Genomic DNA, 71,048 nt, shown 5'->3' with positions numbered 1-71,048 from the left:
GCTGTAATCCTTTGTCACATTTCCAGCTGCCAGATGCTGTGGTTTTATTGCTGCTTTTTTGCTATACTAGTTTGTGTGTGTGGTTGGGCTTTTTTTTACTTCCCCTAAATAGCATCTTCTAGAATCAGTTGTTGGTGTGAGAGGCAGTAGCTTTCTTGCCCTCATGATTATTATGAAGAACTTAAAAGACTGACCTCAAGTGGCTGAATAGACATGTCATTTTTCTTAAATCCAAATGTAATGTTAATCTCAAATATTCAGGCATTGAATCATGATTTAACAGCACTGTGGGGACTTCCTACTGGTCTCTTATTCATCATAGTTATTAGCTGCCCTTTGTTTGTGCTGCTAGTCTTTAGTATTTCTGTGTTCACAGTTTTCCATGAAACATGGAATTACTCCTGGCGTATAGATACACCTCAAGCAAATTACTCACTCCTTGTGAAAAACAGTAAGTGTGCTGCTAAGCAGCTTCCCACTTTGGTGAAGTGTGTCCTATTCTTGAGACCTCTGGGCCATGCTTCCTTTTTTCTCTTCTTTGCACTCTTTCTCTTTCCATTCCTCTCAGTGGGAGTAAACTGGATTAACTTGAGGGTATGCAAGCACTGTCATCAAGCTGTAGTTCTCAGCCTGAACAGATACAATGCTGAGAGAAAGCAGGGGTTATTGAATATTACAATTTCTTCCTTCTGTTTCAATCCAAACAAATGAACAGAATTCCTTCTTATGCCTTAAGCACTTTTTAAAGTTAATATATTATTCTTGAGTAGTAAAAAAATATAAGTAGACAGAAGGGCTAAGTGCCTTAATAGCTGTGCAGTGCAGCATCTTCTCACTGTGTACAGATAAAGCAGAGAGGAGACAGGTTTGAGCAGGAGGAGGAGTAAAAAGCTTTGATGTATAACCAAGGGCTTAAATGTGGAGGATTAATACAGAATGGGACACGTGGAGCTTGTGCCAGATGTGCATGTTTTGGGTAGGCAGTAACTGGGTCAGGCACTGACCTGCTGTCTGAAAGGTTTGCACTCAGGGCATTGAGGTGTTCAGTATCTAGATATTACCAATGCAAGAACAGAAGGCAGAGCACAGTCTCTGGATTAGCATTGTCAAATTACAGGGCATGTGGTGACAGAATCCTAGAAATTACCTTGGATTCAAGAAGTACTGATTGCCTAAAGCTTTAATTTGTCTTCTATAAATTAGCTTAATATAGAGGTGCTGACCTGACTAGGTGGCTGATTTTTGTGTGTGAAGGCTAAACTATATAGTTTCATTTACCCTATCCAGGTATTATAGGATAGTTGGACTACCAGTGTTGCAATGCACTGTTCTAAAATCCTGCTTGCAAACTTTATTTTAATGGAGAATTGTTAGAATCTTTAAAACATGCAATGTCAGGACCCCTGCAAACTGGCCTTTGAGACAAATCTGATCTGTTTGTGCCTCTTCTCGAGGTGCTGAATGTCTTGAGCACAGCTTTGTGCTGATAACCCTGTTTAAAATGCCAGACTTGTTCCCTTGGCAGCACTGTGCTTGGCTCCACTGGCCATGTTGTCCTATGGCTCCTGGCAGAGTCTCTAAAATGCAAGGTGCAGACTGCTCCTTATCTCCCAGGCATTAAAATGCCAAGAGGACTGAGGGCAATTATGTCACAGATCTCTCATCCTGTGGGGGATTAAATGCCAAGTTCTATACTGGCAGGAGCAGTACCTGTCTGGGAAACATGGAGAGATTTGACTTTTACCTTCAGCTTCCCCTGAGCCAGCATGCTACAGCAGCTCAAATGGAGTTTCTGTGCCTTGGGTGCTGTCACATCTCTAGTTTAACCTGGTTTGATCTTTCAGTTTATAGCCATAACCCCAACAGGGATAGAAACACCTGAAGGATGGCACTGTGAGGTTATTTACCTAAGCTTACTTAGCAAGTGGCCATTCAGGAGTTAGCATAAATTACCATGTAACACAAGTGAGATGTGGGCCTGGCATTGCCTTCTGAAATTCCCATGTTCTAGTTTAAAATATTTCTTTCTCCTAGATCTTGTCACTATGAAAGCTGTGAGAATCCTTGTAATTGCACCGTTTGAGTCCTGCATGAACCAGGAGGAGGGAAGTATCCAATCTCCTTTGCCTACTTTTATACCTTACTGGTGCTGTAGGTGAGCCTGTCAGTACTCTCCTACATTGACCTGGCCTGTTTCAGGACACAGCTGTTGCTCTTCACTGTTTAACCTGGCACTGTGGCCCAAACCAAACTCATGTGCTTTGCCACTGAGGCTAACTGGAACTGCTTGGTTGGATGAACAGCACTCAGTCACCCTAGGACTGTATTTGGAATGTTGGACAGCAGCAGATGTTTCAAAGGATAATAGTATGAGTTGTGCTGAACAAGTTTTAACAACCTTTCCTTCTGGGGAATTTTGTTCTTGACCCATTTAAATTAATTACTTGCATTACTATTATCTTATTATAATAGTAATGCAAGTAATATTATTATAATATTATCATTAAAAATTGAAGTACAAATACTCGATCCTCTAGGTGCTGTACAAACACTGTCATTCTTTTTTTTTTTCCCTAAAGTGTAAGATTTTATATTCCTAACTTTTAAAAACTATTTAATGTAACCAGCCTTCATCTTCCATATAAATGTTTAAATTTTTTGGTTTTAATCTAACTAAGCTTTCAATCCTAGTATTTTCTGGCAATTAAAACCATTATAATTTTATTCTCCATAGCACATAATTTCTTTTTATGGTTCCTGAATTAATTGCCTTTTGTTTTCATTAAGTACCATCTGTCCTTGTGTTCTCAGCCACGAGAGGAAATAAGGGGCCTGGCTTTATATTCTCTGTTATGCATTTTTCTAGAGATAGTTCCTTTTCTAAGGCTGTGGCTTCTCTGTCTCTCTTCAATCCAAACTGTCTAGGTGTCTGATAACATGCTGACTGTCTCTCTGTCTTCTCTTTCTGATGGATCTTTAAACTTTGGTAAACAACGGAATGCACTTTGCCAGGGGAGGCTGTATCCCCTGCTGATTATTTGAGTACAGTTTTCTATAGCAGGCAATTCTGTAAGTGATTTCAGTGCTGTGTCTGTATGCTGGAGCTAGTTTTAAACTTGCTAGTGTGGTCTTGGTGGCAGCCTTGCTTCAAGGGGATGAAAACCCACTGAGGTTAGCTCCCCATGTGTCTCAGGTAGGTGCAGCAGTCCCACCAAGCTCACAGAAATTGCTGTAGTTCTGTTTAGGGAGCTCTGGGCAGGGAGCACCTGGAGAGCTGTGTAGACCTTTCCCTGTGCTGACACACATGGAGGGCTGAGACAGTCCATCTTCACAGCAATAGTCCTTTGGATAAGGCTAATGCATGTGCACTGGTTCCAGGAGCTGAGAGCTCAGTCAGTGTTGCTGGTGGCTGCACTGTGCCACATGGATGCTCTGAGAGAACTTTCCATAGCAGAATTCTCACATATCATGGTTGTGTGAGAAAGGGACCATCACTGTGAGTGGCTAGGACCATTGGCAGGAGTAGAAACATGGCTATGGTAAGGATCTGAGGAGCAGCTCTTAGTGCTGCTCCTATCCCCCTTTGAGAGAATACTGCAGTCCTCCAAAGGCTGCCCCAGTGCTCCAAAGACTGCCTCAGTACTGGGGTCTTCCTGACCTGCAGTGCCTGCAGTGGTACTATGTCAAACCTGTTCACACTTTGGCTACCTGAAGCTGGATTAAAGATTTATCACTTTCTTGTGGCTGAACACTGTTCTGATGATTTCTATGAATTATGTTCTAAGCTATGATTAATCAGGCAGCTGTTTATTAACCTGGACATGATGTCAATTATCCTTGTAATCTCTGTAAGCCTGTAGCAGAAAATAACAGATCAGTTTCTCTAAGATATGACTGGAGGTATTGGTGAGGAACAAGAAAAGTGGGCATTTGCTATCTCAGGGGTAACAGAGGTACATCTGCCTTTTGTCTGTCTTCCTTTCTTTCTGAAGCCTGTATCCTGAAGTCTTTTCACCCCAGAAGAGCTGCAGTGATTCATCAACCACTTGAAGAGAGATTTTTATGTGTATATTTGGCAATCAGATGAAAACTTCAGAGAGATGAAACTACACTGTGGTATTTAACTATTTTGATAGACTCACTGGGAGTTTCTTACAGTTAGAGAGAACAGAATCACCTCTGCTGGTAACCAAGTTGGGACTACTCCTTGTAGAACAAGGCAACTTGACCTGGACTAATGCACAGCTCCTGGGTTACATTTTGCCTTCTTTGGAAAATTATTTAACTTGCCACATCAGAAACTTGTTTGTGTAGTAGCCCACTCAAGTCCTATTAAAATCCTTTTCTACTAAGGGCTGAGTACCTCTGAAATCAGTCAAGTGCCAAAGCTGTTATGTCCTCTGGATCACCACCAATGGCTCACAAGGTATGCTAATAAATGGATTATACTGTGACTGTGTGGGGCTCTGTCTTATATTTAATAAAGGAATCTGTTCCAAGGGCAGATTTTAGGGTTTGTTTTTCAGCACTGAGTTAATAAAATTTTTCTATTATTATTTTTTTAGAAGCTTCAACATGCTAAAGCATGTCACAAAGTCAGCATCATGTTAGCTGCCCTTACAATGAAAGGCAACAATTCTTCAAATGTCACATTTTTTGCCATTTGGAACAGGTAAAGAGCAGGTCAGCTCATTACATTTAAAAAGTTAACAGGCTTTAATACATCAGCTTTCTAATTTGTTGTTAAAGGTGATCTTCCTATATAGACTTGTTCTGCATGACTTAGTCTCCTTTTAGTCTACAATTCATGTGTCATCACTCTTAAGAGTCAAAGCCAGCCTCTGGAAAAGTGGAAATGGGATAAGGAAAATTCAGTTTGAGTGAGCCATTTGTTCAAGAACACTGTTATACTCTACCCATGCTGCCTCATTGCTGAAACCTGAATTTCTGTTAAAAAGTCTGTTTTGAAACATGGTTCAGCTCCTCGCAAGGTATGCAATGACTTTTCCAAGTCATTAGGGTTAGACTGAAGCTCGGTGTAGCTGATGCCTTCAGACTCCAAAAATTATAGTGTGTAAGTTTTTGAATGTACTGACTCCAGCCTGCTGTTGGAAACAAACATTGACTCACTGAAGAAAGAACTGAAAGAACTGCTTGTAGTTAATTAACACTTTCCTCACGTCATGCCTGCTTTTGGGGTTTTCTACACCTACCTACATTTCCCTTCTTGCTTGAGCAAAACTGGGAAGCGGAGTTCAGGCATTTTAGCTGGTCTTCCATGGGTCAGCAGGCACAGCTTCAAAACATCAGTCCTGCAGGGCTCTTCTGTAGTCACTGCCTGGAAAAGAAACAATGTTGAAGCTGTGATTAAGGTTACAAGTCTGTCAAATATCATTTTGTATTACAGCACTTGACTACTGCCTTCCTGTGGTGAAAAGGCTGGGGAGAGGTGTATGGCAGGAGCTTACTTGTTTCAGATGGGCTACTCGTAAGACACCTTTGGATTTTGAAACTGAAATATGAATGAGGAGAAAACTGAGCTTTACTCCATGTGGTTTTCTAACTAGGATTGCTACCATATTCATTGGGAGAGAGGAAGAAGGGCATTCAGGTATCACCACTGACAAAATTCTTACTTGGGTACAATTTCCTCTTACTAGTGGAGGGAGACAGGATACTGCTCAAATTGCCTTGGTTTTCTGGGCTGAGTCCTGTGCTGCTCTTGAACTGGTCTGTTTACAATGGGTTCCTGGCATTGGTAGGAGGTTTCTATGGAATTCTGTTTATGTGTAAAAGTGAAAAGAGGAAGCAGAGCCAGCAAAATATGGATGGTCCAGCTGGAGTAATTTATATTTAGAGAAACCTTTGGATTTAAGATGTGCTGATGGAGAACAGGTGTAGGACAGACAAATTCCTCAAGTCCACCACTTGATCTTCTCCTCCCTGCTTTTCAAATCCCACACATCCTGCCAGAAATAAAAGGCACTGTTCTCTTTGCAGATTTTCAAAACTAGCCTGTCACCTGAAAGGAAGAACCAACTTCTTTGGATCAGCTTTACAATGAGAAGCTGTGAAGCTGTGTCACTCTGTCAGCTAAGCAAAAGGCCTTGTCTCTCCTATCCCTTTATATTTGCAGTGGCTTTCATGCATGCATCAGGGCAGCTAAGGGCTGAACTAGGAACAGGGGGAACTCAGTGCTGGGCTGATATTCAGTTGCTGCCCAACAGAAGAAACAAACTGGCAGGAATTAAAATTTCAGCAAGTTAATCATGTTGGGAAGCATTTGCTGAGGATGTTTTGGTTCCCAGCCCCTGGCAGCCCTGGGGCTCAGGAGCCAGCAGCAGGTACTGCCAAGGGTACTGCAGCAGCATGCTCTCCTGTCTGTCCACCTGCCAGCCTGCACGGCGCCCTCCTCACTGCACAGACCAGGGATCTACTGTGGCAATGTGAGTGGCCAACTCAGCTGAAACCACTGCAAAAGTTTATACTCTTCTGTCACTTTCATCTTGGAAACAGGACAGAACCACTTCAAACAACAATGAAACCCTTTTCTTTTCAATTTAACTAATCTTCTCTGTGTAAACCAGAGCTGTATGAAAAGAACATGTACTTCTAAAGGTTAGTTCCTTGCTTTTTCCCCCTTCTCGCTCGCATGTACAAGCTTGCTGCAGGTAAAGTAGGATTATAACCTCTGATTGTGGGATTCTAGAACCAGTAACCAAACATACCAGAGGAAAGCTCCTTTGCATCAGGTTTACTATTTTGTTATCTCTTGCAAGACTAAGAAGCAGATTCTGTTATTCTGCACAATTATACTGAAGTCTCAACAGAAAGCCTTTTAACTTCCCACATGCTTAAGCCACAGCTAGGTTGATTAAGACTTGAAAAATCTTTATTTTCCTGCAAGGCTTGTCTTCAAGTTACATGGGTTTAACAATTTGGTTAAACTGATGCAACTTTGTGGTTGAAACTTAGGGATGATGCACTGTTTGAATCAGATGCCTCTGTTTAGATGAGTCAGGGGTAACCACACACAAGATTCCTGAAGAAATAAGCAGAGCGTGCCACTACTCACTAAATTCCTACTACTATCATATTTAACCATCCTAAATAAATACAGTTTGCTAAATTTAACACTAAAGGTGATGACAGAATGACATAAATTTAGTTACCTTCCCCCAAGAAAATATGTGAAATAATTATACTGGGGAATGCATTAAAGTTTTGGATAGGAAGTTTTATAGGATCATGTCACAGCATTTTGCAGGAACACGGCTGAAAATGAAGATCTGACTAAAAAAGCTGGTAGCCTTTGAGGCAGTGCACAAAACAACCACTGTCCTAAGGGTCGATCACCTGCCTAGAGAAGAGAGATGAAAATAGAAGCAGCGGACTTAATCTGAGAATCTCTAAGTGATAAAGAAGGAGCCTGTTGAAAAAACCACTTAGCCAAGGTGTGCTTGCACATGTTGCAGAGCAGTGTAAGTTTGCCTTGGCATGAACAAACGGGCTTCCTACATTCCCTAACAGTTATCCTTCACTGACCAGCTGCCTGTACCCTCAAAAACAAATACAAAAACCTGTCTTCTGCAGCAAAGGTGTGTTCCTGCAGCACTTGTTATTTTTAATTACCAATTTTGATTTCTAAAATTGTAGGTTGTTAGAGAAGGAGTGTCACATTTATCGATTTTCCTTGATTATTTTTTGGTGAACTGAAAATAAGCCAAGAAACTATGTTTTGCCTGCATCAAAAGTCTTCTTGGAGTACTTAGGATGCTTTCAATGGTATAACATTGCTAGTTAGGGTAATACACTCTCTAGGCAAACTGAGTTATCTATTGCTGAGTTTCCATAAAGGATGTATCTAACCTGCTCTCTGGACAAAGGAGAGAGCTATTATACTGCTTTCACAATCTTTTCACAATGGCTAAGGAAATGTCCAAATGTGATACTGACTGAGAAAAAAGAGGACTTGCAGTGTAGCAGTTGTTTCCTTTCCCCTCTGCAAAATGGAGAACATTTCAGTTCCCTTTAGCTTGGTGCTTTTATCTGTGAATGTATAGTGCATATTAGACCCTGCCAGACTGTCAGCTTTGGTAATGGCAGAAGAAGTGTGAAAACAAAAACAAATGCTCCTGCAGGTTAGTGTGAAAGGAAGAGGAAAATATATTTGTATCCTGTGAAATACAAGATGCCAGACAACATATGCTCAGTAATCCTTGTAGGCAATATTATCTGTAAATGCCATCTTCTCTTTCTGAAGAGTAGCAGTTATGTTCCTACATGAGGTCTTAGCCATAACTGCTGTCTCCTGCTGTATAACAGTAATTTTAGCAGCTGTTGCACAGTGTTTCCCTACTGACTCTATTTTCCATGTTTGTATGTACCAGTCACTTATCTTACAAATGGTGAATTTAGTTTTGAATAAGGCTTTATTCAGGCATGTGTTCATATTCTCTAAGATCCCAGAGACAGCACCTTCAACAATATCATTTCAAAGTCTTCTGTGGCAAGGATTAGTCAAAGATTGGAAAATGCTCAATCCAAATGGGGGAAATTTAGCTTGCAATACCTCAGGACACCTTTGCTTCCAGCTTCCTGGTATGTATTGTCTGGAAAAGCTTTGTGCATATTGTACAGCCATTTGCCTAGTTAGAAACAGAGCAAGGAGCAATGAGCTGTGTCCTGTCCCTTCTTTTGTGCTAAAACAGTTATTTGCTCCATCTGTTGTACAGGCCTAATGTTTTGAAATAAATAATGGTGGCTGGTTGTTATGTCTGTGGAGATGTTTAATATCTGTTATTAATTATTATTAGTTATTAATTAAGTGATCAGTATAGCATGAAACAGTGATCATCTAGGAGGAACAGGAACTTTTGGCAGTTTGCCATAGTGCCATAGTTCTAGAGCACAAAAATCTATTACTCTGCACATTCAATATATTACTTCGACACAAAGCCATATGTGTGCTTTAAGAATTTGCCTTTGCTTGTCATTTCTGAGTGCATTATCGCATGCAAAGAGACAATGAAACCTTTGTTGAGTCAGAATGGAGCTGAACAGCTGGGTCCCACTGCACTTGCAGTGAAAATCTCTAGAGTGCTGTATTTTGTTATTGAGTCTGTATTAGATTCAACCCATTGCAAGCATGTGTTTCACTTTCCATGCAATCAGAAATAAAAACCATGCTGGATATAACTTGCAGTGTAGCACATGACTCACCAGTGAAAAGCAGACACTTCTGAGGTGCAATGCAGACTCTCATTGACTTTTAGTCCCCAGCGAGAGCCTAAGACAGGAAACAAATGTAAATGTTGCAATGCTGCTTTAGGGTAGGCGTGTGCACTCATATGTGTCTCTCTTGTATGGAATGCTGCATTCTGAAAATTATCTGCATTGGAGGCAGAGGAATGCTGAACAGCAATTTCCTTCTTCTGAAATAGGAAAAGAAAAAAGTACATCCCAGCAAGTGAGGAAGCATCTTACTGGCAACCTTGTCATTTCTGCAGGATTTCTTATTGAATTTCTTTCTTCCTAGCAGAACACTGCTGAAATTGTCAGATATTATTTTCCACAGTCTCTAGTTTTTTTCTGTTGGGAGATCTACAAGGGGAAATACATGCCTGTCTCATGCAATAAGTTGGCTGGGAAAAAAAAATGGAAGAGTGTTTATGAACTTATGTGCCTTTCCAAGCCATGAGGACAAGGAGAAGTGAAGCACTCACACCTGCACTCCCTCATGTTGGCCAGGGCAGCAACACACCCAGGCATGGTCTGCACAAGCCAGAAGACACATTTTTACAGGGGCTTGAAAAGCACTTTAAGATGAAAGTGCAAATGTTCACTCTGCTTTGCTTGTCTTATTTTCACCACCTCTTCCATGCTTTCAGCCCGTGATGTTTAAGAAAGTGAAAGCAAGATTTCTTTGAAAATCTCTGTAACTTGTGAGCTGGAAGAATGCTGGAAGAATGAGAAATAGGACTGAGGATTGTTACAATTTAATGGAATCACACACAATGTACTGAAGCCCCCTTATAATTAGTACTGTCTAATATTCCTCCTCTCCTCTGCCCTGTAATGCGTATTCTCTACTGGAATCAGGTAAAATCTAACAGTGCTGTGTTGCACATAATGTTGTCAAAAGATGGTGAGCAGCATCAGCCTTATGGCACCACGGTGTTTCCCTGCCCATTTCTGTCATTTCAAGTGCCACAACATCTCAGTCAGGGTGATGAATTTTACCTGTAGTTACCTCTTCACTCCTTGGACACAACACATATAATTTCTTTTTTATTTTTTTCCCATTTCTTTTTCCCCATGAAAATACTCTTCAAAACTTCAACTGTATTTTTTTTTCTTTGAAATTCCTACAGTTTTCTAAATGCTTTTTTCTCATTAGGGAAACACCTTTCCTAAGGTGAAATCCTTCTTTAATGCAACACTGCACCAAGTATTACAATGCCTTTGTGTATCTTTGCTTTCTCACATGGCAGAGATTCTCTGCAATGCCCTTGACGCAGAGTGCTATTGATGTAACCCGCCAGCACTCCCATTATCAGGCAGGTGTGTCTCTCTCCCTGTATACTGCTGGCGTGGCACTAACAGCACAGGTTATTTGGCAGCACAGATTTGATCGAGTTAGGCATCAGCACAGGACAACGTTGGTGTAGGATCAGGCAGCACACGAGGCAGAACCTGGCAGGCAGTGCTGCCGCACATTGCCTCGAGCAGGCTCGCCCGCTGTGCTGCCTCCCTGCCCAGCGCCCCTGGGGGATACCTGCCTTGGTAGCACTGAAGGACCTGACGCTCTTACAGATGATGGACACTGCAGCAATGCACCTTTGTGTTCGAAACCTTGAACTGGGAAGCATTACGTTTGTAAGGGCAAACCATGCAGGAAGTTTCCTTTAAGGTCGCAGGCGCATTGCTTAGGACCCTCTGCAAAGACTCATCAATTAATATAGTTTTTTTGGATCAAGGACTAGAGTGAGTTGAGGGAGATAGTGAGTGTCCCCAGATGCATTTCAGTTTCTCTCAGCTCTACATTTACCATTTGTTAGTATGTCATTCTTTTTCCCCCAGCTTCTGTTTTTCACCCCCGTCATTTGCTTTTCCCCTCTGTACGAACACAGGGAGGGAGGTGTAGGTCCAGCTGTTTGGCTGACATGTACTCCAACAGCAAACGTATCCTTTGGTGCTTAACCAGTCAACTCTCTCAGTGAAGTAATGAACTAGAAGAACTCAAAGTAATAGAATTCTAGGGGAAAAAAAAAAAAACCAAAAAAACCCCCAAAAAACGGCACCTCTGCTGCTTTCAGAGTGGGCAGGATAGGAAGACCTTAGCTAGCCAATGCAATGCCCCTGGCACGCGAGTTATCTCCTCTGTCTGAGTTTTGGAGCTGTTCAGACCCGAGCAGCTCCTCAGAGCCCTCGTTCCCCTGGGCCTGAGAGCGAGGGGCTCTCTCGGCCGAAGGAAAGCGGTCACTGCACCGGAACGGGACTTATTCCAGCCACGGTCTCCTCATTTATTTCCCTTTTTCCCTTTGATCTGCTTTACTGTTGTTTTTCTACTTAAAAAAAAAAAAATGTTACTGAGAAGCCGTATATTTCTTTCACCTCCAATCAGATGATCACAGCTGAGTGATTTCTACCTCACGCATTCATCTTCGGTGCGTTCCGGGGCAACCCCCACATTTCAGCACAACTAGCGCTCTCCCGCTGCCGACGGCGGCGCGGGCAGGCACAACACACAGGCCTTTGTTCTGTCACGGCCACCGCAAGCGGCCCGCTGGCTGTGCGGCGGCAGGCAGGCGCCAGCCGAGCCCGGCCCGTCCCCGGGGAGCGCGGGGCTCCTTCCCCACACGGCCGGGCGGGGAGCGCCCGTCCCGCCCGGCGTGCCCCGCGCGGCGGAAGCCGGAAGCGCGGCGGCGGAAGCGGCTCTCAGCTGGCGGGGGGTGTCGCAGGTGAAGCTGGGAAGCGCGGAGCCATCTTGGTGCCCGCGCCGGGCAGGGACGGGACCCGCCGGGGCCGCGAACCGCCGGGGCCGCGCCGGGCTCGGGGGCGTCCAGCAGGGCCCGCCGGCCATGGGCTCATAGACACACCGCGGGGCCACCGCGACCGGAGCGGCGACGGGCTGCCCCCGCCCTGCCCGTCGGGACCAGCGCCGGGCGCTCCCCGCCGGCCGCCGCCCGCGCCCCCGTGAGGCCGGAGCCGCCGCCTGCCCGCCCGCGCCGCTGCCGGTGCCGGTGCCCGTGACGAGCAGCCGGGAGGTCGCGCCGCCCCTCCGCGGGCGCTCCGGCTCCACCGGGCTGTTTTTAAGCCCCCGCCAGCGGGAGGGAAGTTGTTCCCCCCCAGCCCCCGCCGGTGCCCCTGCCCACCCTCCCCTCGGTTCCTGCGCCGGGAGTGAGACAAGCACAACCTCAGGGAGACCCGGCCCTGCGCACAGACACCGGCGGCCCCCCCGCGGCAGCTCCGGAGGAGGAATCCGGCCCCTTCCCTCGTCCTGCAGCGCCGGGAGCCTTCGGACCGTCCGTGTACCCGGCACGCACCTGTCCCGCCTGGAGGCAGCTCTCATGGACTAACCAGCCCCCTCCGCCTCAAGTACATTCTGTGGACATAAGCATTTTTTAACTTTTTAAAGAACTTTTTTTTTTTTTTTCCTCCCATGGAATTTTTACCAGCTGCCCCTTAGTTATTTCCTGCTTCTCCCATCTCAGACAGCGCTGACTTTGTTTTTTCCTGGTACTGTAGTATGGGGATCAAATCAAAACCGAGGTTTTAAGTATTGCAAGAGCCCTCAAGTCCATTCGCCTGTTAAAAGTGAGCAGTGCTCTTCCTGTCTTTCTTGTTTTCCCCCACGTCGCCTGTCGGATGTGATGGAACTCATGTTCGCAGAGTGGGAGGACGGGGAGAGGTTTTCATTTGAAGACTCCGATCGCTTTGAGGAAGACTCTCTTTGTTCCTTCATCTCTGAGGCAGAGAGCCTTTGCCAGAACTGGAGAGGATGGAGGAAGCAATCGGCTGGACCCAATTCCCCCACTGTCAAAATGAAAGGTAAGGTCACCCGATTTAATTGGGATGCTCTTTGGATTCGTGGAAGTTGTGGGGCAAGGGAGGTTGGTAGGTGAGGAGATCTGCAGAAGGAAAGTTAGAGCAGCAGAGAGAACTCCTATGTATGATTCATTGTTGGGATAATTTTTGTCCAAAGATTGAAACTGTAGGTTTACCGGGGTTCTTAAGACAATGCTGTCTTTTAGATGAGTTTTCACCTGTGTGTACTTGTAGCATTGTGGTGCTGCTCTTCTGAGTAGATTCTGTGGGTTTGTTCTGGGAAATCTGAAAACTGTTTTCTATAAACAAACTGCAGACTTGGCTGGGAATAAGTGCAAAAGTTCCCACAGGCTTTGATTGAAGTCCACTAAGGATTCATAGAGGTTTTTGTTACCTCCATAAAGCTACTTATACAAAGCCGTGTAAGCCATCATTGTATAGAGTAGTCCGTTTTCCTTGTCTGATTCTTGGCATTTCTCCTTTTTCTAGTAAATTAGGTCTTTCTTTTGCGGTAGTGGAGCAAGAGAGCCTTACCACTGTCGCAAAGAAGTCAGCAAACAGCAGTGTGCCTGCTTCAAGAGTTGTTTTATTTCCTTTCTGCTGATAGTAATTTATATTTAATGGTAGACAGCAAAGTAGACGGTAACATTAGCAAATGAATTTTATTTTTAGAATTTGCTTGATTTCTTTTCTTTTTAATGAAACTTGATTTCTCTGTTATCCTGCTGCATCGTGACCCTGGAATTCAGGTGATGTTTGCACTCAGCAGAGCCAGATACAGTTAACAGAAATTACACAAACTCCTACTTTTCCTTTAATCTGTTTCTTTAGGCCAGTGTCAGTACTTTTCCTGATCTTTAACCATCACCGCCTCATTGATATCTCCCTATCTAGAACTGTACAACTTTATTCTCTTCTGAATATTGCCCTGACATGAACAGAGAATGCAATTTATATTGAATTGAGTTGGAATCTGGCCATGTTGTGCTATGGACAAATGTTCAGGTTTCACTGGTTTAGTACCATAAAGTACGCTTTGCATTAACCATAGACTTTACAGAGCAGATTAAGTTTTAAATTCTACTGCTGTAAAGAAAGGGAACTATGTTGGCATTTTTAAAATCTGTGAGTCCTGAGATGTAGAAGTAAGCATTGTGCATGGGGCAAAGCATATACATATATATTTATCTCATGTTTTGCATTGTCTTGTTGCACATGTTAGCTTGCAAGAAAAGAGCTGAATTTTTAAAATGTACTGGTGTGGAAATAAAGACATCTTTAGTTTGGCAGAGATAAATGGAATTGGTTTGCATGGCTCTGCAAGTCAGACTGATGTTTGCAAAGGTGATTTTTTTTTTTCAACTTCCAGATGCTTTTAGCCAACTTTTCTCCACTGGCTCAGTGTGAGTGCATGTTCTTCTGGCTCTTGACCTAGTTCCTTGAGCTCTCTTGACCGAATTAAATCAAGCAGCAGTTGCTCTCTGTGCTGGCACCCACTTGTTGCATTAAAAGGAAAAGACACTTCAGTGGATAGTGGATATTTGCAATCTTCAGGCTCTTTTCTGACATGTAAAACAGAATCACTAACTTTGCTGTGATAATTGTAATTATTCACACGATACTGAGATGTTGCTGTTCTGGGTTCTGCAGACTTGCATAGGCAAAGCTTTTATTGCTTACACTTGGTTCATATATTTCAGGTTTTATTAGACACCTAATTCCTTTGTATGAGAATCTTATTTTAACAGGAGGGACATTTTGAAAGGATACTGTTACCTGCTTTAAGGCTCTTGCTGGCAATTCCCAGGCTCTGGTCGGAGTTATTTTTAGAAGAATGTGAATGTGGATTTGCGGCCTAAATAATTATTTATTCACCCTATGAAGTTACATATGATACTACCAATGTGGAACACTTGCAGGTGCTTTACTGTACACAGTTGTGTTGCCAGAAGGTCTGGTCTGATGCGAGATCTGTCATTGTCTGGAATCTCCTTGTATTTCAGAACTCCTGTACCAATTTTGCTGTTTTTATACCTTTTCTTGACAGTGTTTTTGAGTCAGAAAACACAGAACTTGCTGGGTCCTGAGGTTGTTGCTCATAGTGAATCATTTCAAATATGATAATTGAAAATTGAGCTGTGTGGTTTTATTTCCACAGTTTGCCATTTTACTGTTGCCTCTGCAAACAAAAAGTGAGGTTAAACACTAGGTTATTCTGTTAAATGCTAAGAGGAAACATGAGGAACTATATTCTTTTAGTCTTTTCCTCCAGTTTGGAGCTCAGCCTGTGTTTTGCTGTGGAATTAGTCAGACAAGTTATGTAATAGAAAGGCTATCTAGTTTTTTCATTTGTTTTCAGTTTGTCTTTGTAAGTGTCTAATTCTTCTTTAATTGGTTCAAAGAGAGTCCCCCTAAGACTGATGGAAGATCTGTTGACTGTCTCTTAAACAAACAAACAAACTACCTGCACACAGGTAGTTATGGCTTTCTTACTTTTTGCAAGTTTTTATTTTCTTCTTGGGTATCTTTAATATTACTGCCATGCTTATTGGAGATTTCATAGTAAGGCTTGGGTTAGCTTGTTGCAAATATACACAGTATTCACTACAGAGGATTGCCAAAAAGATTAATTACTCACTTGTTTGTGAATCACCCCATTGGTTTGCTTAGAAAGAAAATGGAAGGGAGAGAGAAATGTTTGAGTTTCTCTGATATAATCCTTGGAACTGATTTCTTTATAAAATCAGGTATCTTGAGTAGTTACATCAGAAAAATAGAATTGTAATTGGTTGATTTTTATCACATTTAATTTCTGCTATTATAGTCTCCCTATACTACACTCTTGAAAGGAATTTTCTCCTTACATGTAGAATTGCCAATGTGGAGAATGAGTGCATTGTGTCCACTTCATGGATGCCCTTAGGTTTTGAAACTACTCTTAATCTCCACTAATTCACCTGCACTGAAATTCTGGAGGAAAGCTGTCTGTTTTGGGAGTACTGGGAGTCCTGTTGTGATTTGAAATGTTTGTTTTTACGAATGCCTTGTTCTCTTTGCTCGCTTTACCCCTTGTGTTGTTAATTTTGAGTGGTGTAATGCTTCTAACTGATATTGGGCCAGTCATTACCTGTATACAACACTGATTAGAGGCTTTCACGGTACAGACAGAGGATTCTGCTCTGAAGATAAGGTGAATGGATGTTTGAAAGTACAGTGTCGTTGCAGTGTGTTCAGAACTATCTGATTCTTAGAGTTGGTTTGTAACTCCAACTCTTTTTCTTACATATCAAATTACATTCCACCAATTTGTTACCCGTCTACTAACAAATGCACCCACCTGCCTTTTTTGCACTTTTCTGGGCAGTCTGTTCTTTCCCGGGAGCCATTATGATCCTCTCATGCCTTTCTTACTTTCTAAAGCAGTTGTATTTTTCATTGGTAATTGAAGTAAGTGTAGTCTTTCTGCATATGTTTAAACATCTAATGTTATCTTCACATAAGAATTTTTGTGATAGAATTTGTAAGAATAAATGTTCAAAGTACACTCATTATCTCTTCAAACCCACGGTGCTTTTGTTTCTTCCTGAAAGCTTCTAAGCTCTTTCCCACCCTTAGTCTTTTGTTTCACAGTTTCTGAAGCATAAATATTTACCAAACATTTAGGAAGCTGGCATTAATACTGTAGGATTGTTAAATAGTGCCTTCACAATATATTTACTCACTTCATATTTATTCATTCATGGTGGATTTGGTTGGAAGTATGCTGATGAGTTGTGTTGAATCTCTATCCAGTAGGCAGCTAGTGAGAAAACTTGACTTTTTTCCTTTCCTTTACAGTAAACTGGAAGTATTATATACTGTTTTGCAGAACCCCCTCAGACTGGACTAAGAAATGATGCAGGTGGTGCTCTCTTGGAAAATATTCTCATTATCCAGCCCCAGACAGTTTTTGTTCTTTCAAACTGTTAGGAGCACCCACAATGTGAAGTTTTGGGCACAGTGCCTCAAAACTACAAGCTGTATAGAGAAAATCATTGGCAGAGAATATACAGAGCCTGAGGTGAAGATATGATCAGTTCAGAGAGCAAAGACTGAGCAGTGTCTATGCTGGTAAAATAACAGTGACTGATTTTCATTAATTTATACAGGAAAAGAATGAATGGTGTAGAGAGCACTGTTTCTTCCTCAGGATTGCCACTAAGAAATTCAAGTTAATCCTTGTTCAAGCAGTAACTTCAGAAAACAGCAGAAGGAATATTTAATCTCTTTCAAATTCATACTGTGTGTTCTTCAGACTCTTGGTATTATCAGAGAAGAATGCTGGTACCATCCCAAAGTGTGTCCACTCTTTGAGCCTAGTGGAGCTTGAAATGGAGACTCTCTGGTTTGCTGCTGTTTTGTTACTGGCCATTATTGTACATTACAACTGATTTTTTTTTTCCTGCTTTGTTTGTACCTCTGCTATGAAGAGGGAGATTTTGTAGTCAGCTCACACTTCTGGGAGGTACGGGTGTAATAAGGGTTCAAGTTTGATCTAGACTCTGAATTGTGCTCTGCCTTTGTTTCCTATCCCTTTCTTTATCTCCCCCTCTCCCTGTCAGGCATTTTTTTTCCCTGAGTTGATGAGTTCACGAAGCGATGGGAAGTTTCAAGAAACCAGGCAGGCTTGTTCAATAGGTGGTGTCCTCCTAGCTTCATGAATTGTGTTGTTTTCTTGTGAGTTCTGTGCTCCTCTTGCTCTGGTTTGATTTTGCTTCTAGTCGTAGTATGGTGTAATGATCTGTGTGTTTGAAGACCTGGCAATTAAGTGTGATTTAATGTGCAAGTCTACAATTTTGGAGTTCCAGTTCAGTCTGAGGAACAGCAACAAATGCATAGCATACCCTGTATGCAGAAAAATAGCACCTTCGCTGCAGTCTGTATTTTTTTAGTGAGGAAGGAAGCAATGAGAAGTCAACTGATCAAACTTAGGCAACTCTGTTTAGAGGTATTAATGTAGCTAGAGTAAAAATCAATGAGCATATGAGTTGTGGGAGTAAAACTCACATCACTCATGTTGACTTGTGGCCGGGCCCTTTTTTTCTGCTCTCTGAATTCAAACTCTGTTTTGCAGTCTTTTAAACAAACAGACAAAACTCCTCTTCTCTCCCTCCCTCAGCAATACCTTTGAGGGAACAGAAATGGACATCAGTGATTTGAACAGTATCTCTTGGGAAGCTTTTGTTTGCTTGTTTTTGTATAAGAAACTTCACAAGGAGTCAAAACCTATTGATGTCTTTACAATTTCATTGCTCCTTTTAGACCAAAAACTTTTTGTATTAGCTATCTAAGTGTAAGAGTGTAAAGCAGTATAAGACTAATATAAAATAGTGTCATGGCTAGAAGTTATTTTTTTCAACTTTATTTTAATGCACTTTATGTGTATTAAGCACTTTCCTCCCTCTTCCTGGTTTGTAATAGCCTTGTAAACCCTCCAAAAGTAAAATTCAAAGCACGTAGGTGTCAACTATCTAAAATATTACATTTAGAATTTTATTTTTAAAACATTAAATAGTAGTGGTGCATAATGTACAAAATACTTGAAATGCTGATTGTAATTTCAAAATACCATATGACACATTTTTAAATTGCCTCCTCTGAGGCTGTGTAGTCTTGAGCAGTTAAGTGTAAGATTACCAATCAGAAGATTCTCATTCTTCTCACAGTTTGTGTGTTCTTTGATGCATCTTTTCTTCTTTGTTTCTTCGTTATTTCTGGCAAGGCTGTGGGTAGTTGTGTAGCATTTTTAACAGAAAAGACTGAAACTGATGTCCTTGACCACATTTCCCCATGTGCTTTAAACATTATGGGCAAGGCTTGAGGAAACGTTACTGTTTTGATTATTTTTAGTTCATCTATATTTGTGTCCATACAGCTGGAAATGTACTGTCTTTGAATAGAGTAAAACAAAGGAACTGTCAGGTTGCAGTATACCTATTAATTAAAATCTTCTGGAATTATGTGTTTTGAGAAAAATGATGCTGTGAAAAGTACCTGGTTTTAATAAAATAGTCATTCTATGATGAATCATTATTAGTGTTTCTAGATTGCTGGAAGAAAAAAAAATTAAGAAAAATGAAGGTGTCAGTATTTAGCAGTATCAATTAGGCAAAAGCTGAACATATGTAAGCTGGAAAAAGCTTGTGTTGATTTTTTGTATTTACCTTAATCTCTGCTGGTCTGAGAAAAAGATTGGAAGTTAAGACATTCTCTTTCCATAGCAGGAGGAAACATGAAAAGATTGCAGGAGTAGTGTCTTATATTCTCATTCAGCTGCTGCAAGTAGGAGCACCTGAGTATTATTTCTTGGCGTCTCAGTGACGTTTTTGCCTTTCTTTTGTCTTCTAGGCTTACCTTGTGACTCTGAGACATATAGGAGGGCTTTCATGCTTCTTTCTCTTGTGGGATAAAAATTGGCCTGTAAAAGAAAGGATAAATTGATAAGATGGAGGGAGGAAGAAAAATATCTGTCCTCAGAAAAAATCCTGTCCTTTTCTGGGAGAGAAGCTGGATGCTGGAGGGGAGAATGTAGTTGACAGAAGCAAGAAGAGGGACCTCAGAGACCAAATACAATACAAAAAAAGAAGTCCACCTTTTTTTACAAAAACATAAATAGGCAGCATGGTAAAAGAAATGTTACCCAGAATTTATTAGCAAGCAGTCTTTACAGGGAAGCATCCAGGGGTACTTTTTTCTCCCAAGTTAAGACATTTACATGGTGACTTATTGCAGCAATGGGCAGGAATCACTGGGCCACTGAGTCTGGCTTCTTCCTCTGTTCAGAGAGATGAAAAATTTAAGCAGGTGGTCATCATTCTTTGCTATCCAGAATTACTGGTAAACATGAATAATTCGTTGATGGAGACCTGAACATGGAAACACCAATCTTTAAAAATGCAATTAGTATTGCTTGTACCTCAAACCCCCTGCAGATAAACTAGTGGAAAAAGTTGTGTGGCTTTTCTGTTCATTAGAATTGAGATCTCTAAAGATGCTTCTTTGAGCATGTCTCCTCAGTCAGAAGGAAAGAAAAAGCGAATCAACCTTAAAACAAAAGTAGTCAAGATACCATCTAGACTTTTTCTTAGAGATATTCATTAAAATGATGCCTGTGTGCGTTAGTGCCATTCTTGATGGCGTCTTGTCAATGTGTGTGACAAAATGAGATTCTTGGTTGAAGTACAGAAAAGTTTCTGAGCCTGTTGGGTATTGTATGGCCTTATGGAATCGGTCCGTGTTTCAGGTTTCTTGTGCTCTGCATATGCTCCCATTTGCCTGACTTTGTGTATCACTAGTTGTGATTCTTGAGACTGATTCTTCTTGTGACTGATTTTGATTTTCTTTTTAATATCCCTGCACTGGAATTCTTATGTGGTAAAATCACATCTGTCTCATCCTTTGGAGAGTACACCAACGCGAAGTCTTGTTAATCCATGCTCAAGGCTAATTGAATAGCCTAATGATGGCTTGAATGCCCAAGTTCCATGCTTTTAGGAAATGATTGCTGACTAAAAGTACTTGGTCAGGGTTTGACATTGAAGCTTCATGGTAGTCCTGTAGGAAGTATGTAATTAATAGGTGTACAAATAAAATTATCATTTTTCTGAGAAGCTAATACATTTGTGAAGCCTATAGGGCATCATTTAGCAATTCTCCTGAGCTCTTTACAGTTCCTATTGCATATTGCTTATAATTTAATTTCTTACCTCATATTTAGGTTAGCGAATGCTGAGGTGGGGGGCAAAAAGAAATATAACTGGTAAATCTGTTTACCAGAGGTCCAAGAGAAAATACTTGTAACTTAGGCCTTTTATGCATGTCTTGCAGAGAAGGTTGTATTTGACCTAAAATGTCTTAAAGTTTCATTGACTGCTTGCTTGCATTTAAAGCAGTAGTGCATGGGGTCAACTAAGCTGCTTATCCTTCTCAAGGACAGGGAGTTGTTTTGCCTGTCTAGTAACGAATAGGAGCTGTGTTCTGTGGACATTTTCATAAGATGGTTGACTTCGCTTCAGTCTTGTGATGTTGGGGAGATTTTGGGAGATATTCATTTGCCTAGCCAAATTCATGCAATGGACTGCAGTTAATCAGTGCCTCACAGTTTTCTAGGGATGCTTCAGGTATTAATTTTGTGCACTGAAAATAATAGACATGCTTGTAACTAACCCTTCCTCTGTAAACATTCCGTAGATGCCTTCTTGCTTCATATGTGCCTTCGTAGCCGGTTTTGTTTTGCCCATTTCATTCTCCCTACAGGTGATGTGAGGGAAATGGAAGGGAGTTTATTTCTTGTTAGAAGAGGGACTTTCTGCAGCTGTAGGCTGTTAACATATGATCACATGAATACTTTACCTTGAGTGGGAGAAAATGTAATTGCTAGGGGCTGAGAGCTCAAGGCAGGCTGGGTGCTGCCAGCATTGGAAGATCGTGTTGGACAGGGGGTTCAGACAGGCTGGGACTGCTCTGCTGTGCCTTGGAACTGCCGTAGGAGAGCCTGGAACTGAAGGACATTGCTGACTGAGCTCTGTAACCTCACATAAAGCCTGAGGTTAGATGTGGGGAAATTTTTAAGAAACCAAAGGAGAGAGAAGGGAGTCAGGTAAGATTTTTTTCAAAAGAATTTAGATATCTAACTTCTTGTATTTATGAAATAGATGTTTAAACCTCTGTTGGTTTCCAGTTGGTGATATACTTCTAGTTGCTGACAGTTGCTTAATTATTTTTCTTTTACTCTAGAGGTGAGAATGCTTTATCCTTTACTCTTTTCAGACGTTAACTTTCCCATCAGCCCCCCAAAAATTAGCCTCATGTCACGCTGATATGTTCAGTAAATGCAGCTCTTCAGTGTTTGCCAGTGCATTTATTTGGAGGCCAAGTGATATGGTTCTGACGTTTATTTAGACACTTGAAAAAAGCTGGTTAGAAATTAATTTTGCATGTTATACTTAAGGATGGTTACTAAGGAATGGTGCTGTAGAGAACAGCACAATAAATAGTGGAGGTTGCATGGTGTTTTGTATGACTTCTTTTTGTGTCTGAAAGCATACCAATACTTTTTGATAAGATTGATTCTCAGCTGTGGTGAAATCAGATTTTGATTTATATTTGTCTTCCATCATCTACAATCAGAAAAATATTTGTAGCTTTTTTTTGGTCAGGGCACTGAAAAGAATCTTGAATTCTGAGCTTTTGAAATACCTTGTGTGGGGCAGGAGTGGGAATATCTGGTAATACTGAGTCTTGCTTTCAGAAGGCAGGAACTGTTTGATGTCTGTGCTCTGAATGCACAATCCTGGTTGTGCACAATTCTTTCTGTACAGGGTGAGAGAGCAAGGAGTAACAGTGCAGGGGAAATGACTTGCCTGAAGCTAATCTGCTTCATCAGCTGTAGACTTATTTTGGATGCAAGCTGCCCAATTTGTCATGAAACCTTGGCCAGCACTGGCATGAATGCTGTGTTTTGTAGCGCTGTCTGTCTTGCTTTACAAAAATCTGCTGTTTATTTTAGGATTTCTAGCAGCTGTCAGTAGCTTGCCCAGGCTGCTCTTTTTATGAAATGAATTTATTTTTTTAGGGAAGGAAATGGAATGGTTTGAAATAAGAATTTTCTTATCTGAATTTTCAGAGGAGATTGTCAAGAGCAGATGTTTTCTGTGGGTGCATTGTATGCCTTTGCGACAAAATCTTGAAACATTAGGCAGAACATACTTGAGTAGGATCTTAGGACTTCAAGTTAGTGTTGGAGGAATGTCCTGGTGTTTCTGTCCGGAAGTCATTGAAACAAATAATGGATTTTTTCCCTCTCCTCATCAAACGAATTCTTTGTTACCAAATGTAACTTGTAGCTTTCTACATTTTCCTTGAACTATAGTTCTGAAGGTGGTAAAAATGTCATCTTCTTTGAAGAGATCTGGTTTCTAATGTAGTAAGAATGTTGTAGTTATGATGCTTTAAGGACAAAATGAAGAGAGCTTTTGTAAGAGAAGAGAGTTCTTCAGCCAGCCAGCTGACCTTCAGAGTGCAAAAGGTTTTCAGACATGCACCTCTTTAAATTCTTAGTGTGTTAGAAATCTTAATGTTGGATTAAACAGACATCATGCATCTTCTGAGTTTTAGTTGTCTGGTCAGTTATTGCTTACCATTGTAAAATCTAACCAGCTTTCTTTCTTCTAGGGCTTTTTTTGTCTCATGAAGTCAAGTGAAGGTGTTACCAGGAGTTGGCACGACACTGGAATGCTTAAAGATTTAAATCTTTAAAAAATAATGAGCTAAAGATAAAATAGTTTTAAATCAGTCTAATATTGAAACAGCAGGAATTGTGCTGAATGTGGCATTCTTCCTCTGTTATGTGCTCAGGTTCATTAGCAAAAACTGTTTTGAGGTGCAGTCTCTCTGATTGATGTTAACACAATGGTAATGTCATTTCTCCACAGGTGAGCAAAGTTAAGTCCGTTGGTTTTCAGGGTTTTTTTAACTCTGTATACATTCAGAGAGTGAATGTAGAAAACCATAGTGAAGTGGGTTTGTCAGAAATGTGCAGAAGGGAACTGCAAGCCTTAACAGGTTTAAAACTACTGACATTTGAAAAAATCCCCCACCCACTCAGCCCTCTAAACCTGCAATCATTTGTATTCTGCAATTCTACAGGGCTTGTGTGCTAATTAAATACAAGTATTGTTTTTCTGATATTTTAATGTGTATTAACGTCTGTCTTATAGGAGGAACTAATTATAGCTTCCTAAATTATCTTAATCTTGGAGGCAGAAGTCATGATTCCAGGCAATATGTATATGCTGTCAGCCAAATAGTATACTTCTCTCATTTTGAAGGGAAATCCAAATTGAGCAACCAAAGATAATTTGAGCCATGAGATATTTTGACTTACACACGAGCTGTTTGTGATGTAGTGTTAAGCAGCTTTCAGAAATTGAATTCAGATTCAGAATTCAGAAATTTGACTCTGCTATGGCTTTTGCTGCAGGTAGCAGAGAAATTGTGGGTGAATTGGGCACCCTTCTGTGATAAAATGACCCTTTTTGCATTGGGTTAAAAAAACTGCCATTCCTAAAATGTTGTGATGTCTGTAATGGAATTTGTGTAGTAATAGTACTGCAGTTTGTCAGTTAAGTGTGAAGTTTCCTACTCTGGACTGTAATGTGCCCATCTGGGATCTGTTTTTTAATGGTTTGTGGCTATGAATCTCATCAGTGTTATCCAGTAAATGCTAATGAAAAAATTATGTTGCTTATTCATCTTTTCAACTGTTTTGTACATAAAAATGTCATTGTGTGGCTTAGGGCTGATGTAGGCCTCCCCCAAATTATTTTTGCTTTCAACATGGTCTTACATCTCTCCATTTGCAGCTCATTGACATAATTTTCAATGTCACTTTACTGGTGCAAAATGTTTATGTGATCAGACAGAGTTGCATAACTCTCGCTGAGGAAATAAGAGATATAAGATCGTCTTGTAAACACAGATCCCATTAGGGTTTTAGTGCTGTTAGTAAGCTTACGGGGGTAGTAGCAATGGAGAAGGAGAAAGATAAAAGCAAGTAAGAGAAGCAGATTTGTCCATAAATTTGAAAAAGCCCAAATTTTTAATTGAGAGTTCTGTACTATTTACAGGCAATAAGAAGGCTAATGTGCATATTTAATGAGTGAATTGCATAGACAGAAAAATAAAATCAAATAATCCTGCTAGTTTCTTGTTTGGTTTATTTTTGTGAACAAATTAGTGTACCTGTGATTCAAAGTGACTCTTGCTTTGTTCTCTGGAATGTTTTGCTAATTTGTTGATCACTTAGTTCTGTCTATGAATATGGTTTTTGATTATTAAAAAAGTGTGCTTATGTGCGTGTATGTATAAATACTTTCATTCTTCCATGACGAGAATATCATCCTGCCATACAAGCCTCTTGGATAAAACCATATTTTTAGGGTTCTTCCTGTGGCTAATTGCCTAAAATACTTGAGGGTTGCATTACAGTGTCCTGTCCTTGCTGCTTTTGCTAGATCATTTGTTTAGTTGTGTTTGATTGCCATGAGTATATGGATATTTTAAAAGTACAGAAACACTGAGAGAAAGCAAAACCAAGGGAGCCCTCAGGTCAGAATATTCCCTCTCGTCTGTGTTCTGAGCAAGGTTGATTAACAGTAAATCAGCAGTAGCATTTGTAGCATCCTATCTCCATCACTTGATCCCTGTTCTTGTCTTGTCTAACCCTCTTGATCTGTCATTGTGTGAAAAACTCACACAGATGAATTACACCAAAGGCTGTTCTCCATTTGTTGTTGCAGCTGGCTTTGTGAATGCTGAGGTGTTTTGCAGGGAATTTGTTTGGAGTGTGAGAAACAAGTAGCTGAAACTTTATTATAGCTTGGTACAGCAAGTATTTCAGTGTAAAAAAGTTGCTTATTTCCTTAGGATTGATGCTGCACAAATAGTTGGGGAATCAGGAGCCTGCATCTTTGCATTAGCTTCCTTAATCTGTAAAAGAAGAACTTCTACTTTTTAGCAGTAGTGTGGTTTGCTTGGTTTTTCTTACAAAGGAACATTGTGGGTTTTTTCCCTTTGTACAAAATGGCATGGAATTATTAATCTGAAGCAGGGGAATTGAAAACAGCTAATTGAAGACAGCTGGGAGTCAGTATTTGAATATTGCCTTGTGTCTTGTGGTTTTCAGATGCTTCATTCTGCATGTAGTCAAGCTAGACTACGACTGGGTGCAGATGCAGCTCCCTGTGTCCATTCAGCTGCCAGGTTGTGAGGCAGGAGGGTCTCTGTTCAGCTTCAGGGTCTTCACCCCTCGGCTTGCCTGTTGGTTTTGTTCTCTTGTGTTGTATTTGGGAGGAGAAAGTGGTGCCCCTTCTTGGTGTCTGCTCAGTCTTTGTGTCTGCTGGGCTGCTTTAAGAACCCAGCATCTCCAGCTGAGCTGAAGCAGTCTGTGGATTGTATGTGTTCGCTTTGAACACCACTGAGACCAGCTGTGTGATTTAAGGAGATCATATACAGCTGAGAGATTGATGATCTTTTGATGGGAAATTAATCCCTAGTTGTAAGTATCTGAATACTGGCCTGAAAGAGGCCATCTTGAGTTGTGTTTTCTTCATTATCTACAGGGCTTCTTTGGATGGTCTACTCTCAGCATATGTGTAGCTAATCTGTCTTTTGCTGTATGGTGTAGCTTCAGAGCTACTCCAGCAGCTCATCTATGAGCCTTTATAATGGATGTTTCTTATTATGTTCAATTTCGTTGCACTTTTCAATTCCAAATCCTCTCTCCCCTAACTTGGACCCATGTTGGTGTGGGTGTTTAAAAGGTAAATAGTTCAATTGTTTTCAGTGCTTGTGTGTTACCTCTCTTTCTTTCGTATGTTTAAATTTATGTTGGTTATTTCAGTTGTGTTTTTATGTTAAGTATTTAGTTTTCTTCTGGAGCTTGGTGGTTGTGGTTCAGTACTTCCTGTGTTCCAAGTCTTACAGGCACAGAGTAGCTGAAAAATCTCTTCCACTTAGGTGGAGAACTTTTCCTTTATCTCTTTGAAAACATTGCTGTTCTGTTTGTGACTGGACCATGAATCTTAATTTAATTGTACTTAGTCTGATTTACTCCCAAGGTTGCAATACCAAGACTATTCAAGGATGCTCTTAATATTCCATCATCTCTATGTATTATGCACTACTGCATTATAGATGGGCTGTGTTTTTTAATAATGTTGCCTGAAATTTGGGAAATTGTATAGTAAGTATTCACTACTCATCTTGCAGGTCTGTGCCTGAAAGCCACAGAGCAGCAAGCAGACACAAATGTGTCTTGTGACCCTTACTGATTATGTAGGCTGCAAGGATGTTAGTTGAACCCTTCTGATATTCCCTTTTAGCTGACTTTGTAGGGCTGGAACTTAAGGAGGCAAAAAGTTAGTGTGATAGAAAACCAACTATGGTGGTGTGTCTGTGACCCATTTATCAGTTCTGCTCTTAATGAACACCTCTTTCAATAGGGAACTAAAATTCATGTGCCTTGTGGATGGAGCTTTGCATGAGAAATACCTTTAAAGGAAGAGAAAGTATCTTATTTTCAGACTTTTGCAAAATGCTACTGGTACATACTGTGTAGCTTATCTGCAGTTCAGAGATGGATTTTGTCTATTTTTAATAGACATGTTGCTTTTTATAAGATGATGATTATATGGTAAAATGGAAGAAGAAAAAGAAGTATGAATGGCCTAAATGCCTTGGAAGTAATTTATTAATAATGAGTACGTCCTTAATTAAAAGGCTTATGTTTCATTTTGCAATGTTCACCTTGGTAAACTGTTTAAAAAATACATTCACAGCATTCATCCTCAACTATTACAGAGTTAAAGACAAAGGTGATGTTTTCTGATATTTCTTGCCAGGTCTGAGCCTGAAGGACTGTGTTTCTGTGGCATCTAGTTCTTAAAGACATCAACTCAGAATAAATTTCTAGGAAAAAAAAAAAAAGCAAGAGAATAAACTAAAACCAACAGCAGAATTTTAGAAAGGAATTTACAGTACAGCAAGCAGTAAAAAACCAAATATTTTTAAAGAGTTGGTTTATGTATGTTATGATTAAATGCAATGCTTCCTTTGCTTGCCTGTTTGAGAATTCTCAGTACATTTTGGTTTTAAGTGGTATCAGAAAGACAGTGTATCACTGACTTAATCCAAGGGGCATTTTACTGACAGGTAGTTAAATTAAACAAGCAGAAATCCTGTACATGCATTCTAAAGCAACGGTTTTATGTTTGTACATGGGAAATCCTGTAAAAAGCAATGTGTTATTTACTATTTTTAAAATGAGATTTGTAAACCAGATTTTGTAACACCCTCCCATATGTCCTTCACCAGTCAAGACTGAACTCTGTATTTCCTCTTAGCTTTACTGTTCTCACTAGCTTTTGATATCACAGGCGATTCACTTAATTTTCTTCATCTTCTTGTTCTGTGTGTAGTTATATTACTTTGTTACTCTTTGTTACATTTTGGAGTGAAGCCAGTGAGATGGGTGAGGCGAAACTTCAGATGGGGACCAGGGATTGCTGTAAAATCAAAGCTTGTAGACTCATCTCTCAAGAGATAATGTAGTCTAAGATACCATTTGTCTAAAGTTAGGGAAAGCAATGTATCCTGTCTTTGTACTGGGTCTTATCTCTTGCTGTGAGTTTTGTTCACTTGCATTTGTATTCATTCACTTGTATGTGTAGTTTACTTTTAGAATGTGTATCAAATGAAAGTAACTCAATGGAAATAACAGATACATTCAGTGTTTAGCCCAGTTGTTTTTTTTAAATTGTATTTTAATAGCTCTTTGGCATTCTCATGGTCTCTGTTCTGCTGATTATTCCAGCTGTTTCTTCTCTGTTTTTCTGTTTACTGTGCTGAAGGAATACTGCTACATCATTTTGAACGTGATCTGTTCTTATGAGTAATTGTTGGCTGCACCTTATTACAGCCTACTCTCTAACTGGAAAGGTTAAGCAACTGCCACACATTCATCTCTGTGTGGTAAGTCCTGCTGGCACAGAAGTTGTTCTGCTGGTGAAAATGCAGGTTTGTGTGCGCAGCTTGTGTTGGCTGTTTTGGGGTCAGGTGTTTTGTTGTTGTTGTTCCAGCAGGAATAATTACATCTGTGCTAAAGTTTCAACTTTTACAAAATGACTACAAACATCAAACCTGTAATTCATGTAAAACAGTAGCAAAAAGGGCAGGATAGTCCTCATCAAAGCTCCCTGTTGTGTGGTGGTAAATAATGAGGTGTGATTTATTCAGAATGGCTCAGATATGCTTGATCTTGCATTTTAGTTAGGTTTTCTTAGTCATTTAGCTTATGAGAAGAGTTTCAGGTTGCTTATGCTTTACTTGTGACTCTGTTCTTTCAATAGTTGAAATGTGCTTTTTCTTCTGTTTGGGGTATGTCTGCTTCCAAGAGCAAATAGTGATTCTTGCTAGTTTTGCTCCACAATTTAAAATTATCTTCTCCCTTGGATAGTTTTATCTCAAGAATTTGACTTCACTGCTGTTTAATTTTTTTAATACTAAATTTGCAGTCTTCCTTCCTATACTTATTTTTGCTTTGAGTAGAAGCTGTGGTGCTTTGTCCTTTACTTTTTTAGTAGACTTCCTTTTTTCTTTTTTGCTAAAAATATTTATTATAGAACCTGAGAGTACCTTTTGTCTATTTTATTGATAATACCTCTTGATATGGGTGGGTATGAATCTACCTACAAGCAGGTATAAAGCCACCAACCCAAGATTTGTGTATCTAGAAATAAACTTCTTTAATAGATCTCTCTTTGTTTGGGACTCAGATGAGAGTATTTGAAGTCTAGTTTTAGCACCAAAGTAGGACTGTCCAGCTAACTTTACAGGAGGAAGAAGGGAAAAGACCCTCTAATACTGCTCTGAGCCATATGGCAGGTAGGGTCGTCTCACCTTGGCTACACAGGACTAAACTTAGGGCAGTTTAACTTCCTAACTTTGGCATTTACATGTGTGCCAGGGTAGCTATTGTAAATTCACTCAGCCTTGGAGTGTGATTAACAAATTGTTTTCTGCTTTTCAGTTAATTTCTACTATTTTTTCCATCTCTCATTTTCTTTATTGAAAATTCTGTACTTTAGAATGGTACATGATCTTACAAGTAAGATGGTTGTTTTTTCCCCTCCAGGTTTTACTGCTTTTGCCTTATTCCCAAGATGTTTCAGCTGTGTGCTCTGAGTTGTGCTACATAATTGGCCACCTGTCTTCTGCTCATCACTGCTAACACAGTACAGCTGATGAATCAGTTAATGGGTTCAGTGCAAAGTCAGCCTTACTTCACTTTGTACAGTTATTAAAGTCAAGCTGGCTGACTTGTGCTGGAGCAGATGAGGTGGTCTCATGTTGTAGTATTTCTAGTCTAACCTTCACACCCAGCACCAGATCTTTATAAAAAGGAATACCATCTAGGCTGAAGGCTTGCAGCTCTCAAAAGAATGTACAGGTGTTTCAGTCACTACTGAAGTTATGTTTTGAGCCTTTTACCTTGTAGAGGTTGTTTAGGTGTTACCTCTTTTCTAGTATTGTGCAGTGAAGTAACTGAATAGGTTACCTCTATAGGAGAAATGCATTTTAAACCATGCAAAATGCCTCTCATTGCTCAGAGTAATTTCAAGTATGAAAGTGCCTCAATTTGGACTTTCTGTGGTATCTACTACTACTGTAGCAGCAGGATTTATATTAATTTGACTATGTTGCACTAATTAGAAACAGTATACTTTTTAGCGACTAATTAAAAGCAGTACATTTTTTAGTGACTTGATGAAAGCTTTACGCTTGTTTTTACACCTGTTGTCAAAAGTGTAAATGAAATTACTTTTCTGCTAAAAGCTTGTTTATCTGCTATCTGTAGAGAAAGGGGCACATCTTTTTCCAGTTTCACTCATTTTATAATCTGCTTCTCTCACATTTGTGAAAGGAATTATAGCACTGTAAAATAGAGACTGGATCTATAACATAGAGTAAAAATCATTGGTGCTGAAGAACCAACCCTGATGGTAAAAGACTGACTCTGGGAGAAGGGAATAGTGACTATGGAATCTAATTTCACTGCAAAAAAAAAATCCTAAATGCGGATGTTTGAAAACTGGTTTTTTTTCCGTATTTATGCAATCCTTTCATTTGTGGGGTCTGCTCAGTGCTGAGGGAGATGTTGGCTGCTTTGTTGTGTGCATGCACTTTCAAAGCCCTCTCCTGTCCTATCTTTCCCAACTGCTGGGACTGGAGGGCATCTCTAGGCAGAGGGTGAGAAGGTGCTTGCTGACATCAGGGCTTGAGTTTTCCTTTGATACTCTGTCTGAAGGCTGGTGTGGAGGGAAAGCTGAAGGCCAGATTGGTTTACATCCTGGCTTCCAGTGGTGTTTTAGTGGCTGGTGAGGGAAGCAAAGAGACTTAACATCAAATATCTGAATTAATTAGGGGTTTGACATCAGGGCTTGGAAGATGGGGAACCAAGGCTGCTGTAGTGATGGGTCAGGAGGTGATCTCAGTAAAGCAGGGATGTATGTACTTGCAGATACAACAAATCTGGCATTTTTTATGAAGTGTAATCTGAGTCAGAGCAAAGAAACATGAGGGTTCTATAGCCTGATGATAAGAAATCTTTATCTGCTGGTAAAAACATAAAAAGTGGAGTTAGTTTGGTAGAAAGGTGATAGTTAAATATATTTATATAAATATATATTCATATATATTTATATTTTTATAGGCTCTTACTGCCTTAAGATTCTCATGAGCTTTGTGTAGTCAGTACTGCACTGACACATGAGTTCCCAGTTGCTTCTCTAAAGAACTTGAAGTATCAAGGCAGATATCATATAAAAGGTGTTGGTGAAGGAAATAAACCAACAAGTACTAATTGAAATGAAAACCTTGTAAATAGATGAATACTGAATATTGTCCAAAAAAGTGAACACTAAGATTCCTGGATAACCATTCCATTGCTACTTCTGCATATATGTTGTACTAATTCTTTGCGTGGACTGCTGGAATTCGCAGGATGTCGCTGCCACATTGTAACAGAAATGTGTGAAAAATACTTGGTTACCTTAAGTCTTTCTAAACAAGGTCAGTTTTGTCGGGAGACTAACTGCTAGGCTGATGTAGCTCTTTTGGCCAAGGGCTGGTGTTTTTGGGATTTGTGCCTGTGCCCTGAGTGGCTGAAAACAAACACGGAGATGAAAGAATCTTCAAAACTCTTCAAAAGATTTCTGTGCTGACTTTTACTATCCATGAAAAATGGTCTTCAACGTGGTGAGATAAAAGAGGAGGTGGAAGAGCTCCCTGCTTTGACCTCTTTAGCCTCTCACAAGTTTTGTTCTCTGAATGGCTAATCGTGTTTTGTTTCTTGTCTTTCTAGATGGGCTGGTGATCCCATTGGTGGAACTCTCTGCAAAACAGGTTGCATTTCACATTCCATTTGAGGTGGTGGAGAAAGTTTATCCTCCAGTGCCTGAACAACTGCAGCTTCGAATTGCCTTCTGGAGTTTCCCAGAAAATGAGGAGGATATCAGGTAATAAATACTGTTTCTTTTTCACTGATGTTTAAGAAAAGGTTTTGTTCACTTGAGGAGAATCATTGTCCTTTAGATGTCCTGTATGTTTGATGCTTCTGTGGCTCTTATGTGCCTTTTGTAATACATGGATAGATTACTGTGGGATATGCTGTGATACGGGGTTTTATTCTGGGGTGAACTGCCTTGTATATATGCCAGGAAAACCATGGAGATGTCTTTGGAGGTTCTTTGTGTAAAGGATAACAAAATAAATGCATCCTTTAATTCGGCTAACAGTAGGCTAGCTTGTGGAGTTTTGTCCTTATGTTATTCTTACAAAGTCATCTTTCCAATTTGAACCTGTTGCTGCAGTCAGAGCTTGAACTGGGTTCAGAAATTGTCAAAGAGGGCTTGCTCAGTGTGCTGTGCAATCCTTTTTTTTTGTGTAAATAGGAGAACCAGAATTTGCTGAATGCATCAGTGATCAGAGTTGATATAGTCAGATGACTATATTTCTTAGGTTTCCACATTAACTATGTGACTACATAGTCAAAGATTTTCTGCTTTTAGATCTATTTCCAAGCTTTGCTGAAGCTTTTATATTATAGGAAGTCTACACATGTAACTCTGTATTCAGAATTTTGTTGCAAAGTAGTGATACTACACTCTTTTAGAAAGAATCTTGCTGGAAGTTCTTGGATATGTTTGTCTAAGGTTCAGGTATCAGATGGGGGAGGTAGTGTCGGAAGTGCTGATGTAAGATCACCTGCTAGGGAATAGAGCAAGCCAGCTGGTTGTACATGATCATTATTCTGATGAGCACAGATATAAAAAAACCTCACAAGAGCATGCAGATAATTAGTCTAGAAGGAATTTTTACTGTGGCATGCTAACATTAGACCTTGAACTATACTATACTATATGAAGGCTTAATTTTAGACTATGAATGAATTTGTATTTCAGAGCCTTAGGTGGAAATTCCTAAAACTGCTGGTGGCTATACACAAACCCAGTTAGGAAGAGACTAATGATTTTAGTGGTTGAATTGTAATGTTGAAATGGCAGGAGAGACCTAGACTTTGTATTCAAGATAGCAAGGGTTTTTCAAAAGCCATGTCAGCAAAGAGGATAATACTGTGAAGTTTCTCAAAACCAGAGTGATCCTGACACGTTCTGTTGATGTCTTGCAGGTTATACTCGTGCTTGGCGAATGGCAGTGCAGATGAGTTCCAGCGAGGGGAGCAGCTCTTCCGGGTGAGGGCTGTCAAAGACCCTCTCCAGATAGGTAAGAAAGTGCAGCTCCACGTTTCTAGATAGTTCAGAGTTCCAAAATCATATCTGCAATGGGACAGCAATGCTATGACCATGTCTCAAAACAAGCTTGTCTGGCATCTTAGCTGAAACTCCCTGCCAGATGTGTTCTTTACAAAGTGTTGAGCTAAATACTGTGTTTTATTTTGGCCTTAATCAGCTCAGCTGTGAAATGGACTGATGTGTCTTAGCATTTTCCAAAAAAACTGTATAGGATACCTGTTTCTCCATAATGCTTAAATTCTTCATTGCTAAAGAGAACTTGACTTCCTAGTTGTCTGATCAAATGATCAATGCCTAAAGTGCCTGTGTGGCACAGAGGAAGTTTGCAAAGTTTATTCTTGTAACAAAAGATTTTATTAATTGTACAGTTATTCATGTAGTATTTTGGCAGATGGAAATCCTTCTTGTTGGACAGTGGGTTTTATAGCTTCTCCTACTATCATGTTCTTTTTATGGTTTTTGGTGATAGAAGCTAATCTTATCTACACAAAGAATTGGACTCTGGATTTTTCATTAAATCCTTTGAAGCAAAGAAGAATATTGAGATAGCTTTTTCAGTGGCAGCTGTTTGACCAGAAGGCATTATGTAAAATAAAGGTACTACTAGTATGTCAAGGTGGGCCGTGTCAATCCCATGCAGATTTTTTTTCTGCAAGTGTGAGCCTCAGAATCAGCTTATCATTTGGCATGTGGGAACTGAGCCTGTTCTAATAAGAAAAATGATAATGTAAAAAGCTGTATAATGTTAAGGAGGAAGTTTAGGAAATTTCTTATATTTTCATGTGATGAGGGATAGAGACTTCCGTGGGCCTGTTTAGTTACTAGAACTAGGAATACTTAACTCTCAGTGATGAGGGAAATGAATAAATTTAGGTAAAGAGCCCTCAGAAAGTGAATAAAAGGGACGTGTACTATAAAGGTTTGGCAAGACCAAACAGAGAAAGGGATGGCCTTTGATATACACAAACTGCAAGAGACCGATGAGCTGTTACCTGAATACAGGGTAAAGCTTCTAAAAGGGTATTACCTTGTCCAGTGTTTACTGTGATAGCAATAGCAGCAATTCTTGGGAATGGAAGTGAAGAGATTCTTTGTACTTAAGTCAGATTGAGTTAAAACTACCTTGCATAGTGTCAGTGAGACCAGATATTAATTTTGGAATGTCAGCATTGATTTGGAAATTTTGCTAAATAGGATTAAATTGACTTTTGAGGTCATTAATAATCTTCCAATGTTATGACTGAAATGCTGAGAGAGGCCTCTAAGGAATCTGCTCCTCTAAGGAATCTGAGGAAACTTCAGGAAGCCAAATGTTTGAGGCAGAGAAAATGAGTTAAAAAGCAGCTTCCTGAAATTCAGTAATTCCTGGGATTTTGATAGTGGAAAAGAGCAAAATATTTGATAGACAGTAAAAGACTGTGGTTAGCACTGGTTTGCATTACATGAGTAATACATTAAAAAGGTGAGGAGGTGTAAAGCAATGTACACAAACAAAGGCTGGGAATATTAATGCAAAACCCGTGTTTGAGGGGGCAGAAGAGTAGGGATAAAGAGGAGGTGGTGAGTGATACAGAGGAAAAACTTCTCAAGTACACATAGAAGCAGCTGTGATTCTTGACAAAGGATTATGTGTGTGGAAGGGAAGGAAGAAACTTTGTTTAAATAGTAAGGTTGCCTTGTCCTTAGGAGAGGAACTGTATCTAATCATGGGGGCTTTTCTTCACTACATTCCAAACCCCCAATTTTTTACAGCTTTCTACTGTATATACACATGGAATTGGCTTTTGTAGACCTCCTCCCTCCATTCTCTTTGTAGCAGTCACATACCCATACTGTTGCACTGAATACATTACTGCTGTTCTTAAACAGGTGTGTTGTGGATTTCAGGGACTTCTTTTTTGTCATAGTCTTAGTTTCTTTTTAACAGCTGAGGAAGGCAGCAGCAGGTTCAGTTTGGATTCTAACTTGGCTTCTCCTTCAATAGTGTCTCTTCTTTTTAGAGGTTCTTCTGTCTTGGTTTAAAACAAGCTAACTGTCCAAAATTGCCTTCTATGTAAACGCTTTTGTTCAGCTCTCGTTTTCCCCTTTTTTTCCTGAAGTTCCAGAACTGTAAGCAGAGATGTGTGCATCAGAACTGCCCCTACAACAGTAACAGAATAGTTATGAAGAAAGCCGTGTTGCAATGATTGTGGAGTTTGGGGACATGATTTAGTGGTGAATGTGGCAGTGCCAGGTTAATGCTTAGGTAAATGATCCTAGGGGTCTTTTCCAACCTCTAAGATTCTGTGATTCTTTTAATTTTTCCTGGTAAAAGAAACCATTACTTATAATCCAGATTGCTTTCCTCATATAGTTTCCTGTGCCATCCCACAAATAATTCTTAAGTACAGCAAGATTGGTGTTGCAAAATAATTAACTGCAGTACTGCTTGAATTAGCATTGTGTCAGACATGTTTGTCAAGCTACAGATTGATTTGAAGCTTGTGATATGTCATGTTAAACTCCTTAAATTTTCTCTTGTTTTGTAAGTGCTCTTCCCTTGTTTCATTATCATTTAACTGTCTTCATATACAAAGAATGTCAGGGTAGGGGCTTGGTAAGAGCTTTTAGCTGGAATCTAGTCTTCTCTAACACCTTTTGTATTTCTTTTGTTGCAGTGTAACAGAATTGCTGCAATTCCGACTTGTGAAATGCTTAATTTGCTTCTGTGAAAGTCAGAGCATTACTCTGAGTTGTTTTTAGTATAACAGAAGGACTAGCTGAAGTGTTTGGGTTGTATTAACCAAATGTGAAACATAAATTAGAACTGTATCTGGTAATAAGCAGTGCAGTAATTTTGTGTGAATGCCGCCTTTTGTTTTGATTCTGTTCCAATTGCTAAAATGACTGAAGAATTTGGGTGGCATTATGTGTACTAATCAAAATAATCACTCACATCAGGGAGAGGATTTGAATTGTGGTGAACAGGACAAATAGAAAGGTTAAGCAAGGTAAGAGCAAATTTGTATTGGTATGGGGATTATATTTTGAGGAGGAAATTTTGCACATTATTTTAAATGGAATAAATTTAGTAGGTCATGTGCACTCCTGGACACCACTTTTATGATAATTTTTATGATCTCACAATATCATAATAAAAACTTAGTCATGTGGATTTATAATCTACTTCCTTGTCCTCATGATGGAAAAGCTATTATCTGTCCCAAGCCGTATTTTTCCACTTAAGGTAGACTTAAGGATTGAAGTTTGGTTATTACTTCGATGCCTCGGTGCTTTCTCTGCTTCATGAAAACTGAATTCCAGCTTAGCAGAAAGGGTCTGAGGCTGATACTCATTGCTCTAGAGGGTTACTAACTGCTGATAGGCACCTTCAAGACAGGTACAAGATCCATGCTCCAGCAGGCCTTTTCCTGATCATACATATCCCTCTGGATGAGCAACATCTCCAGAGGAAGCTGTATGATAAGTACAACTCATAAGCACTGTTCATGAGTTTACATGAAGCTAAGCCTTCTTAAAATCCTTTGTCATAATTTATTTGTTTATGGTCACTGATTAATAGGGCTAGATTCAAGTGTTATTTCTAAAATTTCTCCTTTCCATTGTTCTAGTCTAAGCAAGAGGTTTTATTTATTTTTTTCTGAGGTCATGATTTGTAAAAAAGGGATATTAACGAAATTGCCAGGAGGTGCGTAATTGGTGACAAATGGGTAGTTTCTGAAGCCACAAAGTGAAAGTGTTCAGGTTAAGTGCTGCCTTTTTTAGTTGACTGTGAAATTGTGAGAATTGATTAACTTGGAAATAATTCCGAACAAGTCACCTGGCCCATTCTGCACTGCTGCCAGCGTTAGCACAGAGGTTACGCCTAAAATGTGTATGTATAGTCTATCTTTGACCCTGTAAAAAAAACCTGCCTGCTTTCAGGGATGACTTTATCCAGTTCCGCTTTTCTCTGCTAAATAATAAGACAAATTATTTAATGTATTAAAAGCTGGTATGTTGGAGTCTCTTACAACACATTATGCTTCTCTGCTAGTGTTTAGGCATAGTTGGTTGGGAAGAAAGAGGTACTGGAGACTCTAGATGCACATCCATCCTTACATGCATTACATATTGTTTCCGTTTTTAAATAGCACATACCTGTATTTCTGTGCTGGCCGAACCTTTTCCCCAAATACCTGAAGAGTAACTTTGGACTTGTGAATTTCCACAGGTTTCCATCTGAGTGCCACTGTGGTGCCCCCCCAGATGGTGCCCCCCAAGGGCGCGTACAACGTGGCGGTGATGTTTGACCGGTGCCGGATCACGTCGTGCAGCTGCACCTGCGGTGCCGGGGCCAAGTGGTGCGCTCACGTCGTGGCGCTCTGCCTCTTCCGCATCCACAATGTAGGCATCCAGCCCAGCTCTGCTCTCCTCCCAGTCGCTCCTCAGTACAGCTCTGTGCAGCACACACTCTCTTTAGGGAAATGGTTCTTGACGCTACTTTTGGTTACAGATGGTGCAAATGTCTGCTCGCAGTTGTGGTCTGCGGGCTGAATGGTCTGAGGCCCTAAACTGCAGACTGTCTTTGGTAACGTGCAGATTTCTAAGGGTAGATACTGAGTGCGTTATGGCCCCTTCCTATTTCTCATTTAAATGCTAAAATCACTCATTTCTTCATCTCTGAAAAGAGTGAAAGGTCACGAATAGTTTCTTTTATTAAAAGTCTTTGTAATTACAGGATTTGAAAGCTCACTCTTTATGTTGCTTGATCAGAGTGCAGAAGGAAAGTAATTTTGATCACTCTTGGCCTTTATGTTCTCCAGTTCATTTTAACACTTACTGAGCTAACTGTCATTTTGACTTGAAGATTTCAAGCAGTCAGGTTAATGTTTTTTTTTGACTGCTTTTATTCTATGTGGCCTTCCATAGAGCAAAAAGTAGGCATTTTATATCCTAACCAACTTCAGTTGAAAATGTGTGGAATCAACATGAAATACACTAGTTGAGGGTTTGATCTTGCATATAGTTGAATTTCCTCTGCTTTGGGAAGCTGAGAAGCTTCCCAAAAGGAAGAACAAAGCGAAGAACAAAGGATTAAATTTTGATGATTGAAAGGAACAGAAGATTTTCTGCTGTCACAGAACATTTTGCAGTTAACATGCTTATGATCATGAGCATCATCATGAGCAAGAACTCTAGATTCTTTAATAAGTTCTAATAACCTGCTGAAGCTTGTTAGTATTTCACAATGGACAAGTGTAATTGGCTTAAATTTATACTCTTGTGAAATAATCAGAATATTGGTATACTTTCTGTTCTTGGGACTGGAGAGCTGGCAAAAAACGGTTTCTGCTTTGAATTCTTAGTTTGAGTTTTAAAAGGGGGATATGGAGAATGAGGCTAAAAAACAAATTGTCATTTATAGTATTTACATTCAAAGTTTGGACCCTGTGTACGATAAAAATCATTCTTTTGCCTCCAATCCTTTCTCCACCTGAAAAGCGACAGTGAAAGTATTTTTGTGTTGGTATAAACTGATACTAGCAAGTTACAAGCGAGGATATATTGCCCTATGTAGGCAAGACAATATCAGAAGTGTCTTTTATTATCAAACTGCTCTTGACCATGTAGGGTTAAATTTTGAGTGGGACATTTTTGTTATGTAGAGTGAAAAAGGTTGAGAAACTAGTGGTGAGGTTTTTTGTAATCTGATTTAAGATATGGAAAGAGATTTTTAGACTGAATTAAGATCCTCTAAAGAGATAAATGAGATGGTGGTGATTCTGTGAAACAGTCCCCCACAGAGCTGGTTCGTTTGCCAGAAGCTTAAGGGATAATGTCCTGTTTTAGAGGTTTGTTTGTGAAGTCTCTGCCAGTATTTGTGCAATTGCTAGCAACAACAGATCTTAAGCACAGCTGTTACATCAGTTTCCTTGAAAAAAACCCTTAAAACCAGTTTTTATAAAGCCTTGACAGCTTATTTGCATCTTATCTGCAACACACTACATAATTTCAGAGAAAAAATAATTGGCCATCAAGACCAAGCATGGTATGCATCAGCATAGCAAGTGTTTGTGACACTTCATCAATTCAGTGGACACAGCTTCATTAATAGTAGTTTGTGTCTCCTTTTCTTTCTTCAGGCATCTGCAGTGTGCTTACGAGCACCTGTTTCTGAGTCTTTGTCTCGGCTACAAAGAGACCAGTTGCAAAAATTTGCTCAGTACCTAATCAGTGAACTTCCACAACAGGTAAGTGGGGACCGTCATCTGATTGGCAACTTGTTAAATGCAGTTATCTTTATTCTGGGTCAATTTATGTGATGTCTTTTGTTGCAAAATAACCAGTTATGCTATTCAGTTGTGAGCTGCTGGGAAGGGATTCAGTTCTAGCTCTTTTCAGTTTTGCTATTCTATTATTTGACAGTTGTCTGTTGCCAGACAATTGGCTATCCATATCAGCCATATCAGCTATGAATATGTATATTCATAGCTATCCATATCAGCATGAATATATACTAAGCTTGTGAAAGATCGAACACAGTAAATCAGTTCGTGATTGTTGAAAATTTAGGTCAGCCCAAATCAGCTTGTTTCTTTTTTTGTATGTTTGGTTAGCTAAGTGGAGAGAACTACCCAGATAAAGTATTGGATGTGACTTAAGTGGGCACTTTCTAATGCATCTAACTGGTAACCTTTTGACTTCCCCCAGTGTAGCTTCTTAGTGATTCATAAAAATCATTCAGTGTAATAGACATGACATTTTTTTAGTCAAAGGTTAAGTCTGCTCTCTCATTCCTTAAATATGTGTGTTGTTCAGGGTCAGGTCGTTTGTATAACCTGCCTAAAATGTTTGCACAAAATAGACAAGAATACCCAAGTGATTGTGAAATGGCTGCTTTAAAATTACAAGGGCTTGGCAATTTTTTTATGCTGGTTCAGCTAAAGGAGATTGAGAAAAACTGACCTGCATGGGTATCTGTCACATTTCAGCAGTGCATTTGGAACACACTCCTCTTAAGTAGGAGTTAGATTACTGGAAGCATGTGCCTAAAATTCGTCTTATGGTACTGTGCTTAGGGACACTAAGATATTCTATTGCTAAAACATCCTATAGATTTCCTACAGAAATACTAATCTTCTTATGAGAGGAAATAGAGGAATTGTATAATATGAAAGTGATAAAAAAATACTGCTTTTTTGTTGCTGAGAGATGAGGGCTAGTGGTGTGTGCTTCTTGCTGCATTACATAACAGGCAAAGCTTTTTTTCTCTCCTCAGACTAAGCTTTATGGTACAGTCTGGTGCTTAGTAGGGGAGGGCTTTGAAAGGCTAGTAGTGGTAATAGTTGTTTCCTGAATGGCATGTGAATTGGGATGTTTGCTTTTAGGTATTCTGTGTCTGTCTGCTCCTCTCTGCAGGGTTTATTTCTCCTTTGGTCACATGTATCAGCTGTGCATCAGGGACATCTGGTTAATTAATTATTGCAATTTTGCCAGATAATCTGATGAATGCTGCCCAACAGAAAAGTTTGGGGTTTATTGGGAGATATCTTAATCTATGTTGTGTAATTCCTTTAAAAAGGCAAGGCACGGCCCAAGTTCTTTCAACAGTCTTATTCCTGGTCTTGAAGATTTCTGGATGGAGATAGATACTCTAATTCCTTGGGACCCCGTATTTTGACTACATGATGTAGAATTAGAGTGGGCTGTACATGTGATTCTATTTTATCCTTATTTCCAGTTTATGAATGACATGGTACAGTATTATAATGCTGAATTACTTTCATGTGTGAGGGAACGATGATTTATAGGAAGGCTTTTCAGAATCTCTGTAGAAAGTGTTTTCTGTATCTAGAAAAATCATGGAAAAGCTGATGGAATTAATTTCCTCGTTCGTCGCTCAAGAGCTATTTCCCCTTATTAAGCCAGTATTCCTATTCCAATTAAGCATGAATATCTTAAAAAATAAAAGACTGAAGGAGAGTCACTGCAGGTCCCTGGCACTTCAGCCTTAAGATGTGACACTGCCGAGACCTGTGAATTTTCTTAAAATATGTAGTAGTGGGAAAACGGTACAAAATAGCTTAATGCTGAATCTGTTTCTTTAGATTATTGAAATGCAAAAAATATCCTTATGAAGAGTTTTCATCCATCTGTTTGAGATGTATCTGTAGTATTTGCAAATACAGGTATACTGAATGTGCTTTTCTTTACAGTAGGAGTGATCTTTTACCTCAGCTGTTGTATGGAGCTGTGGGGGATATCAGACATTCTGTTGCAAGTCATTTTAATCCTAATTATGTGTATTGACAATTTGCCTGTTCTGTGCATACATACAAAAGGCTAAATGGATCTATACTTTTCAGACTTAGTGTGGGGGAAAAAACTCTTTCTACTGTGCATTTTTCTTTCAAAAATAGCATTTTAAGGGTATATCTACATGGAATTTTACAATCAGTGTGAACCTTCTCTGCTTATACTCTGAGCTGGTCCAAAAGCTATGATTAGTTTAGTGCTGAAATTGCATTCATCTACTACTGAATCTCTTTGCTAACTGGATGGTCAATAAGCTAAAGTCTGCTCCAAAAATTGTGTACATGTATTTTATAGTTAGCTCCCCTGCTCCCATTTGCTTGGGTTTTAGAGAAATTATTTAGGGACAAGAAGTAAAGATCTTTCAAATTGCAGGAAATTTGTGACCTTGACAGCAGTGGCTTCCCTAACTCTCAAAATTATGCAGTATCATGACTCTGAAAATGTTGCAGTATCACTTTCTGTAGGCTTCTATTCCTCAAGAAGTGAGAGAGGAGTTAATAAATTGTGATGCTTTTGCTTACTTATTAGGGTGTGACTGCAGAAAGTGAGCCTTTCGTGGGCTGTGAGAGAGCTGTCGCAGCTGGTGGCTGTTGTGTGATCTTTAGCACCCTCTGTCGTCCTTTCTGAAAACGTAGAACTCTGTATTCCATACTCCTGAAATTGCCAGAGTGCTTCAGTCATGATCTTTGCCTGGGTGTAGCAGGGTAAGAAATGCTGTGTATATTGAAAGTTTGCTTCCTGTTTTCAGATTCTTCCAACAGCTCAGCGATTGCTGGATGAGTTGTTATCATCTCAGTCTACTGCCATCAACACAGTGTGTGGAGCCCCAGGTAATTTTAATACTTCTTATTTCAGCAATCTGTATCACAGATAGGAAGAGAATGATTCCATTGCTTCAGGTTTCTGAACTGATTTCTTACCTGGTAGCTTGGATTGCAGGTGGAAATAGAGGAAAAGGGATGGGTCTTGGCGCCTACATGTATATATGGCGCAACGACAGGCACCTCAGAGAGCTTGCAGAGGAAGGGAGCATCAGGCAATGCACTTTCTAACAAAGTGTTTTTCTTTTTAATTTGGTATTAAATACAGACTCCTGGGAATATCGGTTGGAGGGGACATCTCCCAGGTTCCTGCTTAAAACTGGACTATTTGCAACATTAGACTGGGTTAGCTGGGATTTGGGTAGCTTACCTAAGAGTTGATTGCCAGAGATGTTAGAGCATTCCTGTTTTAGTGCTGCATTACCCTCTTGGTCAAGAAGACTCTGCTAATTTAATGTTGTTAATGTTGAAGGTAATGTTATGGTAACATTTTAAGAAAATTCTGAATATGGTGTTCAGCAGTGGGTGAAATAACTTGGGTAGCACTGCCTGTGTCCTCTGTGGTTGGGCACATAAAGTATCTTCAAAGCTTTCAGACTGTAGATGTGTTTTTTATTTGTAAGATCCCACTGCTGGACCTTCTGCATCAGATCAAAGCACCTGGTACTTAGATGAATCTACTCTGAGTGATAACATAAAGAAAACCCTTCATAAATTTTGTGGACCCACTCCTGTTGTTTTCAGGTAAGCTGTTTCCCGTTGAAAGGAAAATGTGATGTTCATGTGATCTGTAAATTCATTCACCATATAGCCTGTATGCTTTGGACTGAGAGATGCTCAGTTTCATGGTTGCTCTTCTGGACTGTATTTTTGTGTAGCTTCTGCAGTGTTATTTCAGTAGAGCAGACCGTATTGTACAGTATTTGCTTGTGTGGTGTTCTTTAGCTCATTATACATTCTGTCTTTTAGGTGTCTGTGTCATTGAAGGGCAAATATATTTCTGGATGTACATTATACTCAGGATTTTCTGTGACTCTGCTTGATTTAATTTTTTTCTCCGTGTTCTTCTGCTTTATATACAGTGATGTGAATTCAATGTATCTGTCTTCCACTGAGCCACCAGCTGCTGCTGAGTGGGCTTGTCTGCGGCGTCCCCTGCGAGGAAGGGAACCTGAAGGCATCTGGAACTTGCTTTCCATTGTGCGGGAGATGTTTAAGAGACGGGATAGCAATGCAGCTCCTTTGCTGGAGATTCTGACTGACCAGTGTCTCAACTATGAGCAGGTATCTCTTTGCTTGGAGTGGGGGGATTTTCTGGGGAACCAGGCAGAGCCAGTAACTAGTGCTTTGTCTCTATACAACCCATGGCTGAATACAATTATTTTAATAGCCCATGTGTGTTGTAGGCAGGTGCTTCTCCACACTAAAAGGATGTTACAGTTTGCTCTTGTTCTGATTTAGTGATGTCCTGGTAACACTGTATTCCCCAAATGCCTTGATTCTTTTAACATGAATATGTAGAGTTTGAGTTGTTTTGTTCAGCATATTTGATTTGATTTCTTCCTAATCAAGGTGATTTATTTTGCAGTTGTTCTGTTTCTCTTTTTTTTTTTTTTTTAACAAGGCACATCATGTATGAGCTGTCATGTTGATAAAAACTAAATCTATATGTTGTGTGATAGAATCTCAGATTCTTTTGTTATCTTTACAGAAGACACCTTTTGGTGGATTGAAGCAGTACTTTTTTATTATTTGTTAAAATAATATTAGAAAAAAAGATTCCTTTTGGTAGTTCAGGACTTCGACCTCAGTTTCTAATATAAACTGTGGTGTATGTTTCCTTATTGCTCCATCCCATACCTTCTCGACTTTAAGCAAGGGAAAGGAAATGCTCCATTTATTACATTTGTTTACTTTTTCTCTCCAAGTGTGAAGACCTCTAGGAAGTGAATGTCCTGTGAGTGTTTTGTTCCCTGGGCATGTGCCTTCTAACTAGAGAAATGTTGAGGCCCTTAGTTCTCACAAACCAATATTGCTTTAATAGTCATAGTTATTTTGGAGTCAAATGAAAACCTGGTATTAACTACAGATCCTGTTTCCTTGGGATTATGAGGTGGAGTGAGAGCAGGGGATGAGATGTTGGCCCCAACATGGCTCCACTGAACTTTTTCTGCTGCAGATAACTGGCTGGTGGTACAGTGTGCGAACATCTGCGTCACACAGCAGTGCCAGTGGGCACACAGGACGCAGCAGCGGCCAGTCAGAAGTAGCTGCTCATGCTTGTGCAAGCATGTGTGATGAGATGGTGGTTCTTTGGAGGCTGGCTGTCCTCGACCCAACTATTAGTCCACAGAGGTGAGCTCCAGAATCAGTTCCTATCTATCTTTAATTTCTCTGATACTCAACCACACTAAAGACTTTCATCATGTAGATTTCTTGTGTTTGTATCATTACCTCAATTCAACCATTAGTCCTTCTGGACTATGTGCTCTGTAGCATTCGAAGCATTGTAATTACTTTAATTGCTATTGCTGCTTACTTTTAGCAACATCAAGTAGTGTGACTGATTTGTTTTCTGAGCATTCTTTCTTACATGGGTGTAATTCTGCATTTTAGTCTCCCAGTGGAGAACATTTGAATGATAGCATCAGCTACCAAGTAATTCTAAAGGTTTCTATATTTAACCATTCAGCAATTTAATGAAATTCTGTTTAGCCCAGTCATTCACTATTGTGTATTTTGAGATGAGCCAGTTCTTACTTCCTGTGCTCTTAGGGAGTTTATTCTCTGCAGTGTATTAGTAAACAGTGTCACCAGTGTATGATTTTCAACGTTTTCAATTGTCTGAGAAAAAAATTTGTGGCTTCTGCAGATTTCTAAACCATATTGTACTCTGGTAAGTCACTGCCATCTTCATTTAGCACCATCTTTATTTAGCACCAGTTGAATAGCAGAGGAGGTACTGAGAACTCCTGTTGAGATACTGCGGTTGACATCGTAATAGTTTGTTTTGTACATCTTGTCTACAGAGTGTGGTGTATAAAATGTATTGGATTAGTTTAATGTGCTATAAATTCTCAGAAGTTTCTCAGAAGAAATGAAAACAGGATGGCAATTTCAGAACAATTACATGTTAACAGGATTTTCTTTCTCTGAATTGTATAACATTAATAAAATGCCCTATGGAAGGCATATTAGGGACACTAAAATGGATGCAGTTTCTATCTTGTAGAGTTTACAATACAAAGTAGCTAAGTATAGGAGTTGAAGACAAAAACTGTAGGAAACTGGGAATGAGGCTTAAAATAAACACAAACATCAATCAAATCACACAGAAAAAGCATAAAGTATTTAAATAACGTATGAAGAATGAAATATTAATAACGTATGAAGCATAAAGTATTTTAATAACGTATGAAGTTGTGCTATCTGTATTCACATTTGAGTTATTTGATGCAGTTCAGATTTGCTCAGATCTCCTACTCAAACTAATGAATAATTGAAATGCTCCTGCCTGATTACCTATTCTCTTGGTGTTTGAATACTCTCCAAGGACCCTGTTCTTGTGCTTCCCAGTCCTTACAGTGACTCACAAGGAGACTTCACAGATTCTCATACTTATGTTCCCCTTCCTGAGTAGTTCCTGCTCCTTTTTCCTTCTGAAAATCATGTTCTTAACCAGTATGTTTCCTGGTTAATTACTTTCTTGAGTGGACAAATTAAGTAGTCCATTTCATTTAGTCCCTTTTGTCCCAATACCCAATACCAATTTGCACCTAAATTAGGTCACCTCAATTTTTATTTTGTTTTCTTGTCCTTTTGATAGGAAATCTGATAGGATTTAAGTGTTGGGATTATATATCAGAAATGTGTGGCAGAAATGGCACACTGCAGAATGGCAGTTGATTGAGACACCTGGTGAAATTTCTAGAAATCTATTTTTCTCTTTAATTCGATGACCATTTAGACTATTTTGCTCAAGTGCGTAGGCTCTATGTGAGATTTGGAGCTGGAAAATGCGGAACTGTTTTGTTCTTCCCATAGTAATAGGGGGGCATGGGACTAACTGTGTAACATGAGTCTACGTAGTCCTGCCAGTTTGCTGCTTCTTCAGACTTCCTTGAACATCAATTATTGCTGTCCCTATGGTTTGCAACAGTTTGTTCTCCTGAGGACAGCCCGCTAAACTTAATTTAAGTTGTTGGCCTCTATATAGGCACATTAGGGTAAAAAGCAAAATGCCTGGGAGGGAGATTAGATGGTCCTGTCTGTCATTGTGCTTCCCTGGGTAGGCTGTGTACGTTGTACTTGTGCATGCCTTAACTGGAGTTATTCACAGGGCTGTTTCACAGCTGCTACAAACTGTTTTATGAGTGTTTCCAAGGGCAGTTCCCCATGGAACTGAGACTGACTCTGAGACTCATCTCACTCATCTGGGACTCCTGAGACTCAAATCACTAACACCTTACTTAGGGCAGATAAGCAAACAGGGCAGACAGCGTTTTATTTTAAACCTCCCAGTTTGTATTGTGCTTTCATGTTGGTGATGTTCTTTTGTTTCTGGTCATGAACCTGATCTGGAAAGGTTCTAATCTGAACCTTTTGGTTCTGATCTGAACCTGTCTAGAACCCAGTTGTTAATTTATCTGTTTGCTTTTTTCAGTCTGTCTTCTTATTAGTGCTGCCTCTATTTAGTATTAACTTAATTCAGCAGATGATGTTTCTGACCAAAGGAAGAAAATGTTCTGTGGGTTGAGTAGTAGTTTGTTGCAGGTGCTTTTTGTGTCTGCTTCCTAAGCTGTCCCCTTTATTCTCTTAGGCGCAGGGATCTTTGCTCACAGCTCAGACAGTGGCAGCTGAAAGTCATAGATAATGTTAAGAGAGGTCAGCACAAGAAATCACTGGAGAAGCTCTTCCAAGGTTTCAAGCCAGCTGTAGAAGCCTGTTACTTCAGCTGGGAGGAAGCTTATCCCATTCCTGGGATTACATATAGCAGCACTGACAAGAAGAACTCATTCTGTTGGGTAAAGGCCATCCAACAGAGGAGCTGCCGGTTGCAGTGTGTGGAAAGTGCTTGTGAGGCTGGTAGGACCCACGGCCAGGAACTTGGGGGACCGTGTCTGCAGCCTGGGGACAGGCTGCGGCCCTCACCCCAGGAGCCAGCGGTTCGTCCAAAAGAGCTCACTGGCAAGAGGAAAGTTGTCTCTGAAACGCCGCAGAGGGTTCTGAGACGGCTCTCAGCAGAAGGGGATAAAGCTGTCTATAAGACTGCAGTGAGCAAAGCAAAGTTGCCAGTGAGCAAAGGCTTGACCAGTAAACATAGTGGGAAACGCCGTATGAGCAGTGAGGACAGCTCTCTGGAGCCAGACTTGGCAGAGATGAGCCTGGATGACAGCAGCTTGGCACTGGGAGCAGAAGCCAGCAATACCTTCAGTTTTACAGAAAGTCCACTGAGCAGGAGCTACAGGGATGCCTTTGAGGAGGATGGTGGAGTGTACTTCTCTGAGGGACCAGAGCCTACTCTCAGGAGCAGTTCCATGGCCAAGAAACCCCCCAAGGATCCTGTGGGGGAGATGGGTAGTGGTGATGATGACCTGCCTTCTGCAGATGAGAACTCTGGTGGTATGAGTCTGAAGCCAGAAGAAGTGGGAGAAAATGGTGCAGCAGGGGGAGGGGATGATGGAGAAGAGGAAGATGATTACCAGGTATACTATCTGAACCCACAAGAGGTAGCCAAGGAAGATGATGACAAAGCTGAAGGGGGAATTGAAGAGGAGCAGGATATATTTGCTGGTATCAAGCCTCTGGAACAGGAGAACCGGATGGAGGTAAGTTGAATCTAGTTAAAAATGCTGTTTTGCAGTTTTATGTGTTGTATAAATCATGGTCTCACCACGTTCATAGCTGTCACACTTAACCTAGGATGGTGTTAAATCAAGTGCCTAATTACAATGCTGTGATAACCGTGTCGTAAGGTATCTAAAAGCTTAGTGTAGCATATGTCTGCTTCCCACAAGCTTGATTCCCTGTTTCTGTGCTAACTGCAAGTGTGTCCCAGTTTTAGTTAGTCCCATCTCACACTCCAGGATTTACAAACGTAGAAAAAACAGTGTGTGCTTTTCACCTAGTCTAACCCTTTAAAATTATCTGAAATTAAGAATAAGACATGCTCAGCAAGAAAAACTTAAATCCAACCATTTAAGCAGAAGTTCTTTGGAAAGGAGAAACAGTCTAAATAAACCGTGTCTTATTCCAGTAATAACCACAAAATGTGCTTAGAGATTGCACCTATATAACCAAGCAGCCAAATGGCAATGCATGGAAATAGTGGTAGTTTGAAGTTTAGCATTTTTTGAGCTATTCTCTGATCTCTTAGCACTTGCAGAGAGGATGGGACTTAATAACGTAAGAAAAGGCTTTTTAGGTGAGTGCTTGGAGGAGTGGTGGTGAAGGACTAGGCAAGGAGGACTCTGCTGCTGAAATTAGTAGTGAATTGTACTTGCAGTCAAACAGGTGGTTTGAGCAGGCTGACTCCAGGCTGGGTAGTGTGGTTTGAACATGACTATTTGTTCCTTCTTGCAGATCCTGTTTGCCTGTGCAGAGGCACTGTATGCACATGGATACAGTAATGAGGCTTGCCGCTTGACTGTAGAACTTGCCAGGGACCTACTGGCCAACCCTCCAGATCTCAAAGTGGAGCAGCCGCCAACTAAGGTAGAGAGATGGCAGCAACCATCAGTAGTCTTGATGTTAGTGCAGCTCTGTGCAGCTGGTCCTGTTTCTTGTGGTTCTCTCCAAAACCTTAGTCTCCTATTTCATAATGTCCATCACTGGAAATGTTAGTAGTTTTGCTGTTTCAGGATAAGAGGGTTGGACATAAGCATAAACTTCTGGAAAGTCAGTTGCAGTGACACTAAGTAGTGTTTGTTGTATAGAAGGTTTCCCTTGGAAGGGATGGGCGTGTGACATCTGCCTGCACAGCATCAGCCCAATGGGGAACATGTGTCTTGTCCACAGGCCAGCTCTTTCACTGTGTTGTGCTGGGGTAATGTAGGGGAAGCAGTGATGTTCAGTGGTAATCACTGAAATTTGAGATTCCTCAGCAGAAGGAGCAAAATGTAAATGTATTTTATTCTTTCTCCTGTCTATAATTACTGCAAAGGATAAGAGGACAAGCATGGAGTCATTTAGGATGTTTAGAAAAGTGTCCTGTGACAAATTTCTCCTCAAACAGGGCAAAAAGAACAAGGTGTCAACTAGCAAGCAGACATGGATGGCAACCAACACCTTGTCTAAAGCAGCTTTCTTGCTGACTGTCTTGAGTGAGCGGCTGGAGTACCATAACTTGGCCTTCCAAATAGGAATGTTTGCTCTGGAGCTGCAGAGACCACCTGCCTCTACCAAGGCTCTGGAGGTAATTAAGTATCTCAAAAAGACAGTATCCATAAATGTTGTTCTCTTGGAATGTGTTTGCTTACATGGTTTAAATTTCAGCACCTGAAGTTTGGTTGTGCTTTTATAGGTTTTCTTAAAATGGATTGCAGTAGAACTAAATCAGTTGAGTGCACATCCCATTAGGATATGTTGATCTCGTAAAAAAATTATTAGCAGTATCACTTCAGCTGTTGTTACCTTCACTGATAGGAAGCTCAGACCTCGTGTGTCAACAGGTCTTTGATTTCACATGAAGCTATAGGTCTGAAAATATTTAAATGAGTACAAAATTTTTTATGAATGTATTATTTGGATAAAAACAGCCTAGTTCTTATCTTAAATATGTTTTCATTTTGCTTTGCTAATGTGGAGAACACAAAGTCATTTGTAAATATCCATATTTGTCCATATTTGCATCAGTGAAATGGTTTGAAAGTTCTTCCTTAGGGTGAATTGGTGCAATTGTTGTGTGTTTGAAAATTGTTGCTTTTGCTGGTACCTCATTCACTGGCAAGCAAGCATATGCACTGTACAAGCATATTATTTTGGACACTCCTTGATTACTATGAGGACTCCTGTTTTGAAAAAAGTGTCCAGTGAAGATCATGTCTCTGTGATTTACAGCTACCTTGCTTTTCACTGCAGGGTTGTTCAGTCCCTTAGAGTGTGTATTGTTGCTAGTTATCCACCAACTACAATTATTACACTAATTATCTGTGCTTCTTATGGTCTGATTAGAAGACTGTGAGTTTGGCAGTAAGGTAGCAGTCATTTGCTACCTTAAAGAAAACTATTGCTTTCGTGTGTTAAGAATGGAGAGAATACAGACGCAGAGCAGTGAAATGTCTTCATCCTGATGGCATGTGTGCTGCAACTGTGCCTGTTCTTCTGCTAATCAGTCTCTGGTGTCTCAAATGGGTGTATCACTAACATAGCATCCTTTCTTCCTACAATTACAAGTAACCACCTTTTCCACTGGCCTATCCAGTCAGATACTTCTGCTGATGTTCTTATGAGAGCTGATGCATTTTTTTCTATATGCAGCTGAAAAGTGAACATTTGATTTAAAAAATTTGTTTATAAATATGAAGCAAGACTGTTATTAGATTTGAAAACCTGTTTTCATTGTGGAGAGAATGGTAATGATGGCTAGGCTGGCAAGCATTGGTATCATTTAATAAACTAATAAAAACTACTGTTGTACTTTATGTATAAGGGAGAATGATCTGTGTCCCACAGGGGACTGTGCTGTTGACAGCTTTTATTCTCTTTCCTTGTGGATACTACCAGGTGAAGCTGGCTTATCAGGAATCTGAGATTGCAGCCCTCTTGAAGAAGATTCCCTTGGGCACCAATGAGATGAACACTATTCGAGGAAGAGCTGAAGAACTGCGAGAAGGGACCTTGTGTGATTACCGTCCTGTCCTGCCTCTGATGTTGGCAAGCTTTATATTTGATGTCCTGTGCACTCCAGGTACTGACAGCACTGGCCTGAGCATGTGCAGGGCATATTCTGAGATGCCAGGTCTTGAGGGATTTCCAAAGAGAAAATGTCTTCTGTATAAGAACAACCAAAGTTTAATTCTTCATATGCTGTTGCTTGCACTTGCTTCTACATTGTTTTAAAGATATTTTGTTCCCCAGTGGAACAGTTTCTCCTTTTGCCTACATTTGAAAACAACTGCACACTTAAGACATTTCAGCACTCTATGTGTGTTTGTAAAATAGTTATAAATTACTGACTTTGCTGCTTTTATGCTGGTTATATTCAGAGGAAGCTAATATAAATCAAGAATATAAAAAGAATACAGCAACCTAGGATTAGAAGACTGACTTGGCAATATACTGGTTTGGAGCCTTCTGAGTTTAGAGAGAGAAATGGGAAGAAAACCCTGTAAGGTGCTGTGGTCTTGAAACTGGTATGAGGCTAAGAATAGGACCACAGGAAGCTCTGCAAATTCAGAAAGCTCTCAGAAATGTCTTTTGCTTTGAAGCCTTAGCTTTGAAAGATGAACACTAATTCTGTTGTCTTCTTTCAGTGGTTTCTCCTACAGGCTCTAGACCCCCAAGCCGTAACTGGAACAATGAAATGCCTGGAGATGAAGAGCTTGGTTTTGAGGCAGCTGTTGCTGCGCTTGGTAAGAATCTTTTACAAGGAAAGTCTGCCTTCATCCATGTTCTGCATGCTTTCCCATTTTGAATGGCGAGAGTTCATTCCAGTTTGGTGCAGAAATAGAAGTGTTTTCAGAGTTTGACAGAACCAGATGCAGGATTCTACATGCCAGGGTTGAGGTATCATTGCAAAGCTGTAAAAAAATGGAAGGAGAATACTGGACGAGAACTCAGTGTTTAGGTAGTAACATGAATTTTAGCTTTCTGCTTGCTCTTTTGTGAGGAAATATGTATTGCCTGGACTTCAGTGGAAATGGACAGTTTCAGAGAATAAAAGGCAATCATTTTTTAAGAGATTAGACAATGATAGTGAAAGATTAGCAGAAATACTCTCAAGCATTATCATATCATTCAGGATCTTAGCATTGTACTGAATTCTTGCCTCGTTTGCTTCAACAACGAAGCAGTGATTGTATACACGTTATGTTGACAATACTGTATGCATGTTTTAAAGCAGTATGCAAAAAGAAATGAAATGGATTAGACAAGACTTGTTGTTTGTTGCCTCATTTCTGAAAGAAAGAGGATGAGTTTTTTATGATGTTGGAATGCTGGCTTGTAGCATCTGCAGAAGCAAAAGATTTGTTTCAAGATAGGGTTGTAGGCTTGCCTGGACTCTTCCTGTAGCCTTTTAGTATCTGGTTGTTCTGACAGTTATGGCCAACTTAGTATTCTAGGGACAGACTGCAGCTTCTGTTTATTCATAGCCTCTTTTTGAAGTTAGCAGAAGAAATATTATTTTGCCTGTAACAGTGAAGCGATTAAAACAGTCTGAAGTATAGACAGCTCTCAGGAGGTAGTGTAGTCCCATGAGCTCACTTGTCTCTTCATGCTCTGTTTTATGGGCTGCAGGTATGAAAACAACTGTCAGTGAAGCAGAACATCCTCTGTTGTGTGAAGGCACACGAAGGGAGAAAGGTGATCTGGCACTAGCCCTGATGATCACTTACAAGGATGATCAGTCTAAGCTGAAGAAGGTGAGTTTCCCTTTGAAAGGGGAGAGGGAGAAGGAAGGGTTTGGGTTTTGATGGATTTGATAGTTTTGCCAGTGAGTAGAAGTTGCTGTGTCACATATTGATGTTTTACAAGCTGTGTTGTGGTATTTAAATTCATCTACTGCTGCAAAATTGTGCGGAGTGTGTTGCCCTGGGAGAGGCACTCTTTCCATAGGTTTCTTAAGATCCAGTCAGGAGATGTGTTGTCACTGCTTTTATTGCTAAGACAAGTCCACTCCTAAGGGTTTTTGGTGCGCAGTCTGTGTGTGGTATGGAATTGCACATGTTTTGCTGCAGTGATATTGGTTTGCAGAACAGTATAGCTAGCAAAAGCTGTTTCTTAACCTCTCACCTCTTTGATATACTAGTTCAGTACACCTGTCTTAATTTCCTATGCAAGAGAGAGAGTAAAACTCTGCCTGTCTACCCCAAAGGAAGAAAAAAAATTGAAAACTGCTGAAGCTTCAGAAAGGATTTTATTGATCTTTTATATTCAGAAATCCTCCTACACAGCAAGAACTACATTATTAGTGTCTTTTTGTCTCCTAAGAGAGAAGCATTTTTGCTATAGTCTTCTCCAGGGAATAACAGGGACACCATGATATCAATCATGTGTGCATAAATGATCTGTCAGACTTGTGGTGTTGATTAAATATGAGAACAAACAGTAGAAGTGGACAAACCTTTAGAATGTGGTGATGCATTGTTCCCCAATTACATAATAAATTATGATAAGAAAATGTTACTATAGGCCAGTATAAAGCAGTTTCTCTAGTAGCTTTGCCCATTTCTCAGTAATGTATGACAGGATTTTTTGAATGGTAAGTGTGGAATTTTTGTGACTTAAACAACGTCTGGCAGAACTAAATTTAGAATTCTCCATTCTGTTCTTGATATACCAGAATTGCTTATTTTTTGTGAGTGTTGGGTGCTTTTCAAGTAAAGCCAGTGGCTGTTTCAAGTGAAAATGTAGTATTACTGAGTCTTTGCTTCCTCAAGTAATGCAGACCACATGGCTCTCAACTGTGTATTGCATTGCTCTTTGGTGCAGGAAGATGATGCATATTTTCTAGAAAATAAGCATTTTCTTTTTTTTCTCCAACAAATAAAATTTGTTGTCCACCAGGAAGTTGATTTGTTATTTTGCCTCTTTGTCTTAGTGTAATTCCTGGTCTGTTACCCTTCTGCTGAGTGCCTTCTGTTTGTTTTCCTTGCTTGTGAAGATTTTAGACAAACTCCTGGACAGAGAGAGTCAAACTCATAAACCACAGACGCTGAGTTCTTTCTACTCATCCAGCAAGCCTGCAGTTGCCAATCAAAAATCTCCTTCCAAGCATGCTGCCCAGTCTGCTGCAGCTATCCAGCAGCTTCCAGGGACTTCTGTCACTCAGCAAGCTGCTGTAAGCACTGCAGTTCAGAGCAGTCCTGAGAACTTTGTGGAGAAGAGTACACAGGGTAAGAAGGCATTTGCAACAGCTATGCTAAAATTTTCCATAGTTACAGCCCATTTTCCAAATCTTGAGTTAAATGTTCTTGGCCTAGTGTCAGATGATTCAAAAGAAAACTGAGACAATCATGCTCATAAATATAATTAATTTTATAAAAATCCTTTATCTTTTGATACTTGTATCTTTTAAATGGCCCCGATTTTAGAGATACAGAAACAAGATGATGTTAATGTTGTCACTGTTCTGTTTAGCAGAGAGCTCTCAGAGGTCCCCCTGTGAGCCAGCTGCAGAGGCCACTGTTTTGAAACAAGAGGGAAAGGTCCCCAGTCGTCTGGCCCTTGGAAACCGAGGTGGATACAATGGGAGATGCTGGGGTTCACCTGTCAGGCAGAAGAAGAAACACACAGGTGGGAATGGACTAGCTCATACAGCATCTAGTGCTCTCTTAGGCGGTCTGCTGGGGTGTACCCAAGAAAGCCAGAGAAGAGCTTTTTACAAGGACATGTAGTGATATGACAAAGGATAACAGCTTTAAACTGAAAGATGGGAGGTTCAGATTGGACATTAGGAATAAGTTCTTTAAGAGTCGTGAGGCTCTGAACAGGTTGCACAGAGAAGTGGTGCATGCCCCATCCCTGGGAGTTCAAGACCAGGTTGGATGGGACTGGGAGAAATTCTATTCTGTGACTCTGGGATTTTACTTGTCAGCCTTTCCTGTACAACAGAAGCAGCTGAGTATCTCTGAGGTGTTTGACATGGACAAATAAGATTTGCTCCATGAGTTTCCTGCCTTTCTTGAACCAGTTATGTTCTGTGTGATGGATTAGATACCTGGAGCTCAATGACTGCTGACTCTAGAAGTGCAGCACTGTGCTGCTGGACCAGAAACAAATTCAGAGAAGCTGCTGCCTCTCTATACTTCTCTTGGGAAGGGTATAAGTTAGAGGCAGAGGACGTGAAGGTTGTGCAGCATGTATCTGAAGGGTTTTCTTCCTGTTTGTATAATCTGTGGAACTTGACTTTGTAAGTGCATTTGCTTCTTGTTATTATACTCTGCCACAAAACTTGGCAGGTGGAGTGAGGAGCTGTGATGGTGTGAAGGGGGAAATAAAGATGCCTTGTTCTTGGGCTCTTCTGCATTTTAATGCAAGAATTACAAAATGTCACTGATGTCTGTGGTCAAATTGATTTAATCTCTCTCAGTTTGCAGTGAATGCCTGTCAGCCCTAAGGCAGTCACTGACACAACTGATCTTAGCTGGTACCGCAGGTGATATGGTTCAGAGTTTACCTTCCCACATTGCATTTACCAACCCTGGTGACATTTCTGTGTTGGTTCTGGTGTTGTAGGCATGGCTAGTATTGACAGCAGTGCTCCTGAAACCACCTCTGACAGTTCTCCAACACTCAGTCGGCGTCCTCTACGTGGGGGCTGGGCAACAACATCCTGGGGCAGAGGACAGGACAGTGACAGCATCAGCAGTTCTTCAAGTGATTCACTGGGATCTTCCTCTTCCAGTGGCAGTAGGAGAGCTAGTGGGGGAGCCCGTGCAAAGACTGTGGAAGTTGGCAGGTAATGAATAATACCAATGCACAGAGGCAACCTCTAGGCCGGATGTCGGGGGCATGGCACGTGTGTGTTGGGAAATACTTTATGGGGAAAATTTGCTTTGTTTCCTCTGGGCCCTAAAGACAGGAGCTCCAGCTGGCAAACTTGGGGTACTTATCTGAAAGATTCCTCTGTCTTTCTTCTAGGTATAAAGGGAGGCGGCTGGAGAGCCATGCTCCTCATGTCCCAAACCAGCCCTCAGAGGCAGCTGCTCACTTCTACTTCGAATTGGCCAAGACAGTCCTTATCAAAGCAGGTGGAAACAGCAGTACCTCTATCTTCACCCACCCTTCCTCCAGTGGTGGGCACCAGGGACCACACCGCAACCTTCACCTCTGCGCCTTTGAGATTGGGCTGTATGCACTAGGGCTGCACAACTTCGTGTCTCCCAACTGGCTCTCTCGAACTTACTCCTCGCATGTCTCTTGGATCACAGGTTACAGCAAAACTTTATTGAGAGGCTAACTTTTGGGCAGGAAGTGGGGTAGGGAGGCAAGCTTGTTCTTGAAAATGGTGATACTGGTGTGCTGTAGGAGCTCACACAGCTGCAGTAGTTGCTGATCAGCAGTGATTTACACAGTGGTCGTTACTTGGGCCTGGAAAGTTCTTGTGACATCTTTCTTGTTTGTACTGCAACATGCTTCAGTCTAAAAAGCCCACTTCTCATACAGAGATTGGTCTTTACCTCTCCTTCAGAAGTGTGCTGAAGTGACAGACATTTGTCAAGTATGAACATGCTCTCTGGCTATGTTCAGTTTTCACTTTCCTCTTCCTTCTGACTGCACCCATACCTACTACCTATCCATATGGCTTTTAGATGCATAAAAAACACACCTTCAAAAATTCATGTTTTCCTGACATGAATTAATAGACTGGCAGTCCAGACCGGTTTGTGGGTACTAAAATCACCTATAGCAAGTACTTTTTGCTATTTCCAATGCATTTTAGCTTAAGTAATGGTGTCCTCACTCACCACTTGCTCATTGAGGGCTCTTGTTGGTCCTGCATTTTGGGAGATAGCGCCTAAATTTGATGTGAACCTTAAGGGAAGCAACTGGGCTGTGTCACTGCTGCTGAAGGAAGTGAAGAGTGCACCTGCTGTTAAAAGAAAGCTAACTGTGCTGGGCATACAGTGGTGTGAGAGTCTCTCTCACTCTTCTTCTTAGGGCAGGCCATGGAGATTGGTAGCGCAGCCTTGAACATCTTAGTGGAGTGTTGGGATGGACATCTAACTCCCCCAGAGGTGGCATCATTGGCAGACAGAGCTTCACGGGCAAGAGACTCCAACATGGTGCGGGCAGCTGCTGAACTGGCACTCAGCTGCCTGCCTCATGCCCATGCCCTGAACCCAAATGAGATCCAGAGGGCTCTGGTGCAGTGTAAGGAACAGGTGAGCATCTCATGGCAGCTGCTATTGGAGGCTGATTGCTAGCATCAAGGATGTGCTGTTGTTACCTGTGGGGTTGGCTCCTTTGCTACTGCCCGGCCTTAATCCCAGTTCTCTGGATTTCTTATGTTTCATGAATAACACTGGTTATTCTGCTGCATAGCATCTGGCCGGTCCCCCATAGTATTAGTCATTTTAGAGCGCCTTGTACTTCTCCCCTCTTGTAGTTTTTCTTTCTTGTGTTTCTCATTTTACATTCTTAACTTCCTTTGTTTCACTGCTCCCAGGACAACCTGATGCTGGAAAAGGCCTGCATGGCAGTAGAAGAGGCAGCTAAAGGAGGTGGCGTGTACCCAGAAGTCCTCTTTGAAGTAGCTCATCAGTGGTACTGGCTTTATGAACAGACTGTTGGTGGGACCCAGAGAGAAGGTGCCACTGGCTGCAGTGCCGGTGCCGCGCGGGCCGTGTCTGAAGCAGCGCGTGGCTTGGCAGACAGCCGGGTGACCTCAGAGCCGACCACAGTGACAGTGGCAGCTGCAGTAACTGCAGCAGCAACCGTCATGCCAGTGATCTCTGTGGGGTCAACCATGTACCAGCAGCACACGGTGGCAGGGCCAGCAATGGCACATACACACACGCAGGGTCTCCACCCTTACACCACCCTTCAGACTCACATCCCCTGTAATCCCCAGTATATCGGACACACTATCCAGCACATGCCGCGCCCAGCTGTCTTCCCGGTCCCTGGCTCGGCGTATCCACAGGTGAGTTTTGGCTGTGCCTTGTTCATTTACTGTGACCTTGTGTGGCTGCTTCTGTGGGAGTATGTTGAAGTGGGGAGAGCATGGCGCTCAGACCTGTCATGATTTGAGATCAGGTCCCTCTTTCTGCTCTCAGTTGCCAGTTGGTGACACTTATTTTGGCCCTCCAGCTCAGCATTTGCACAATAAAGAGCCTTTTGTAGCTGTGTTTAAAGTCTCAAGAGAATATAAAATATAATATGTCAGTAGTTCTCAATTTCTATTGCTCTGTAGTTTCTCAGAAGGCACTGGACAGAAGCTTGTTTTCTTGAGAGCTTGCAGGCTAAATAGAGACTATGATGGGAAAGCCAAATAAAAGTTATTTTAACCTTTGCCTATTTTGGAAGGTCTTGGAGTGGTCTTCTGCAAAATTATTAGGTTTTTTTAAAGGAGAAGGAGCCAGCAGATGTAATGCTCATGTGGTACAAGTTTCTGCCTTTTCTTCCTTCAGACTGGACTTTTCAAGCTCTGGGGCTTGTGTGGGGACATGATGTTTTGAATTGCTTCAAAGTGGTCAGGCGAAGTAGCCACAACTGTTCTGTACCTTCTGTTGCAGGGTGTCCATCCAGCATTCATAGGGGCGCAGTACCCTTACTCAGTAACAGCACCGTCACTGGCAGCTACAGCAGTGTCCTTCCCTGGCGTGCCCGTCCCCTCCATGACACAGATTGCGGTGCATCCCTATCACAGTGAGACGGGACTGTCGCTGTCTTCCAATGTAGCATGTAAGTTACAGCTCTGGGCTGGGGAGCAGAGGTTTCTTTACTGTCTCTTAGCTGTTCCCCAGTGAGGTCCTGTTCCTTATTTATTACAAGTGGAATGAGGGTTCTTGCACTGGAAAGTTCTGGCCAAATGCACACCGTTCTGAAGGTGTGCATGCTCAGGGGTAGTGGGATTCCCAAGGGGGCCTGATACAGCTAGCAAGAGGAACTTCTGTTCACCTGAATTTCCAGTATGAGATTGTTTTGGCCTCAAGACTAAATCATGTTCGGAGCCCTTGTGGTCTTTCTGACATCTAACCTTTAAAAGCTTAATTCCTGCTCTCCTTGGGGCAAGGTGACCATAGAGATGATCTTGAGCAGACTCACGTAATTCTCTTGGGTCAGGTGAACAGAGTGCAGGAAGCAGGCAGAGTTCTGCTACAGAAGCACTACTAAATGTTTTATCATGCCTGAAAGGATTGGAGGCAGCCAGTGCCCAAATGTGGAACTATCAGAGATGACAGATGTTTTGTCGAGTCATGTCAATAGCTTTTGTAATGGTTGTTCATGTGTTGTGCTAGGGCTTGTGTGATGGTGAAAATCCATGAAGTAGTGTGTAGCACTGGGGCAACAGATCTTGACTGGATTGTGGACATGTTGTCATTGCCATGGAGTTCTGCACCAGTGGGTTGCACTTGACCCCAATCTCTGCTAACCCCTCACTGGAGAGGCTGTAATGTTTCCCTGTTTTCAGTGTGTTGCAACTCACCAGGTGCTGGAAGACTGGTATGTGGAAAAATACTGAAGAGTTGTGTTGATCTCCTTCATATTCAGAGTATCTGGAGAGTAATTTCAGTTATTTTTTTATCCAGTATTTTGATGCTAAAAAGCTAGCACAAAGGCAAATAAAACAGTCTTGAAGGCCTTAGGATCTCATAGCTGCCAGCCTTAGTCACAATCTGATGCTGTGAGTTTTCATTGTGAGAAACCATTTCTGTATTCCTCCAAAGAGTTATGGATCTTCCAGAAGTGCTAATTCATCTTAGAACACTTAAAATAGCGGAAGGAGAAAACAACCCCGCCCTTTCCAGCTGCCATTGTTTACGGCTTCCATAAACTTATTTTCAGTTCTTACAATACTGTTTCACTGTTCCTGAAGTACAGAATCATGTGGTGATGCCTGAGCTCTGGCAATAATTTACCTCACTCTTACAGGTTATTCTCCTTGGCCAGACTTCAAATGCAGTATCAATTTTGCCTTGCTTTGTGCAGTGTTTGGCACCTTGTGTGCCCTTGGTTGAGGGGGTTAGACAGGTCTTTCCTGGGAGCTGTATTGTTCTCAGGTATTTAACTATGCACTAGCAAACACGGAGGGGGAAATAAAAAGGAACTTACAGCATTGCTCAAGCTGGTGTAGTAGCATCATAGAGAAACTGTGAAGTAAGGGTAACAATTTGCACACACCTAATGGCATCTGTGCTCTGGAGTTCTCAAGCAAACCTTGCTTTTTGTTCTTTGTACATTTCTTGAGAGGGACAGGTAAATTTGAGTCTTGTAAGAGTTCAGCTTAGTGATTCAGTGTTTGCTGCTGTCTGTACAAGTTTAGGTGGTACAATGCAATGGATTTGCATTTGAAACCTGTCATTTCCCTTGAGTTTGCTCATACTAGTTAAGTGTCTGAAGGTGACAACTTCTCAAGTCTCCTTGCTGTTTTTTACTGTTGATACATGCTGCCAGTGTGTGCAGGGACTGTTCTTTCCAGGGACGGATTGGAGGTCAGCCTCCAGTAAAAGCCTTCCTGAACCGAGTGACAGCTGTCGTACAGCTGAAGTGGAAGAACCTTGATTGTTGGACTTGATCTTTGAGTGACTTAATTCTGTTCCTGCTCAGTAATTTTCCTAGCAGTTTCTCATCATATAGACATACACATGATTGTTTCCTCGGACAAGAAATCAGAACCAAACATTTTGTTTAATAATAGCAAATGTCTTCGAATCAACACGTTTACAAGTAAAACATGGATTTTGTGCATGTTCACAAGATACTTCAGAAGAAATGGACACACATGTAACTGACCCTGTCAGGCCCACCTTGCAAACAGAATAGAGCTATTTCTGGCCCATTGTATTTCAGTTGTAAGCCTGTGGGTTTTGGTTGCTTTATTGTTCTGTTTGGGGGAATATAACCCTACACTGGCAGGGGGCAGTCAGGTGAAGGAGATGATGTCCCAAGTAAACCTTCTTTTAGGCTGGTGCTGGGTCCTAATGCTGCTGTTTTGCTCTCTTCAGTAGGCAGTGTCCATGCAGGATCAACGTTCCCAGCGATTCAGGGTGCTTCCTTGACAACTCTGTCCTCACAGCCCAACTCCCTTGTTACGGGGGGTTTTCCTGCCGAGGATGAGCAGCACAGTCAGCCTGTGAGCCCCCAGGGTCTGCACTACCTCCACTCTGCATACCGAGTTGGTAAGGATGGCCAAGTGGGTTTCTGTAGTCCCCTTGAGAGGGATTCAGGGCAAGGCTGCAGGTTTTCACTGTCAATTTGGCAATTGGCTGCTGCACCTGTTGAGGGTGACTGCACCTGAGGGACATGGGAAAAGCAAGTTGATGATCAGATGTGGAGTCTAAAAATGAAGGTAAAGCATTGTAAGATTGGACAATTACTTTCCAGGACCATCAGAGCAGAAAAGAAAACTAAGTGGGTTAAGGCTGGGAAGAGTCTTGTCTTTTAGCAGATGTACATAAAGGAGCCTGAATAGAGCTCCAAGGATGTGACTATATGATAAAATGATATTTGACTCCTGCTGCTCAGGGATGGGGAGGGCACACCTCTAGTTTAATAGCAGCTGAGTATTCAGATGCACAAAGGAAGTGCCCTGTGCCTCTCCAGTTATTTGTTAACGATAGATGCAGAGGGAACTTATATTTAGTGAAGAGTGGGTATCTAATTAGTATTCCTTTCCCAGTCACACTGGTTATGAGAAAATAAGAGTGTCTGCCTGAATTGCCATTGGTACAAGAATAGTAGTCTTGGGGTTTGGGATTAAGCTTAGATTGCAGTAAGCTGCTGTAGTAGTACGTAGTAAGCTACTTGTACACAGACTCATGGTTCAACCCAGTGGATACTTGATGTAGGATAAGGAAGCCTCTAAAATAAGCAAAGGAAGAGAAACAGCAAGAAAATGGAAGGAAAACTTGACCTTTTTTTAAAAGCTAGAATAGAGAGTACTTGTTAGCTAGAAAGGTGTGCAGATGTAGTTTAAAATATCAGTGGTACATGGCATGCCATGAAGGGTGTTTAGTAACCTGAATAAGAGAGAGGCACACAGGCAGGGAAGATGGTCTGGAAGATCAGGATGTGGCAAATGTTGGTGTTTGAATATTGTTTAAATGGGTGGATTTATCTGAAGGACTGTAATGGCACAAGTGAAATGTTTGCAGATTGGCAATCCTGCAGCTCAGTGGTAGCCTGTTGTCTTTGCTGCAGAGCAGGCTGGTTTGGGTAGCTTCTCTGTTGCAAAATTTAGATCAAAAGCTTTGCTTTCAGGACATTTCTTGTAGTGCAGCCTTTGGGGCTCTCTGCTTGACGCTGCCGTGGATGCTTGAGTGTCTCTTTGCAGCTCTGGTGAGGGGTGATGGCTGTGCAGGTTTCCCAGCCTGGAGAAGCAGATCCAGATGTTCTTGCAGATAGTTCCTGTGCTGGCAGGCTCCAAGGCTGGCCTTTTGTTTCTGTCTGGACTCTGCAGCTGTGGAATTTTCTTCTGGTGGAGGGCAGGCCAGTAAGGTTGTGTTGTAGTGAGTGAAATGCTAGACTTAGCCTTACTGGCAGAAGTGCTGCTTGACTGTGGCTGCCCCTTTCTCACAGGGATGCTGGCTCTGGAGATGCTTGGCCGAAGAGCTCACAACGACCATCCCAACAACTTCTCCCGCAGCCCGCCCTACACTGAGGATGTAAAATGGCTCCTTGGGTTAGCTGCAAAGTTAGGTAAGGCTCAGAGCAGTACTTAACAGAAATCCACTTGCTGGGATTTGGGCTATGATGGGAAAAAGCTCTTGAAGGAATGAAACTTCAAGGATTGGGCGAGCCTGATATCAGTGCCATTCCTGAGAGAAGATCCCTACTGCTCTTTCATCCATTCATTTGTCCCATTTTTGGGTTCTGTAGGCATGCTGTTGAATTTTGAGTCACTGGATGAAGTACATGAGATTGGACAGGGTTCAGAGCTTGTATCTCTTCCATTCTATAATATCAATTCTTTCTTTTCCATTTGCACTGTATTGTAGGTATTCTTCTTATGTATATTTATACCTTCTGTGAGGACTTTTTATAGCAATAGGTGCTCAAAACACCTATTTTTGGGGGGGTTGCTTGTTTTTACTTCCATTTTGCTCTTGGATCTTTTTTGTCAGCTCACTTTCTAAATTCTTTCATAAGCCGTAAGAACTAAAAAAATCTTTACAAACAGCCTTCTATGTAGCTTCTGCTTCTGCTGGCAGAGCTCCACTGTAGGAAGTGGTGGGGAAGCTTGACTTATGTCTACAGCCTCCTTAAAGCCTGAGTGCTGAGGCATCTAGGTGCTTCCTTGATGGGCAGTCAGGAAACAGTGGAGAAGGTACAGTGTTATCCTTGTCTGTCTAGTAACCTTGTCAAATTAGTTTCCTTTCACATCTCCTTTAAAGAAAAGTGAATTTGGGAACACCAGTAACTGAGGTGGTATCTGGTCTCTCCTCAAACCTAATGGATATAGCAGAATCTTCTCTGTCCCATGAGTTTGCTAGACTGTCTCCCCCAAGCCTGCTGGAGGATGCAGTACATGGAGAAGGTGCTCCAGATCCAGGTTCTTGCTGTGAAGTGTGATTTCTTGTGTGTCTGTTATCTTAGCACTGTTGTTCTGACTTCCTCCTGTGCAGGTGTAAACTACGTGCATCAGTTTTGCGTTGGTGCTGCCAAGGGGGTGCTGAGCCCTTTTGTGCTCCAGGAGATCATCATGGAAGCTCTACAGAGGCTCAACCCTGCCCATGTGCACAACCACCTGCGCACCCCAGCCTTCCACCAGCTGGTGCAGAGGTGCCAGCAGGCCTATATGCAGGTAAAGTGTGGCTTATCTTCTTGCCAGTCAGAGCTGCCAGGCCATTGCCTGCCTTGGAGGTGCTGCCTGTGTGTGCATGTGCAGAGGGGAAGGGGCCTTGGGCACTGGGAGCTGACGTGGTCCATTTCCTGATGCAGCCTTCTCCCTCAGCAGGGACTGGAGTAGATATCACGTGCCTGAATGGGGGCTGCATGCAAAAGAACTCACTGTACTGCTTCTGCCAAGGCCTTCCACCTCCTGTGCTCTTCCATGAAGGCTGGGGTGGTTGTGTTCTTTCTCACTCCAAATGCTATGTGTACCTTTTAACTTCTGAACTTTCTTTGTTTTCAAGCCTCATGTCCACCCCTGTCCCTAGCCCATCCTTTTTACTTTTTTGTTAGTAGTAGCCTGTTTTCCCCTCCTCACAAAGTTCTGGCATGGCTGTCTGGTGTGCCAGTGCTGACACCAACAGTGGAAATGGCTTGGTCAGCTACCAGCACAGATATCCCAGGCTTTGCTGAAACCAGTGTTTCAGTGAGCCAGCTGGAATACCAAAGCTGCCTGTTTTTTAAAACAGTGCAATCAAGACACCTCACATATACCTGCTTCTCTTGAATAAATCACCAGAGGGTGATTCTGCAGCCATATTGGCCAGATTGAATTAGCTGTTCTATCACCCTAGATGGTATTTTTGAGACATGACAACTTCTTCATTTGACCTTGAAAGCTAAGCCTGTTTTGGGGCCTTCTTTGAGAAGCTGATAGAAGTGACAGTGTAAAAAGCCTAGAGATATTTTGTAGCAATTTAGTGTAAACTTTACTCAGCCCACGTCCCTTAGCAAAGGAGATATACAGTGACCAGGAATGAAAGGTTGTGAGGGGTGGATGCTGGTGGGGTAGAATATTACCTGTCCCTTTAGTGCTGTACCTTCCCTTTAGGCCCAATAGAGTGCTCATGACATCGAGGTCTCTTACTGATGTTGTGTGCTGCATTTTGGTGCTCTGAGGGAGCACTGCCCTTGGGTGTGCTGGGGTGTAGGACACAGCACTGCTGCTTTTGAGGTACTCTTCTGTCAGAGCTGCGAGTCTTGGCACCACTGGTGGGTAACAGGACCATGTGGCCTATTGCTCTGGGAGCTCAGTCTTCTGAGTTTCACCAGCAGGAGGGTGGTGAGCAAATGCCTTAAGGCTCTTTCCCTTTTCCCATCCAGTACATCCATCATCGGCTGATCCATCTCACTCCAGCTGACTACGATGACTTTGTGAATGCCATCCGCAGCGCCAGAAGCGCCTTCTGCCTGACTCCCATGGGCGTGATGCAGTTTAATGATATTCTCCAGAACCTAAAGCGCAGCAAGCAGACAAAGGAGCTGTGGCAAAGGGTCTCTCTGGAAATGACCACCTTCTCACCATGACATCAGGTGGAGCTCCACGGACACACAACCCTTTGCCCCCAACATAGTTGTAGTTCCATTTACACCATCCTTCCTTCTGGTGTCTTTTTTATTTTAGTTTTAACTTGTTGGAAACCACTGATCTGATGTATTTATACCATGACATTCCTCTCCAGCACTGTTGCGTGTTGGCGCTCTGCTTTGCTCGCTCTTCCTCCTCCTTCTCAGTGGGCTGCAGGCTTGAGAAGCATCAGGAAATGAGAAGGAAGTTGAGCTGGCTGCCCTGTGGTGTAGTCACCGCTTTTTTCCCTGAGCCCTGGGAGGCTGTTCTGCGAGCAGTTTGCAGTGTGATTGCGCACATGTTAGAGGGGTTGGGGATTCTGTCTGAAATATTTATTTTGGCATTTATAAATATGTAAACTTTTTTTTTTTTTTTTTTTTAATGAGCTTCTCTTACTCCACACACCATCTCCTTTTGGAGAGTGGCTGGAACTGCTGTGCACAGTGAGTGCTCCCTCCATCCCTTTCAGCAACTCCTGGTGAGAGAAGCTGAGACTGGAGTAGCAGGGCCAGGGCCACCTCTGCAGCTTTCTGCAGCAGCTGAGGACAGAGGCTGGAGCTCGGGCAGTGAGTCCTTGACTGCACTGAGCTGCCTGGAGACTGCCAGAAGTGCTTGAGCTCTTTCTCAGGAGCGTCCCTCACTGGGCACTGCTGGCTCATAGAATGTTTTGATCCTGGTTGTTACAAGTTGTACAATCCTGTTTCTTTTGGCTGGGGTATTACTCTCCTGTAATCACTTTCTTATCCCTCGTCTCTTCTCGTTTCTGATTAAACACTTGTTTTCTTAGACTGACTCTCTTCTCTCTGCTATGATGTTGGCAGTCTGAAGGAGCTGGCCAGCTGTGTGTCAGTGGGAGCTCCTGTGAGCCTTGGTAGGTGGCTGCTGTGCTCTGGGGACGGCAATCCAGCACGAGCTGGGGCCCAAAGGTTTCTTGCCTGGTACTGCTCTGACAATGACCTGCCTCTGCAGAGGCTGAGGTACATGTTTGATGGGTGTTGGGAGAGTTGGTGGTAAGCCTGGGATATTCTTCCTACAGTTCTGTCAGTCACTGGGTTCCTTTTCTAGCCTTGATAATGTGTGATAATGCAGAGCCTTGTATTTCCCAAGTATTGTGCAGAACACCAGCTGCTCCCATGTATTTAGAGAGCTATTTGGTGGACTATGAAAGATATCTAGTAGGGATGGCGTTGCAGAAAATTAAGTTTAGATAGCTTAAGTGTATAAGCACATACATTTCAGGGCTTTTAAAGTGGAAGTTAAATAACTCATGGATGCTAAGAATCCCATTTCTCAGCAGTAATGTATTTTGCTTCTTACTTGGGTTTAGCCAATGAGTTTTTGTTTCTGCAAGTTAGAAATATGTGCCTGTTTGATATTTTCAATGATACTCTTAAAGAATAAAGTAAATCATAGGCACAGGGCAAAAGAGATGAACAGGCTCTTTGGGTTTGGCTTTGTGTACTGCACAGGCCAGTGAGTATGGCTTAGGCTCCTCTACTTCTGATTGTGCAACAGTAACTATTTAAAGATGTCCTTATAGCTCCTTGTGTTCCTCCATAAGGTGTCTAGTTGCATGCTAACTAGAAATGCAGATGATCGTAATAATGCGTTAGGCTCTGTGTTTTTTAAACTGAAGTCTGTGTTGATTATGAGCTGCCTGTTGCTTGGCAAAACTTCTGGATTTGACTGGAGAGCACAGCCTAATGATGTGTGGAAGGTTTGGGTTCCTAGAACACTTTCTGTGCTCTGGTTCTTGCATGTTCAGAACTGTGAAAGGAGCATAGAGAAAAATGAGTTGTCTAATAAAGTCTAATCTTTTCGAATGCTATAGAGGAAAAATCTGTGGAAGAGAAGGGAGCGTGTTTTAGAAGGAAAGAAGCAGAAGGGAAATGGGTAAAAGAGCTGAATATTAAGTATCAGGAGCAGAAGTGACTTGTAGCATTAAGGATTTGGATTGAATAGGGAAATGAAATGTCAGAGCCTCATCTGAGATGTTGATTGGAAAAATACGCTTACACCCTGAGCAGGCGAGTTGTCAGACCACTGTGTGGTAATTTGTTGTTGTTCCTGAGCCAAGTCCCATGAGATATATCTGAGCAGGGACAGAAGAAAGTGAGGAAAGAGAGGATGATGTTTTTTATTGCCATGTGGCTGTGAGGCTATTGAGGTATTTTTCCTTTATAAGAGATGGGATGAGCCCTGATGGCCCCAGAAGCATTCATTTCCTGTTAAAAAAGAACAGTTATTACCCACTGCAGTCTTGTTAGTCAGTCAGTATTCCAGGAGTGGGTAACATATATAGGCTTAGAAATTCTGAAAAGACATTTCAGAAGACCTGTAAAAGAGGTTGCAGGCAACTCAAATTTACTTTTTCTGGTAACACGTGTTTTTTCACTTGGAGTAAATGTTCCCTAGGACTTTCCCAACAACACATGAAATGTCTCCATCTCTGGACATGTTCACCTATTACCATCTTTCTTGCCTGTGAAAATTTTCTTTTGGAGGCACTTTCCAGGAATATGAATTAACAGAACAGTATTTGCCTTTGAACTTCACTGTCTTTACAGCCCATGAACAAGGTGAGTTTGGGCTGTCCTTTAATGAAATGATGTGCCTGGCAACAGGTATGGCTGTAATTAGCTGAAAAGCCCCCTACCTTGTTTTGTTTACAGTCTGTACTATTTATTTGGGATTTTTATTTTGTTTTTTGGAGAGTCTGTTCAGAACTAGCCTTCTGGAGAGGTGTTGAAACTTCAGTTTTAAAATTTTTTTGCTTGGGTTTGGTTTTTATCAAGCCTGAACTGTGGTATTTTGGAGCAGAATACAGCTTTCACTTTCCCACCTTATTTAGCAGCAGCTTGGCTATTGCTACACAGTGCTGGAGTGCTCTGTGGAACCTTGGAAACCTCAGTCAGTGGAAATGGGGTAAGCATTGAAGTACCAATGAAGTTCTTCACCACCTCTTGGTCGAAGTTGTCAGCTGTAGCAAAATGGCATAAATTTAGAGTAGTTTTCTATAAGAGGCAGAAAAGTTGTAGTTTTCTTACCTAGACATTAAGAGACGGGCAGCATATAAAAATGAATTTTTCAGGATGTGACTGGGAAAAGGATGTGCCAAAAGAGATATGTTCTCACAGTAGTCTGCTACCACTGACTTTTTTTTCTCTTTTTTTCTTTTTCCTTTTTTTTTTTTTTTCAAACTGAGGTGCAGAAAGTAAAAGGTTGGGCCATCAGGACTTCTCAGCATTTGCTCACCATGACTGCATAGGAGTTTTCTTTTAAACCCTTTTAAGCCATAGACCAAATGGCTCTCAACTACAGTTTATTTAAAATATTTTGTGTTTTCTCTTTTTGTGCCTGAATTTAAGTGCCATTGACCATGATTATGGTGAAGGCAGGGTCTTTTGGTTGGTGGTTTTTTTTTTGTTTTTTTTTTTAACTGCCTCCCCCTCACTATCTCCTTGCCCCCAGAATAATTCAATTGTGGCTTTTGAACTCATTTCTGCTTCCTGTTTCCATTTTAAGGGTATCTGCACTTGGGGCAGGGTGGTGGACACACCTCTCCCAAAGTAGCATTAAATTGTGGAAGCTGGAAGTGCAGCTGGGGCTGTTCTGGGTGAGGGTTTTCATTTGAGCTGAGGACTAGTGAGTGCTCTCCCTGAGGGCACCATGCAGATGAAGTGTGTGTGCTGTCAGGAGCTGCCATTACTGAATAGTGTTTCTGCTTCTTGTAAAGACTGATTGTGCTCTGTAAACAAGTGACTTTTTATCTTGAGGGCATTGTGTGCTCCCAGTTACAGAATTCATAACTACTCAGTGCTGTCCAGGCTGCACTGCAAAATTCCTTTTTTGCCATGAAGGAGTTGTGAGTTTTAAGGGGAAAATGGTGGAAATACATTGAATCTAGTACGTATCTGGTATATGTACGTAGCATGCACTGTGAACAGGGACTGGGTCCCTGACATTTCCTTCCATGTCCTACTTATATTGCCTCATTTAAGTCAGCCAAGAATTTTTATCTGTAAGTCCTGAAGAGCACCTTTTCCAGTGACCTGTGGGGTTATGGCCCAGCCTGATTTATGATCCTGTCACTGTAAGTGACATAACCATGAGCTGGATTCTGACTGCTGCAATGGTGTCACCACTATGGACCTGCTGGTTTACAAGCATTGTGGAGAGATGTGAGAGCTGACAAAGCTATGGAGATGAGAAAGGTGAATGACCAAGTCTTGGAAGAAAGCCACTTTTTAAAGCTAAAAATAGATTCTTTATTTCTACATAGACTAGTGGAGATGAGTGTCAGGAATACTTTTTGTAGCAAAACAGCCTGCTGAGTGTTTCAGAAGTGAATATTACTTGGTTAGTTGTGGTTTTTAACCCCCACAAGCCTTTAAGAAAAAAGGAACAAGCAAACTGATAAATGGAGAGAAGGGGCCAGTGTTCTATCTGTGTTCTGCTGTGTGATGGGGGATGGAGTCCTGTACTCAGGCAGCCTGAAAACACTTTTATGTGTTGGCTGTCACTGTGGTGGTGTCTTGTGTGCAGTTGCACCATGTCAGCCAGGAGTCCCTCAGGCTTCAGCATTGTTTGATTCATTTGGCACGTTTGGACCTGTTTATCATTACTTTTCTGGCCATGTTACTACTGATACAGCAAAATGATCAGCAAGGAATCAAAGGATTTTCTTTCCAACTGAGTGTAAGAGCTGAAAAACATCAGGGTGAGGTTGATCAAGTGGCTTGTTAGATTTCTGTGTGTTATTCTGACTTCCAGGAGCTGCAGGTTTCTGTCAGGAATATTTGTCTTTGCAGTGCTGTCATCCAATGAAAATTGCAATTTTCAGTCATCAGCTTTTTGTGTAGAAGTGATACATGCTGCCATCTAGAGAGAAATTGTTCAGTTCCCTTAGGAGGTCTTCACCCTATAGTTGAGATTTCATGCCAGTGTTCCCTGAATGTTGTGCTGACTAGAAAGAGGCAGCAGACAACTTTTAAGTATCTTCCTAAATGAATTCCTGAGGTGGTTTACAAGCACAAGCTACAAAGAGAGTCCTATTGTTGTTTTGCCAGTTTCTCACCTTTCATGCACCTGCCTATAAGAATCACATGGCCTTCTGATTCCTGGGTCAAATGACTCCTTTTTAAATGGGAGTTGCATGAGACTAAAGAAGTTTTTTAAAAATACATTACCAAAAAAAAAACCCTTAAGGTCCTGTTTCGTGCTTATCATTTTCCTTTGTCTTAGAAGTGAACTGGTTACCATGAACTTCTGCTACACAGCAGTGAGGCAAGAAGGTGAGGTTTGTTTCTACTCTGGAAGTGTGAGGATCTGGAATGGTTTAGTGCCAAATGGGTCAGTATCTAGCACCCAGTGTCTCTCCCTAAAAAAGATGGGGGTTGGTGG

At 41.3% G+C, this 71,048-nt stretch overlaps 2 protein-coding genes across 5 annotated transcripts in view; both read left to right on the top strand.

The window, feature by feature from the left end:
- Positions 1-3,284, top strand: part of LOC121357190 (neurotrypsin-like) — an 18,327-nt gene extending 15,043 nt beyond the window's left edge. The window contains exon 15 of the mRNA XM_041474272.1: positions 1-3,284. This exon is cut by the window's left edge and continues 948 nt beyond it. The gene's annotated coding sequence lies outside the window, so the exon portion shown is untranslated.
- Positions 3,285-12,859: 9,575 nt separating this feature from the next.
- On the top strand, positions 12,860-66,431 carry ZSWIM8 (zinc finger SWIM-type containing 8). Of its 4 annotated transcripts, none has more exons than XM_041476137.1 (26): positions 12,860-13,053; positions 32,012-32,165; positions 33,338-33,432; positions 37,675-37,847; positions 39,587-39,694; positions 42,508-42,589; positions 43,204-43,324; positions 43,663-43,864; positions 44,760-44,935; positions 47,400-48,408; positions 49,163-49,294; positions 49,815-49,994; positions 51,305-51,488; positions 52,054-52,152; positions 53,039-53,163; positions 54,405-54,636; positions 54,884-55,036; positions 55,979-56,201; positions 56,384-56,673; positions 57,404-57,627; positions 57,912-58,388; positions 58,981-59,149; positions 61,414-61,587; positions 62,987-63,106; positions 64,033-64,211; positions 65,402-66,431. In XM_041476137.1, the coding sequence occupies exons 1-26, from the start codon at positions 12,876-12,878 to the stop codon at positions 65,603-65,605; spliced, it is 5,463 nt and encodes a 1,820-aa protein (XP_041332071.1). In that variant the 5' UTR covers positions 12,860-12,875; the 3' UTR covers positions 65,606-66,431. The 4 variants fall into 4 exon arrangements, with proteins under 4 accessions (XP_041332071.1, XP_041332061.1, XP_041332080.1 ...); XM_041476127.1 differs by having other exon boundaries at positions 54,881-55,036; XM_041476146.1 differs by lacking the exons at positions 61,414-61,587; positions 62,987-63,106 and having other exon boundaries at positions 54,881-55,036.
- The last annotated feature ends 4,617 nt before the right edge of the window (positions 66,432-71,048 follow it).

This window comes from Pyrgilauda ruficollis, unplaced genomic scaffold (assembly GCF_017590135.1).
Source record: "Pyrgilauda ruficollis isolate IOZ18807 unplaced genomic scaffold, ASM1759013v1 scaffold11, whole genome shotgun sequence".
Taxonomy (NCBI): Eukaryota; Metazoa; Chordata; class Aves; order Passeriformes; family Passeridae; genus Pyrgilauda; species Pyrgilauda ruficollis.
This window is presented reverse-complemented; position numbering and strand designations above follow the sequence as displayed.

What these genes read in the sequence shown, in the direction of transcription:
- ZSWIM8 (XM_041476127.1), top strand. Translation starts at nt 12,876, where the DNA reads ATGGAACTCATGTTCGCAGAGTGGGAGGACGGGGAGAGGTTTTCATTT. An exon ending in TCAGTGAACTTCCACAACAG is followed by an intron (nt 39,695 to 42,507) that starts GTAAGTGGGGAC and finishes TCCTGTTTTCAG; the next exon opens with ATTCTTCCAACAGCTCAGCG. An exon ending in CACAGTGTGTGGAGCCCCAG is followed by an intron (nt 42,590 to 43,203) that starts GTAATTTTAATA and finishes TTTATTTGTAAG; the next exon opens with ATCCCACTGCTGGACCTTCT.